The sequence below is a fragment of the Aegilops tauschii genome, chromosome 2 (assembly GCF_002575655.3).
Source record: "Aegilops tauschii subsp. strangulata cultivar AL8/78 chromosome 2, Aet v6.0, whole genome shotgun sequence".
NCBI classification, from domain to species: Eukaryota; Viridiplantae; Streptophyta; class Magnoliopsida; order Poales; family Poaceae; genus Aegilops; species Aegilops tauschii.
This window is the reverse complement of record NC_053036.3, coordinates 123,791,341-123,863,429: the sequence shown is the minus strand read 5'-3', so window position 1 is coordinate 123,863,429 and position 72,089 is coordinate 123,791,341. Positions and strand designations below refer to the sequence as shown.

At 48.2% G+C, this 72,089-nt stretch overlaps 1 protein-coding gene across 1 annotated transcript; it reads left to right on the top strand.

Annotated features, from left to right (window-relative positions):
* The first annotated feature begins 69,900 nt into the window (after positions 1–69,900).
* LOC109759836 (pterocarpan synthase 1-like) lies at positions 69,901–70,854 on the top strand. The gene has a single exon (XM_020318675.3). It carries the CDS (start codon positions 70,060–70,062, stop codon positions 70,612–70,614), a length of 555 nt encoding a protein of 184 aa, XP_020174264.1. The 5' UTR covers positions 69,901–70,059; the 3' UTR covers positions 70,615–70,854.
* Positions 70,855–72,089: the final 1,235 nt, after the last annotated feature.

Here is a 72,089-nt window from a genome sequence, read left to right as displayed (position 1 = left end):
CAGCAAGAGCTCAAGGATGCTATAAGCAAATGTGAGTCCTTAGAGTGCAAGATTTCAGACCAAAATACTGAACTTGCTAAGGCCCTCCAAAGTGCACAGGAGGCCCGGGTTGAAGCCCAAGGCACCCTCCGGGAGATCCAAGCGGCAAAATAGATCTCGGCTGATCCATGAGCAAATTTGTCAGGAGAAGGTACATCTTACTGACCCGGGTTTGGAGTTCTCCAGGATTGTTTGTGGATCTGCCCCGGAGTGTTGCTGATGCTGGGAAGTTCTTCCGAGCCGAAGAGGGGAGCTCAATGGAGAAGCTGTTATGGTTGCAGTACCTTGCGCCAGAGCATCCAGTGCCCCTCCGCGATCAGCTAAAACAGTTGACCGAACTGTATAGCATGGCCGGATTGGCCATGAGGGATTTTATAATCTGTCTTTGGCCTACCAAACCCATACCCAGCAGTTACTTCAGGCTCGTGAAGCTGCTGGTCAATGCCTGCCTCTGGCTTGACGCCGTAAAGCGGTCGGTCTGTATCGACGGTGCGCAGATGGCCTTCGCCCGTGTCAAAGTGCAGTGGGCGAAGATGAATGCCGTCAAGCTCGCAACCGAGGGACCGCCTGCAGGCAAAGAGCACCGCACGCCGGAGCGGTATTTCGATGACGTCCTGGAGGGATCCCGCATTGTAGAGGGCCAGTGTTCGAAGGACATCATTTTTGAATGAATGTATTCATGTTGTCCAATCTTTGTATTATGAAACAAGGCTTATGTATGATATGTTGCTTGTTTTACTTTAAAATGTTTCCTCCTGTGCGGCCGTTCGCGGTATCTGAGAGTTGGCCAGTTGTCGGCTTCAGCCCCTTCGTAGGTAGTACGAGGGTGTTCGGGATAGCATCTAAACACACTTGACCCAACGAATTGGTCCTTGAAGGAGGTGTTAGTGCGGCGAACCAGGCAATCGGACTATGTGGCTTTATCACTCTCACTTAGCCATAGGAGTTTGACAATGGGAGTGTAGGCGCAGCCACTAGTATTATTCGATTATCCGAACTTGGGTGCTATAAATGCCCGACCGGATGAAGGCCCGTTTGTCGCGTGATGCGAAAAAATCGCAAAAGATTTATACTTAGTCACCGAATAGCTGACCAGCTCTCGCCGCATCATGACAATCAGTTTTCGGCTTTCTCTACTGAGGTGTTTGTTCGGATGAACCAGAAACACAATCACAGTAGTTCTCCCTGTACTACCTTAGCCGAACAAGCGGAACGTAAGGCAGTAACCACAGGAGCCGGGCAACCCAACTATTGACCAAAGACATGACTCAGAGCCGATGCATATAATGCTATATTCGGGATGCCGAATTGTACTATTAAAGTGTTCAGACTTATTTTATGTTCAAGAAATGTACGTAGCTCAATAGAGCCCCTGGCGATTTAAGTCGTACCGAGGTGTACATGTCAATCGGACGAAAAAACAGGGAAATGCAGATTAAGAAATAAACCAGTGCCGTATAGGTTGGGCTAGAAACGGTTTCCATTCTAGTCTGATTGATACATCAAAACGTATTTGTACAAATAATGTGATAAGCAACAAGGCTATTTTACATGCCGAGCACAAGGAAAAGCCATGTACGGGTCCTGAAAACGGACGGGGTGATCTTTAAAGACCCTTTAGGTACTCTGCCACACGTCTACGCTGCTTTTCTCCTTGGCGTTTTATCCTTCAAACGGATCAACGAGCGGGTTTTCATAATGGGCCCAGAAAAGGGCCCTTGGCATCGTCGAAAGGTAATGTGGGTTGCAAGGAACCTAGAAAAATAAAAATAAGAGAAAAAGGAAATATGAAGGTCCGGATAGGGTCTAGCCGTATTGTGGACTTTATCTTTATTATGCCTCCATCTTTGCCCATGGTATCTTTAGTGCGTAGTTATGTATGCGTGGTACCACTACAAAAAAAAGACACATCCGTGACATTTTGGGCCGAACGAATTTTTTTCTGTCATACATATGACACTTCTATGACGATAATTGTGACAAAACCCGGTATCATCATAGATGTGGTGGGCTCCTATGTCTATGACAAAAAATCATGACAGAAAATGGGCTTTTCGTCCTGGGCTGGCCGGAGACGCAGCTGCATGACATTCTTTGGGACGTCCATGACGGAAAAAACCGTGGTAGAAGCTAGGGGGAGGAAAATTTTGGGGAGTTCCCAGTTACGGTGGGAGGTCGGGGGCCGAGCGATGCGCGTTTCTCTCGTACACGTACGCGCGTGTGTGTGAGGCGTTGGCTCTAACTGAACCCGAGCGAGGCGTTGGCTCTAACTGAACCCGAGCGATTGCACTGCAGGCTACGCGTTACTGAACCCGAGCGATCGATCGATGGCTGTTAACTGAACCCGATCGAGCGATTCCTTCGCTACTGGTGCTAACTGAAGCCGATCGATTGGTGAACAGTGAGTGTTGCGGGGGGGGGGGGTGGATGAACAGTGAGCGATGGCGTTGCTTCTGCATGAACAGGACCCCGTGGTGTGGTGGAGGGCTGGATGAACAGTAGACGGTGGAGGGGTGCCCGTGGAGGGGTTGTTGAACAGGACCCCGTGGTGTGGAGGGCTGGATGAACAGTAGACGGTGGAGGGGTGCCCATGGAGGGGTGGTTGAACAGTAGCCGGTGGAGTAGCGCGCGGTGGAGGCCAGATGAACAGGAGCCCGTGGAGGCTGGAGGAGGTCGACGGTGGAGATGAACAGTATCCCGTGGAGTCCCGTTTTGCGGTACGCCACACCCCTCCCGATGAACAAGACCCTCGTTTCGACCGTAGGAGGTCCGTTTCGTCCGTTTTGCGGTACGCCGCACCCCTCCCGATCAGCAGGACCCCTGTTTCGACCGTAGGAGGTCCGTTTCGTCCGTTTTGCGGTACGCCACACCCCTCCCGATCAACAGGACCCCCGTTTCGACCGTAGGAGGTCCGTTTCGTCCGTTTTGCGGTACGCCACACCCCTCCCGATCAACAGGACCCCCGTTTCGACCGTAGGAGGTCCGTTTCCTCGGTTTTGCGGTACGCCACACCCCTCCCGATCAACAGGACTCCGTTCCGAACGTAGGAGGTCCGTTTCCTCCGTTCTGCGGTACGCCAGGCCTCGTTTTTCGCCTGTACCGTCCAAGCCCTCCCGATGAACACGACCACGCATTCCGTTCCGACCCAACCGGTTGGCTCCCACGCGTTCCGTTGCCTCCCGATGAACACGACGCATTCCGTTGCCTCCCGATGAACACGACGCATTCCGTTGCCTCCCGATGAACACAACGCATTCCGTTGCCTCCCCATGAACACGACGCATTCCGTTGCCTCCCCATGAACACGACGACGACGTTGTTTCTCCATTCTGACCCAGCCATGTACATGAGCCCTAGCCGTACGTATGCGCGAGTAGGCGTTCGAGACCCTGCCCGTATGTACAGATACGTGGCCGTATTTTCTTTCTTGCACCCTGGCCGTTGTACGTACGTGTACATGCTACGTGCGCGCCTCTACTACGACACGTGCGCGCCTCTACTACGACACGTGCGCGCCTATACATCGACCAGTATGTACGTACACGTTCGCGACCAGAATGACAACGCTACGTATGCTTCGACCAGGTGGGTCCCGACTGTCAGGCACTTCCTTGCCTCCGAAGATGTAGCTGGTGGGTCCCAGCAGTCGGGGGGCGAATCGTTTTGTTTTTTTGCCCGGACACACTTCCTTGCGTGCGAAGGTGTAGCTGCTGGGTCCTAGCAGTCAGGGGGCAAATCGTTTTTTTTGCCCGGACGCACTTCCTTGCGTGCGAAGGTGTAGCTGGAGGGTCCCAGCAGTCGGGGGGCGAATCGTTTTTTTCGGACGCACTTCCTTGCGTGCGAAGATGTAGCTGGTGGGTCCCAGCAGTCAGGGGGGCGAATCGTTTTTTTCGGATGCACTTCCTTGCGTGCGAAGATGTAGCTCGTGGGTCCCAGCAGTCAGGGGGCGAATCATTTTTTTTCGCGAAATACGGTGGCCCGTCCGGTGGGTCCCCGCTGTCAGGTGGAGGAATAATTATTTTACACGTAATAAGGAGGCACTTCCTTGCGGCTGCCGTGGACCCAGCTGTCAGCCTCTCCACGTACAGTCCACGTCTGATGGAAGTCGTTCCTTGACCACGTTGACCACGCCGCGCCGAGAGCACCAGGGCGGTGGACAACGGCGAGGCCTAGGAAGGGGACGACGCGAAGCCGGGGAAGACGCGGCAGTGGATGCACACGCGGAGAGGACTACGAGGGTTCACTGGTTCGGCTGCGCTGCCGTCGCCGCAGAATAACAGGGGGTGTGGGTGAGTGGAGGGATGGCCTGGCCAGCGGTGGGAGTAGTAGGAGGTGGTGAGGCCTCCGCGGCAGCACAGCCGGCCACAGGAGGCAGGAGCAGGCGGCACGACCAGCGCTGCTTTGGGCGGCTGGAGCAAGAAGACCAGAGGTTGAAGAAGCACGACCGCCGTTGGATGGACATCGTACGGTCACTGCAGCTAGAATCGTTTATATTGACTAAGTTGACAAAGCCCTTGGTATGTCAACTTAGTAGGCCCACAGGTCAGCTTCCGAAACGGTGCGCCCCAGATGTCAGGGGGAGGAATCATTTTTTGGGCGGGTGAAGCTAGAATATCCGAGATTGAAGAAGAAGCACGGCATCCGTTGGATGGACATCCAACGGCCACCGCTGCTAGAACCGTGTGTTGACTATAAGTTGACAAAGCCTTGCATACGCGTCAACTCTGTTTTTTTAGGGGACGCGTTAACTTAGTAAGGCCAGAAGTGTGTGGCAGAGAACTTATATCCCATTTGAGATTTGTAAGAATGTGTAGCCCATTTTTGAATTCTAATGGAATTTACTACAGCCCATTTACAGTTTGTTAAAAGTACAGCCCATTTCAACCAACCGTTCAAAACAGAATTCAATAAAATTTCCCACATTTTAATGGGATCTGAAATATTTTCATCCCAAAATTTCTAGTCAGATTAAATACAATTTCAATATAAATTTATATTACGTAAAAATCCAACGCAACATTGCGCTCGCAACAATTAATGAAATTAAAATTTTCAATATACAAAAATAATATTTTATAAAGTAATCACGTGTTTGGTGCATTTTTTTATAGTTACTGCCCAGTTTTTATAATTACATCCCATTTATTATTTCTTAAAGCCCATTTTCTTGTTACGCCTAATGTATCCCTCCTAGGAAAGATTTGCAGCCCAGCGGGGCGGAGAATAACAACTTGACCTTGCCTAGGTATTCCTAAAAAAAGTATAGCTGGGCTAGCCATTTTCAGCTTGAAAAAAATTAATATCTGGGCTGGATATCTGGCCTGGGGCGAGACGGGCCACAGCCCGCCCAGTTAATACCTGCAGCGATGTTTTCGTTGTTGTTCAGAGGAGAAAAATTAATATCTGGGCTAAACATCAAAAAACTCTGCAGTGCTCACACCTCAAAAACACAAATACTGCTCGAGCTGCTTGGTCCCAGCTGTCGGCCGCTTCTTGTGCAATTCTCTCGTTTACTGACTACTACATAGGTTGACAATGGTGTGGGACAGTGATGTCAGGAAACCAGGAGGAAGCAAAATAAATTATAGTTATATATATATATATATATATATATATATATATATATATATATATATAAGGAGGCACTTGCGTACGTGAGGCTATGGACCTGGTGGGTCCCCATTGTCATCCTCTCCAAGTAAAGTCATCTCCTCGCCCGCGCGCGCTTTCCGCCCGAAACAGTCAGCGCCGCCCGGCCCGCTTCCCGGTGCAGGCGATTGCTCCGCCTTCAAACGACACAAGTGTCGTCCGTCCGTCCATCTGCCGCCCACATTAATGATACGTGGTTGCCGAGGCGGCTACTCCGGCGCCACACGTCCGTCCCTCCGCCCGCCCACCATTTCTATATAAACTGTTGCGCCGGCCATAGCCGCAGTCATCCGCATCCGTTCCCTTTCTCCTGTCCACACCACTACTTCCCACCATGGCTTCCTCGCGCTCCAGCGCTCTTCGGGACGTTCGGACGACGGACCACAAGGAGATGGCAGCCATTGCTGCCGACCGGCTGGCCGGCAGGCAGCCGGAGGACGACGACGTCCCAATGGAGAACATGGTAGTCGACGATCCGGCGCCAACCCCCTCCTCCGCGCCATCCTCGCCAGTGCATTGCACCATGAGGCAGATGCGTGGGGAGCAGTTCCGGGAGGCGCAGGCCGACGCCGCCTACAACCACCATCTCCTCTAGGAGCACTTGCAGGCGGAGGAGCAGATCGCCGCGGAGCGGGCGGAGCAGGAGGCACTGCTTGACTCGTACCGCTCCGCCCGCAAGGGCCGCCTCGAGCGCTGGCGATACTGCATGCGGGTGGCGAAGGCTGCGGCCGCCTACAAAGAGGCTAGCAAAGAGGGCGATGAAGCGGGCGAGGCGCTGCTTGGCGAGACCGAGGACGAGGCAGAGGACAATGCCGGCTCCGACGAGTCCCCGCTCCGCTGGCGTCGATGAGGCCCTGCTCCGTCGAGGCCCCGTGGCACCAACAACGAGGCAGAGGACACCGCCGGCTCCGCCGAGGCCCCGCCCCGCCAACAACGAGGCAGAGGACATCGCCGGCTCAGCCGAGGCCCCACCCTGCCGGCAACGTGGGGGAGGATTTCCACCGCTCCGCTGAGGCGCCGCCCGCCGGCAACGAGACAGAGGACATCGCCGGCTCCGCCGAGGCCCCGCCCCGTTGCCAACGAGGCCGCGCCACACAGAAAACGAGGAAGGGTAGAACACGGTAGGTCGCCGCCGCTCGGGTCCAAGTAAGGCCACCACTGCTACCCTCCAGTTGAAGCCAAGCTAGGCGGGTTGACCATTGACGGCCGGTTAGCTTCTTGGCGGCGACGTGGAGTCGGAGAGCTGCGCTGGAGAAGAACGCTGCTTCTACTTAACTGCTGGTGCAGTTGGCTGACTGACACGTGGGCCCAATAGGCACATGTCAGTTACGCAACTGCACCTACAGTTAAGTCACTGAAGCTTCTGTTCGGCTCAGCGGGACACAAGTGGGTAGCTTCGGTTAATTAATTATACCTCCAGCGCACCCCTTTTTAGTTGAAGAATGTATGAAATCCGACCGTGTATGAATGAATTTATTTCGATTAGTTCGAATTCCTGTATCACTGGCATTGGATGAACATGCAAAACAATACGTACTAGCATTATTCCCAGGGTGATCACCTCGTTTGCAGCAGTTTCACATGTACTCCCTCCGGTCCTTTCTAGTCATGCATACAAGTTTTGTCTGCAGTCAAAGTATCTCTACTTTGACCAATCTTATACAAAAAAAGTATGCACTTTCACAATGTGCGAAGTAAAAAGGAACAGAAGGAGTACAAAGAGTTTGAGCAGCTTTTTAGCGTTACTGTACATTGCAATCAAACACACAGGCCTGGCAATTCATAGAGAACATTCAAAACAATCAATGATTATGCATCTCAGCGACTCACATGTTAGAGGCAATATTTACTTCACAACTAAAGAATAAAGAAAAAATTGATCGACGCTGCTGACAGCAAAGCGCGTCCCATTCGAAAATATCAAATGCATGTCTTGCTAAAATCAATGAGCAAAATTTGACAAGGTTGTCCCATTCCAAAATATCAAATGCCTACGATTGTGGAATGGGTAGGGTTTGCCATTAGTTCGGACATTGACATGGCACCTCGTGCTAAATAAACCAGTTGTTCTTTTTGTGCAGTTCCACCAAAATCAACCAAATTCGCGCGTAGCTTGTATGATTTCGCCCTTATATGTTGCAACGCCTTGAACTTATCGGCACCTCCTTTCTTGTGGTGGAAATGAATGATTCGATGTATTCATGAACATTTTGTGCAGTTCCCATTGAAATCAAGCTGAGCACCCCTGTTTGCACAAATACAAAAAAGTGATTAGTATAAAGCAAACTGTACTATGAATTGACGGTTTCAACAGGCACATACATGGTCCATGTAGAGCACACTTTTAGAAAAATGGAACTCACCAGAAAGAATCCTAGAACAACATTGTACTCGCGCATCACAGCAAAAAAATGGAGATTTGTCAGTCCTTCTGAGCTAAAGTTAGTTTGGTCTTGTGGGGAGTAATGTAACCATCCTTCAACTGCTCCTTCTGATGAGAAGATAGACAGGGCTTCTTCATCCTGGCATAATCGGAACTAGTCACTTCACGTACTCCATATCCTTCTTCAGAGGAAGATGATCCTGTTGTGCAAAGACAAGAGGACTACTAAATGCTAGCATCCTTGTTTGCTCGAAAAAAAGGAAAGGAAATATTTAAAACAACACTGATGAAGCACTTCTCAAGGACAATACCACTTTTTCATTACAGTATCTAAACAGTAGCACAACACCAATAGATATGACAAAGCTCAATCATATGGATGAAATCAGTGGGCGAGTACCAACCTTTGTCAGGAGGCTTATTGTGTAGAGCATACAGATGAAGCACTTCTCCGGAACCATCTGTTGCTATCTACGGTGGTGGCCATGCTTAGTATATACTCCTCGATTAGTTTAATGTTTCCAACATCTTCTTGTGCAGTTCCACTAAAATATATGGTATCTTCAAAGAAGATCCCTGTTTGCACAAGTAGAGATAATTACATATTACATTAAGAGTGGCATCAAATCAGTGGCAAAACAATTGCTCGTTCCAGCCATAGCAATAAATTAAGATGCAAAACTATATCATTACTTGTGTCATCACGGTTCCAGTGCTTCATTACAGCACCGGGAGTTGATTTTTGTTTTTCTTCCGCTTGTTCTTCCCCTTCATCACTTGGTTCAATAACAGACAAGCTTCGCCTTGAATGTAAGATTTGGCATGTCAATTAGGGAGCACAAGTATAGTACTAAACTTAATTTTCTGATGAACGTGGCAAAATACAGGCCAGCAGTTGTGAAATATCCTTATCTTACCTCAATGGGATATTACGGTGCACATACAGATTGGAAGTCTTGTCTCCATTTGTGCAGTTCACTAAAATCAAGCAACATTATCGTACAAGTAGCACAACATATGAAAGCACACTGCAGAATCATGTGAAAGAAGGCTAGTACTGACCTCTCATGATGCGGAATTCAAACAACTCACAAGAAGAAGATCTGAACCAAATTCGCCTTAACGGATAGGAAGTAAGATATCCGCTTGTGCAGTTCCACTAAGATCAAGCAATCAAGCAACGTTGTCGGTGTGACATTTTGGTTGAACTGCACAAAAGACTCTTAAAACAAAAGTGTTTTGTGCAGTGCAACAAAAGGTCACAATGGCAACGAGGTGATGTAGATAACCCTGTTTACACAGAGGTGCAAAGGAAACAATTAGTGGTCAATAACGGTGGATGACACAGAAGCCAACAAAAAGAAGCATCTACCTTCTCTAAATGGGAAAGAAAGCAAGACAGTAGCATTTCTCAAACGATGGCACTGATTAATATTAACATAGAGATTATATTAACAATAAAATTCATTAAACATGTAATTTGCTTTTAACTGTGGCATTGCATCAATTTTCTAGCGGCATTATTAGAGGGTGTTTGTTTACAGGGACATTTTGGTGTAGGGACTAAAAAAACTCCGTGTCAGTCCCATCTAAACCAAACAGGAGGGACTTTTAGGGACTAAAAGTGGGCATTTGGGACTAAAGAAAGAAGACCCCGAGGGAGTCTTTTTGGGACTTTTTCCAACAGTTGCCCCTGCCACGCATCGCACCTTGTCTCTATTAGTTCATTACTAGGGGTAACATGGTCTTTTAGCATGTCATTTAATAACCTCTAGTCCATGTTTAGTCCCTGGAACCAAGCAGGTAGGGACTAGGGAGTTTTTAACCAAACAGGGCCTTAGATTAACGACAGCTAATGAGTTGCACGGGACAGTGGACACACCAGCACCATGTGCATCTACCGATGTACTGTGGTCATGCACAGTCTGTTGCAACAAAGAACAAACAACCAAGGAGCATATTTGTGTTGGTCCCAGTTTTGTTATCTTTAGACACCTTTCCCTATGTGAGCGCAGCAAATCTAGTCCTGCTCAAACTCTATAGCCTTGTCCCTTCCTTTCCTTTTGAACTAGTACTTTCGCCCCTTCCTTTCCTCTTTGAACCACGTCCTAGATTTATGCGATACAACTTTTCCCACTACTTTCCCCCATTCCTTTCCTCTTTGAACCACGTCCTAGATTCATGCTATACAACTTTCCCCCTTCAATTCCTCTTTGAACCACGTCCTAGATTCATGCTATATACAACTTTTCGCACTACTTTCCCCCACTCCTTCCCTCTTTGAACCACGTCCTAGATTCATGGTATACATGCAGCTAGAGCAATGCATGTGGAGTAAGTAAATTATACCTTAAGGTTCTTGGGGCGTGGTTCGGTGGGCGACGGGATGGCGGCGAAGAAGAAGGGGTCGGAGGCCCTCCCGCGCCGCCGCTGGGTGGAAAGTGAACAGCTATGCCGGTTGTCCCTCGCCGACGGCGACAGCGTTAAGCCTCCTTCCCTTCCCGGCGGACGGATCCTGCCGGCTCTTTGAGCAGCAGTGAGGGGAGAGAGAGGCCAACGAAGTCTTGTTTAGATCTGGAGAGGGAGAGAGAGTGTGAAGAGAGCAACTACAAGCGCTGAGGCTCCAGCGGGAGAGGGCGAGAGAGTGTGAAGAGAGCAACTACAAGCGCTGAGGCTCTAGCGTGTATATATATACTGGAGAGAGAGTGTGAAGCGTGCAAACCCTAGAAAACATTTTGACCAGTCAAAGAATCCTCCTGGCACAAATTATGCTCAAGTGTAGTTATCGAACCCGAGACCTCAAGTTTGATGAGCGAACAGGCTAACCAGCTACACAACCCTCCCGTTATGTTCAACGAGAGGGAAATAACCTTTTATACATTCCTGCATTCGTGTGACAAGCATGCTGTGTTTTTTGTGTGTGTGGGAGTCATTGGGATTTCAATCATAATCGTGTCATGTGGCTTTGGTGGTAAGACTATCCACAGTGGTGCAGAAATAATGCAGCCTTAGTCACCTTACCTCTCTCCACGTAGTACGTTGGGTCCCACCAGTCAGAGGGTGAAACAAACAAATTAATAAGAAAAATTAAAAGCGCCAGCAGTGTATCTTACCTCACACATCTCGCTACTGCTTGGGAACACTGTCCAATTGATCCCTCTGTTCGCTCACGTACTATTTTAAGTGAATCCTTATTATAACATGCACACAAATTTTGGGCACTTGTATTCGACTTAAGTCAGTGTGCCACCGTATCTCGTATACTTACTACTCCCTCCGTCTAGGTGTAATAAGTCACGTTAGAAGGTGCAACGGGACCAAGGTGCATGCGTGTGTGTGTGTGTGTTTAACAGCATGTGTGTGTTAGAGAGAGCGACAGATCGACCTACTCCTACAGAGAGATGTTGTATAGTGTACGATTTTAGCCGCGAGAGTCGGTGCATCCTCTTGTTTCCGGGCGTGTCCGGTAGGGACATGCGGACAGCTGCCACGCCCGCTCCTGACCAGCCTGGCCCACCCAAAGCCCCTCCATCGCCCGCGCGCGCTTCCCGCCCGAAACGGTCAGCGCCACTCCAAAGAATCGGTGCCGCATTCATGCCCGGGCAGAGCGGACGCGACCTCTCACTGGCGCACGAGTGATGGTTGCTTCGTCCGTCCAACTTACTGCTGGGTCTATGTGATTTGACGGCTCATTGGTATTTATTACTGAGGTGGTAGGACTGCTGGATGTCCCACGCTTTCGGCGAAAGGAGGTACTAGTACTAGATTACAATTTTCTCCATTCTTACAGCGGAGGCGTGCAAGAGCAGTGAAAACACACAGGCTCAGTGATTACATGGCCCACCTCACACTATCACCGTGCGACACCTAACTCTTTACATAGTACTCCCTCTGTTCCTAAATATTACTAGATGAGTCCCCGCGCGTTGCCGCGGAACAGCGGTATATCTCTCTGCGCAAAATTATCGATTTCATAGAACTAAAAAAAACTCTATAACCGCATGACAAATGTGGTAGCCAAACTAAATAAACTCCCATCATCATTTAGATCATCCCACGTAAGGAAAAAAGATCAGCCAACTCCTACTACATAATGGGATTATATTTTTCTTTTTGACATGTTAATGGGACGTAAAAGCTCACTTACATGCATGCTACCGGTGCATGCTTGCATGCAGACATGTTGATGTAATTTAAAACCCACTCACATGCATGTGCCACGGTATTTCTGCATGCTTGCATGTGGCTTAGTGCGGAGCCTCTCAACGTCTAGATCAGACGGCTATTATGGACTGATTTACTTCATCTAACAGCTACATCAATTTTGATGATGTGGCTCAAGGAGAGGATAGAGAATTCCTAGTAGTGGGGGCTAGCTATTACTAGTAGATAAGTCTTTGTAGAGATTCCACTACATACGGAACAAAATGAATGAATCTACACTTAAAATGCATCTATATACATCCGCATGTGGTTCATCGTGAAATCTCTACAAAGACTTATATTTAGGAACGGAGGAAGTACTAGTATAGTACGTACTGTACTTTATCAGCGAGATAAATTTGTACAATGCTATGAAGCTTCCAGCTTCTGTTACATGTGTCTTGCGTCCAAGGTTGCCCGTTGCAACATTTCATCAAATACAAAGGAGACTAACATGCATGCTATTGCATCTCAATGATTGACAGATCATAGCAAATATGTATTCCCTTCGTTCCAAAATAAGTGTCTCAACTTTGTGCAAACTTTAGTACAAAATTGTACTACTACTAAAGTTGACACTTATTTTGGAACAGAGGCAGCTAAAGAAAAAAACGATCCATGCAGTCCCTAGCCCATGAACCGTGAACCCTGACCGGGCTTCAATTTGCTGGCAACGTTCGAGCTTCCTAATAAATGAAGTTTGCAACCTTTTGACCATCGGATCATTTTGTGCAGTTTCACCAAAATCGAGATGAGCATCCCTGTGGCAAAGAAATTGAACAAGCGTGATTAGAATAAGATTACTGGGACTAGTTGATGAGACATAAACTCATCACAAATACAGTACGTAGAAGCCAGTAGAGGTATGTGCGGAGCAAAGAAGTAGAGAAATATCCACAGGGAGTGATGTGGGCAGCTGGAGCAGTGGTGCAAGCCGGCTATAAAGGGAGTTGTACCTGAGGGACGTAGCTCAACCTTGAGGAGGGCGGCGGGAGGCGGCAACTGCCCACGTCGCGGCAGTGAGCAAGGGACGAAGGCAACCTCACCGGCTTTGTGAGAGAGAACGGCGGGGACCCCTGATCGGGACGTGCCGACAGAGGGTTTTCGCCGTCGGCGACGGCCACCACATCTACACTAAGCATCCACCCCTTCCCCAAGCGGACGTGATCCGCCGGGATGTTAGAGATGTGGCCAGAGTCGTTTTGTGCGAGAGAGTGTGAAGAGAGCAACCCCAGCAAGCAGCCGTGTAGGCTGGCCCGTCCTGACTATGTATGTAGTGGAGCGGTTTCCTTTTCTCTCCATATGACCTATCATATTGCGTATGTACCACTGAAGAAAAAAAACTTTATTTATAAATGACGCGGCACCTACTACTCGTTCTCCTATAACCTTGCGCTTGGCATCTCCAAAATATTAACCTTGCGATTGGCTCTTTGCCTCTTCGGGAAGTCAAGCAATAATGGTAGTGCAGTATATATCGTTCTAGCTATATGAGACCGAACGAATTGCTGCACGTCCACCACGTGGGCGAGGGTCGAGGGGCAAGGGAGAGTGCTACATACGGAGCAAAATGAGTGAATCTACACTCTAAAATACGTCTATATACATTAGTGTTTGGAGTATGTACTAGTAGTTCATATTGAAATCTACTAAAGGACATATATATTCCAAACAATATGATATAATCTCTATAACCAAGGTAGTAGGGACGAGGAGTAAACGGAGGGAGTAGTAAATTTTTCTCATTGTCCTGCGAGCCACCGCGCGCATGGGCAAGGGAGCGGGTATAAGGCAGAGCAAGCTTCACCTCATCCTGCGAGCCACCGCGCCCATGGGCGGGGGAGACGGCGTACTAAGCAAGCTTCTCCTCGTTCTGCGAGTTGACGGGACACATCAAAAGTACTCCATTGTATAGAGCCTTGCCTCTAAGGTAGGCCCACATGGTTTGCCTCTTTTTTTAACATAACACGTCAAGTCGCAATTTGTTTGTTCACCCGTGGTAGACGATCCTCCCTCCACCAAGTGGACAACTAGTACACGTGCCAAATTACCACGTGGGCTGCCTTACGTACAGAAATGAGCTCCATCGTGTACCCGCGCGGGTGTGGTTGGGAAAGAGACGGGAGTACGTGCGCTGTGCATGCACCTCTTCTCTTCGTGCACGTCCCCCACCTACGTGGGTGTGTGTGAGAGATACAAACCGCGTTCGTGAGTGTTTTTTGTTTTGGGGTGGGGGTGGGGTGGGGTTTGATTTCGTGAATTATTTGTGGGAATATGTGTCGATGACATCTCAAACAAAATTTTGCATGCAATGTGTGTGAAATGGAGGCCTATCCATATCATACATAGAGGGTCGGGCAATCCACGAGAAGAGAGGGAGCGGTCATAGCTATCGATAGAGTCAAAGAGAGGATCAAGTGGGTGGGTGCGAGATCGATGAAGAGAGCCATCGAAATTGTGTGTGTGTGTGTGTGCAAGTCAAAGATATAGGGCGACTGGCCTACCGGAACGTTAGAGGGCACATGTCAAGTTTGTGTGTGGCAGGGAGACATGACTAGAGCGCTCGATGTATCGGTGTGTGTGTGGGGGGGAGGGGGTGGGGGGAGGGGTAGGCAGAGGCCTAACTATAGAGGTAGAACGACTCGTATATGTGTTGAGAAGGAGAGACCCAGCTATGTCTTGAGGGAGATCGGTCGACATCCATACATAACTGAAGGACGAGAAATGTGATGGGACAGAGAGAGAGAGGAGAGAGAGAGGGAGGGAGCGGGGTAGAGTGCTGGATGGGTGATGGAGTTGCTTCTTGAAGATGGTGGGAGAGGCCTACTAGACAAACTGGGTGGAACTGCAATGTTATCAATAAGAGTGGGGATGTGTTTCTGTGTGTGCCTGTGCATGATAGATCTGTCGGGACGCATCCATGGATGATGAAGGGGAACCATGTGTTTGGTAAGCAAACCTAACTAGATCGGTAGATCAATTGTTGTTTGTCGAAGGAAGGGAGAGACACAACTAATGAGGTAGATTGATTGACGTGTGGGTAAAAACGAGTTATAAGGACCTAGCTAGCTATATGTATAGCGAGAGATCGGTCGGTGTACGTCCGTTTGTTAGAGGCAAATAAGGCCCAGTGAGACAGATAGACAGAGAGAATGGAGCTAGGAGGTGGTGCGAGAGGCCCAACTACTAGCTAGATAGGGGGAGGAGTGTGCGGTTGTGAGATCGATGAAAAGAGGGGCGAGAGTTTACACGTGTGTCTGACCATATGAGAGACACGAGGCAAGGACACATAAAGGAGGAGATTGAAGGTGTGTGTGTATGTTGTAGGCAAGCATCGCTGGAGAGGTTTATCGATCGGTGTGTGTGTCGGAAAGGAGTTGTGCAGACTCTCGGAGAACGACATAAAGAAAAAAATGAATGTGCCCGGTGGATAGAATGCCGAGGGAGGGGGAGGGCGAGGAGGGCGTGTGCATGCACGAGAGAAAGTTAGTGGTAGCTACAAAGGTTAGGGGATTGTGTGGGTGTAAGAGACTAACAAAGATCATAATTTGATATGAAAGCGGATTCATATATTTGAATAGGAGATCATAGTGTTTTAAACATTGCACGCATGAATATAGCGGTGATACATGTGTTGTGCACATGTTATACCATAATGTGATAATGCATGGCGTTTGCAACTCACAGCTAAATGTCGAACAATCTAAACCATACTATACATCAAACAATCTCACATTTTATTTGAATTTGTGATAATGTGTGGCGTTTGCAGCTTACAACTAAATATCGAACAATCTAAACAATACTATATATCGAACATTCTCACATTTTATTTGAATTTGTGGTAATGTGTGGTGTTTGCAACTCACATCTAAATACTTGTAGGCGTAGGGGGCGGGGCACCATACATAATGTGATAAACACATTATACATATGAGACATGGTTTAGATTACGAAGATCTAGCTAGAGCTAGAAATGTAATGTGATTTGAAATCAAAATAAAGTGGATTCAAAAAATCTAGTTCGAGTTCATATAGTACACATAGTTCATATTAAAACAGAGAAACGAATTCAAATGCTTTCACTTCACAACAATCATTACTGTAGATCTTATTCAAATAGAGAAACGAATTCAAATTTAGTTCATATTGAAGCGGTAGTCTACACGTTTGGAATGCACTAAAACGTTCATTTGAGTAGTAGGTTGCATGCATTATACACGTAGCGAAATATTTTAATTGAACATAACATGAATTCAAAGTTTTGAATGACATTTGTAGTGCGCATTGATTTGGTACAGTACACGTTAGGCTTGTCCGGAAATTTCAACCCGCGCCTTGTTAGCCCGAAATATTTAAGATATATCTTTGTCTCGTTGTGCTCCGACAACTCCCTCCATCTCAACCCATGCCTTGCTATTCCGAAATTACAATGCGCGCGAAAACTCCCACCTCCTGTGAAATCCCGACACGCGAAATGCCCGTGGTACCCCTGAACCGAAAAAACCGCCTCAAATCGGTGGGGGTACTTTCGTAACTTACCCCACATTTCGGACAAGCGCGTCTCTAAGCCATGGTTCCCCACTGCCATCCCATCCGCCCACCCATTCGTACACCGAGGCTGCGAAAACCCGCGACAAAACCCCACACCCTGCTCCGTTCGCCACCCAGCCGGAGCCTCTTCCCCGACGACGTCGTCCATAGCAACACCTCGACGTCCCTCATCCACCGTACCGGATGAGGATCCGTCGTCGATCTCATCGTCCCGCCGGTTCAGCCACCCTGTCCTCCACCTCCAAGGAGCTACCCCGATGTTCCCCTCGTCTTTCGCGCCACCTCCATTCCCACACCGCCGTCTTCACCTGCACCACCGGAAGAGCATCATCATCATCGTTTCCTCGGATGAAGCTGCGGCCTAATCGGTGCCACCAAAGAGGTTCTACACTAATCGCCGCATTTTCTTCTTGATTCGATTTCACGGTGCTGCCGGCGCGCGGTCCCGAGCCGACACGGCGCGGCTCCATCCACGGCGGCGTCGCCGGCCACTTCCTCCACGGTGTTGCTCCCTCGGCGGTGACGTCCACATCAGTAGGAGCTGCTGCTGCTTTAGCTCTCGCTCGCGCTGCTGCTCTGCTCTTGCTCTCGGTCCCCTGCCTGGTCTGCTCTTGCTATTGCTCTTGCTCGCGCTGCTGCTCTAGCTCTTGCTCTTGCTTGCGATGCTGCTCCGATTTAGCTACACTTCAGTTGACTGAATTGACTTTTGGGTCAGTCGATTTTCAAGGGGTGGGGGGGCTCGCCGGGGTGAAGGAAGAACCAGCCACAGCGGGGAAGGGGGCTCGCCGGAGAGGTACCCCACTATCTATCTTAGGGTTCAGGATGGGGGCGGTGGTCGCCGTCGGTGGCGGGGCGTTGGCGGGGCGGTGGCGTGGGGATCGCCGGAGAAAAAGCTCGGCACGGGGGGGCCTAGAGGGATGGCCGGGGCGGCGGCGGACCGGCGGTGGGGAGTGTTTTCAGGGCGGGCGGGGCGGCGCACCGCCGACCGCGGGCGGTGGGGGGCTGCTGTTTGGCCGGTGGTAGCTGGCGGCTCAGGGGGTGGAGGTTGAAGATGAACCGCAGGCCCTTGATTTCGTATCCAACGGCTGCAAAATCGACTGACCAGAGATGAAAAAGTTAGTCGACCGACGTGTAGCCTCACCTTGCTAGTGCGTTCAGTTTCGACAGCAAAATTCAGTTTCGATAGTTAAGTTCAGTTTCGACAGTTAAGTTCAGTTTTGACAGTTAAGTTCAGTTTCGACAGTTAAGTTCAGAGATGGGCGGCTGATGTATTTTACATCTAGCACTTTGTGGTTATGTATTTTACGTCATGTATTGGAGATGCTATTAGAATTCCACTCAGGTTAACGTTGTTCGTTGTCTCTCTTGTCCTGCTTCAGCCTCGGCGTCGTACAACTCACCGGAGCTGCTCCAACGACGAAACCCTCCATCACAGCGGAGCAGTACCTCGGGCTCCATCTCCAGACGCCTAAGATCTTCTTCCCCTCCTCCGACAGCAAAGTCAGCCAGAGCATCCTCACCGGCTAACCCAATCACGTTGAGGTCGACATGGCTTCGCCAAAGAGGTTGTACACTTGTTGCGTCTCTTTTTTACTCTACATGTTATATATATTGTCCACTGAGCACACAGATTTGTTCCTTTAGTGTCTCCTTGAAAGAAAAAACGTAGGAATTTTAATTTTCACTTGTCCTCCTTTTCCAATTCCTATTCATGAAGCACAAGACTAAGAGATAGTAGCATAATAGCATTATAACCGTACATTTTCTTGTGGTTTGACTTAATCTCACCATGCTTCTTTGCATCCTGTGATCTTCCAATTGTTGTGAATCAAACACCCAGAATGGCAGAAATCCTGTGTTTTTAAATTCTCTGTTTTGCACGTGTATTCCTATCCTATTCCTGTCTATTTCCTACCCCTGCATTGTTGGAATCCTCCAATTCAAACGAGCCCTTACAGAATTACTTCTCTTACAGATAGTTGTCAAAGAAAACCTTGCGTGGTTTGTCCCGCTCCTGCTGCGCCGTCGTCCACCCCAGCTCAGCTGCTCCAACGACAGAAGGGTCCAGCACAGCAGGGATCCGGCCTCTAGACTGTCTTTCGCCGCCTCAGATCTTCTTCCCTGCCGCTGGCAGCCATGAAAACTGCATTACCATCATCAACCGAGCAGATGACCTCAAGGACTACACGGGTCCGCAAGAGAGGTCGCACTCTTTCGTGTCTGCTTACGTTATGCATCGCTTAATATTACACGCTACTTTATCGTCCTGTTCACCGATTAGACTCTGTGTCAGCTCCAAACTAATGGTCAAACTTGAATTTTTAAATGGTTGTGGGGTACATATCGGGGCCGCTATCAATAGTATCTATCTACTATCTGGTTAATCTTCGGTGTCTACTATGAGTTTCATGTTGGGTGGGAAACAAAAAGTAAAGAAGCCATTATCTGTATTTTTTAACTGAAGCCATTATCTGCCTGCTATTATTGGTTTTGGGTCTATCCACAGGTTGCTACCATCACTCTGGATTTCTGCATGCACTCCTTACATAATCTCACTATGTTTTATTCCTATGCATGACAGTTATTGTAAACAATGGAACTGAACATGTAGAGCAAAAGAGACGAGCCTTGCGTGGCAATAAAATTTCATGCAGACGTCGCTCCATGGTAGGCGCAAAGGCAGCCCCCCTCCACGCATTTCGGATTGTAATCGAGAGGAAGATATATGTTCTGAGGGGGATTCAGAAGGAGAAGACAACTCCTATTTACCCCCTGAGGTCTTCGCTCTAACTTGGCATGCTGATGTTGGTTATATCATGCATATGGTGTCTTGCATTGCTTACTTTATATATCAAATATGTCATCTGCTTAGTTTAGACATCCTTTGTGCGAATGCCATCTGTTTAGTTTATTCATCATTTATGTGAATTATGCAACGCCATCTTGTTTAGCCAGGCATTATATATGTGAATTTTGTAATGCCATCCTGCTTAGCCAGTCATCTTATATGTAAATTATATCAGGCCATCCTTTTTTTTGTTACATATTACATTTGTCAACAATGTTAGTACATTCAACTGCTCTCCGTGTGCATCAGCCATTTGACACGGTGATGGCAAATTCTGGAGTGAAAACAAGGTCTTCAAAGCAGACTATGCTATCTGACGAAGCACATATCTCGCTGGTTACGGATAGCTCCTCAGAGGAGGATTCAGAGACAGATGACCTGTCGGGGATATACCCCGCAGTATGACCCGGCTGGAGATATAACCCGGCTGGGATTGGATGTTTCATTGATGACCCGGCGGACTATAAGCCGGCAGGAATAATTAAGTAGGTTAAGCTCGCGGGAACAGTTGAGCATTGTAACCCGGCATACACAGTCATGTAACCCAGAAGACACAGTCATGTAACCCAGAAGACACAGTCATGTAACCCAGAAGACACAATCATGTAACCCGGCAGACACAGTCATGTAACCCGGCAGACACAGTCATGTAAGCTGGACAGTTAAGCCAGACGGTAAGCCAGATGGTAAGCCAGATGGTAAGTCAGATCGTAAGCCAGATTGTAAGAAGCCCAAGACGTTAAGAAGCCCATGGAGGGAGGCCCGTGATGAGAAGTCAGAATAGTTTAAGTCTTAGTCCGAGATGGACTCTACATGTAACCCGCCCCTTCAACTTATATAAGGAGGGGCAGGGCACCCCAAGAAGGGGGAGCGAGAAACAATCTTTAGGGCTAGACACAAAGAGCCGGCCAAGCCGGCGACTCCCTCGTGATCATAATGAGACCTAGCCTCAAACAACATGTAGGGTTGTTATCGGATGATGTTTCCCGGGGCCCGAAGCTGTCTAAATCCTCGTCTTGTGTTGTGTCTCTCGATTCCGCTTAACCCCTCTCAAGCTACTACATAGATGCATTGGCCTCGCAACTAAGTCCTCACACTAAGGACATCTGCCGTGACAATTCCACGACAATTGGCGCCCACCATGGGGCCTGCGCACGGTGGTGTTGAGTTCTTGGAGGGATCTCTCCTAGGAATCGGGAGTTCATGATTTTCCAGATGAAGAAGAGCCAGTTTTAAGGGATTTGCTTCAGCTTCAAGTTTCATCGGACCAGATTATGATTGGTGAGGTTTAAAGGTAATACAAAAGTTTAGGGCTGCGCCGTGAGCTGCCGCCTTTGCAAGTCGAATCCAGGAGATCAATTTGCACTGCTACTACCGCACATTGCCGAAACGGACAGGAGTTCAGATGACTTTTTCTTTGATTACGCGTTGTGCCGTACGCCGTGGAATCGGTCCAATGGCAAAGTTTCCACTAAGAAAGCAGATCTCTGCTGCGACCGGGTAAACCAATTTGATTTTTCTGCAGGATGCTTCATGTACTCAAGTTCCACATATTTAAAATACTGAGGGAAGTGACCGTCATTACTGCTGTTGTTTTTTCTGGCGTGAGACCGAGTCAAGTCTAAGGAATCCTCAAGCGCTTCCATTGTTCCCCACTAGTACGTACATGGCAAAGGAAAGAAGACCACAATTTGGAGAAGGACACGGACAAGAACCAATTGATCCGGACACGACCCGGAAGCGGACGTCTCCGCGGACCCAAGCTCAACCGTTTGACTCGCCTCCGCCTCTGCCGTGAGCCGCTCGCCGCAACAGCCGCGCCAAGCTGGCCTCGGCCTGTGCCTCGCCCGCAAGTCTGCTCACAAGCCACCACCGCCGGCGTGTCACCTCACCCGCGGCTGCGCCACACTTGAAGTCGCCCCGGACCTTCTGCAGAGCCGCTTCGGCCCTGAGTCGTCTCCGCCACATGCGTCGACCGGCTCTCCGCCTCCGCCGTCGTCTCACTGCTGCGTTGAGTCGCTATGCCGGCCGCCTCGAGCGGCCACTTCCAGGGTTGACCCGCCGTGTCTCGTTCTGAGTCGGAGGCTCGCCTCCGTCGCTGTGTTTGCTCCGCCTTGACACCTCTGAGCCGCCGAGATTGCAGGTCAAGTCACGGGAGTATTACAAGCCCGTTCAATTCATCAGATAGCGAGAAAACTGCAGAAGGACAAAGGCTACAAATGCTGCACACCGCGAGACCAACGAGGATACGGATGTAATCGGCCGAAACTTGATCGAGGACTGGTCAAACTTACCATGACCTGGAGAGCTGCCGAGAATCCGCAGCTGTTTTGGTTCCACCGTCGACTCCAACTTGTGGGCGGCGACACCATCCGTTCGTCTCTGCTGCGGCCTTGTTTCGGGTGTGAGCCCTGTTCTGCAGCCACCTCAAGTCGCCTCTGTGATGACCCGCCGCTCTGATTCAAGTCGCCGTCTCCGAAGTCGCCTCACTGCTATGGAAGATATTGAGCCGGCCATGGTTCTGAGCCACCATGACCCGCCGCTCTGCTCGCCGATGTGATTTTCCCTTCGCCGGCGCACCTCGCTGCTGTGACTCACTCCGCCTCCGGCTTCCAATCCGTCGGCCGTCTCCACTCCGGTCCGGCTTACTCCTGGATGAGAGCCGCCTGCACCTGGACTCCCTCTCGCATCGCCGAGCCCCTCCGCCGTGGAGATCACGGCCCACCCGTTCCAGTTGCTCCAGGTCACCTCCGCTCGCCTCCACCTCCACCGGCCCGGGCCAGATTCCAGTTCCGCCACCGCGCGGGATCACAGGCCGCGCGCCGTTTGGCCCGTCTCCGTCGAGCCTCCCCTTCGAGCAGCCCCTGCCAGTGACGCGCACCGAATCGCCACCGCCGGAGCCTGTCCCTGTATTGTCAAATCGCCATCATCGCCTCTGTATTTTTTCGCCTGCGGGTGATCTGCTGCCGTAACCTGTTGTGGGAGCTGTAGACGCCTCCACCGCTGGGTGCCTGTGCTACCGTTGGTGGCCCTGTTTCGCCCCTGCCGCTGCTTCCTCCTTCGCGCGAGCCTTGCTGACCCGCCTCCTCCTTCTCTGCTGTGTCACCGTCGGTGACTCGCCAACCACGACCCGGAAGGTGGGGAGGGATGCGGGCTCGCCTCGCGGGTACCTCTCTGCTACTGCCTGGCTTGAGCCGCCCCGTCTCCGACTTGCGCCGTGAGCCGCCCTCGCTGCGTCTGCACTGCCCCACTTTGAATCGCCGCACCGGGTTAAGTCCGCCGAATTACAATGACTATGAGTCACTGCTTCATAACCATCTCGGTTGAGCCGCCTACAGTCGTGACTCGACTCCGCCGGTTCACCTCTGCCTCGCTTCAGCCTCCGAGTCACCTTTCTGGGGCATCACCGCGACAGCTGCAGTGGCTTTACTCCTTTATTCTGGCTGTTTCGAGCTGTTTCCGCCTTGTGCTGAGCCGGCCACCAACGCCACTTTGCCAAGTCGCCGTTTAAACCGCCGTCTCCACTCAGTCTCGGTTGAGCCGCCACCGTGTTGAGTCACCGTTTAGGCCGCTGTATCATCTCTCAAGATGATGAAGATCCCTGACAATGTGTTATAATCTCATAGTGTGACTCCAGCGAACATCGAAGATCTTCTACTTGATTACTTAAAAACTCATGTGCTGGCATCCGAGCAAGGGCAACAGAAGCTGATATAGACATGCGGTACTGCAAGATGCGCTTGGTTCTGATAATGCTAGACTTCAGAGGAAAGCTCTGCACCTCACACAAATGCCAACTGAACACCAGGACAGATAGGAACGTCACTGCAAAAATTAGTCTTCCGGATCAACTTATATATGTCGCATCTAGCGATGATGCTGGAACCTGGGAGGCCGTTTAACCCGCCTCCGTCGTCGACCCGCCGGAGCCCTGTTGGCCTGCTTAGAGCCTCGTCGGTCTGCCACTGTTGGTAGGGCTGTCTGCCGCTGAGCCGCCCCTAGTTTTGAGCTGCTTTGGGCTCGTCCCGCCGCTGCCAGGCTCTGTCTCTGAAGCCCGTCCGCACGAGCCGGTTTTTGAGTGCTCCTACTACAGCGGTTTGTTAAGGCAGAAACGAGGGAAGCAGAGAAGGCAGGATGACCAAGTCAAATTAAAAAAAATGCTGCAAAGTACCGCTGGTTACTCGCTTCAAATATCAAAGAGCTATTACAAAACTATGCTGCTACTTTAGTACATGGCATCAATCCAGTAATTGGTACGTGAAGACAAAAGAACACGGTACTGCACGCCGGTTACACAGCCAACCAAAATATCAGGTGCTATTTGCCCTATCTATTTTCAGTACATATTAAATCGTTTGAGAACAATTACTCATTGAGTCGTCTTAAGACTCGGGGGCTACGATGACATGGCTCAGTAAATGTTGCCAGTTTAAAAGCCGTCCGGAGAAGTTCCGGTTCAAGAAGAATGTATCTCTCACAAAGCTTGAGGTCTCAGGAAAAATTAAAGGGACCAAAGAGAGTCTGTTGCAAAGCACAGCTCAAACATAGGTACCCTGTTTCAAGGTCATTTGGGGGCTTCCTGTTCAAACATAGGTCGTATTCGAACCAAAGAGGACATAGCTGTCGGTACCCTCTTGATCGGCAACGCCAAAGCCACTGGGGGCTATGATCGTATTCGAATCTTAGCTTAACCCCTTTGGGACGGTTTTCGGATCGTATTCGAATCAGAAGCCTCAAAATTTTTGAAGTCTCTTTTTGCAAACAATTTTTGGGATTTTATTTGAAGCTCTTTTGAACACATCTAAAGTGTATATGAGTGGTTTCTATTTAAACCCGGCTTGATTTTCGATGATAAGTCGCCGGCTTATGACAATCATCATCTATGTGGAAGCATTGGCTTCTAAGGATTGGGTTATCACACTTACTGCACAGGTATCTTAAACCGGCAGTATGATTCAATATCACAGGAACCGGTTTTCCAAACCGGATTATAGTATTATTCAAATCTTTAATAGCCAACATGGCTGGATTTCTATTATGGTTATCAATAGCCAATATTTTGATGGAGGTCTTCAAAGTCGCTTTAGCGCAATGATTATTATTTTATTAATGGACATGATTTATTTTCACAATGGAGGGAATAGTCCCGAGTCGCTGCAGGCTTACGACCCGGCATTTGGGGGCTACATTATTCAAATTGAGATCATATCAAATATGCAAGTCCCATGTCACTGCCAACATGCACCATGGCACTTGGGGGCTAATGTAAAGTCAATTTTTTGACCAACTTATTGAAGACCCGACTCATCCCATTGTAATGAGACGACCCTTGGGGGCTACCAATTGCTCATGTCAAAAATTCAAGGTACACAAGCCTCAGTTCATTATATTGAAAGGTCCACTACTCAGTTGGTAGAGTACAAAGCTCTTAACCTTATGGACGTGGGTTCAAGCCCCATGGTGGAGATTACATCATATGATGTTATCATTAATGAATTATATACAAAGTCCCAGCTCAGTATTATCTTACTGAGCCGGCCCTTGGGGGCTACACGTTGCTGCTCAAGTTTACAAAGTCCCTGCTCATTATATCATAATGACCCGGCACTTGGGGGCTACAAGTGATAGAATATAATGGAGTTCTACATCTTTAAGCTGGTTGAAGGTCACATGAGTATTTCAAGACCTATATTTTTAAACATTGGGAGCTGAGTCAAATGAATTATTCTTCATTCTTTCTCTATGAGAAACCAACGTCAGCAAATTGATTATGAAGTTGGCTTATTGACCCGGATTTTCTAGAAGAAGGGAATACCAAGGAATTAAGGATGATCGGGTGCCGGCTTACAAGAGCTTTTTAACCTGGAGCATAATCTGTCAAAATTGTTCTTGTGTTCTTTTACAGGATCAGTTTAACATGGATGAATCCAAATTAAACTGGGGGCTAATGTCGGGGATATACCCCGCAGTATGACCCGGCTGGAGATATAACCCGGCTGGGATTGGATGTTTCATTGATGACCCGGCAGACTATAAGCCGACAGGAATAATTAAGTAGGTTAAGCTCGCGGGAACAGTTGAGCATTGTAACCCGGCATACACAGTCATGTAACCCAGAAGACACAGTCATGTAACCCAGAAGGCACAGTCATGTAACCCGGCAGACACAGTCATGTAACCCGGCAGACACAGTCATGTAAGCCGGACAGTTAAGCCAGACGGTAAGCCAGATGGTAAGTCAGATCGTAAGCCAGATTGTAAGAAGCCCAAGACGTTAAGAAGCCCATGGAGGGAGGCCCGTGATGAGAAGTCAGAATAGTTTAAGTCTTAGTCCGAGATGGACTCTACATGTAACCCGCCCCTTCAACTTATATAACGAGGGGCAGGGCACCCCAAGAAGGGGGAGCGAGAAACAATCTCTAGGGCTAGACACAAAGAGCCGGCCAAGCCGGCGACTCCATCGTGATCATAATGAGACCTAGCCTCAAACAGCATGTAGGGTTGTTACCGGATGATGTTTCCCGGGGCCCGAAGCTGTCTAAATCCTCGTCTTGTGTTGCGTCTCTCGATTTCGCTTAACCCCTCTCAAGCTACTACATAGATGCGTTGGCCTCGCGACTAAGTCCTCACACTAAGGACATCTGCCGTGACAATTCCACGACATGACCAGTCCTATTCCCCCCCCCCCCCCGAGGTGTATGCTCTAACTTGGCAGGGTTATGTTGCTCATATCGTGCGTATGGTGTCTCGCATTGCTATGTCATTTGATTAGTTTAGACATGCTTTGTGTGAATGCCACCTGTTCAGTGTATAATTACCATATATGTGAATTATGCATTGCCATCTTGTTGCAAGACATTATATATGTGAATTATACAATGCTATCTTGTTGCAAAGGCATTATATATGTGAATTATGCAATGCCATGCTGTTTAGCCAATCATCATGTATGTGAATTATATCATGCAATCATTTTTTTGTATTACGTGTTCCATTTGTCGACAACGTTTGTATATTCAACTACTCTTCATGTGCATCAGCCATTTGAAGCGGTGATGGAAGTATCTGGAGTGAAAACAAGGTATTCAAAGCAGACAATGCTACCTGCTGAAGCAGACATCTTGCTGGTTACAGAGAGCTCCTCAGAGGAGGATTCAGAGACTGATGACCAGTCCTATTTCCCCCCTGAGGTCTATGCTCAAACTTGGCAGGGTTATATTACGCATGTCATGCATGTTGTCTTGCATTGCTTAGTTTTTACATCATATATGGATTGCCATCTGCTTACTTGCTTACTATATAAATCATATATTTGAATTATATCATGCCATCATGTTTACATAGTACATACACATCATCTATCTGAATTATGGCATGGCAACCCATTTAATAAAGACATCATATAGTTATATCATCTCATCTTGTTTAGTGTTTACAGTCATCATATTTTGAATTATGGCATTCTATCCGTGAATGTATGTGAATTATGGCATGCCAATCTATTTAATAAACACATTATATAGTTATGTCATGTCATCATGTTTACATAGTCTCATATTTTGAACTATGTCTTTCCATCTTTTTTAGTTAGCCATCATAATGTGAAATTGTGTCATGCTATCCTGTTTAGTTAGCTATCATATATGTGAAATTGTGTCATGCTATCCTGTTTGGTTAGACAACATAAATATGAATTATTTCATGCCCTCTTTTATTGCCCACTATCCATTGCACCTGTCTATCATACTATGTCTATACTTTCAATTACTTTTCTTGTTTATCAGCCATTTGAATTGGAGAGCGTGATGGCAGTATCTAAGGGAGTAACAACACGGTCTTCAAAAAAGATAGTGCTACCAGTTGATGCAGATAGAACCACGGTTGTACTTGCCCAAGGACCAGATCCACCACACATAACCCAGACTCTCGCAGATTGTACCCCTACCCAGTTGGACAGAGAACCAGCTACACCCCTTCTAACCCCAACCCCGGCAAATAGTAACCCAGTTCCAGTTGACACAGCACCGTCTCCACCACAGAGCACCCAAACATGAGCAGATAGTAAGGGAACTGCAGTTCCCAAAGCACGAGGACCACCACTCCGAATCCCAACTCAACGCTTAAAGGAGAAGAAGATTTGTTCTCAGGTCAGGTTCTGTAGCTATGGTTCATACTCCTTTGCTCTTGCATTACTGTATTTACTCATACCAACTATTTTCAAATTTGAAGGATGGAATTGAAACTCCAATGGCGCAACAGGTATGTTTTAAACCTGTTTCTTTAACTGGTTTGCTGTTGTAACCTGCTCTATGTTGATTTCAGTTTCAATTGAATAAACAGTTATGTTCTCATGTCATGCACATTACAAGTGTTGTTATTGCTCTATAGTTACCCACACTTATATTCTGTCTATTCTGCTTTGTCTTGAACAAATATTATTTGAACTGTGTCTCTATCTTGATTTGGCAACAAAAACTAGAATGATATAGACCATAAAGTGACCATGGTACATAGATATATGTTTGTTTCATGCTGTTATCCTGTCCACTTTACTACTGAACTCATTTACCAAAATGAGTTTCATATACAACATGGTAAACATGTGATGTGTCTGCTTGTTTCTCTTTTAGAATGCGGACAAAATATTGGAGAACAGTACCGCGTCATGCAATGGTAAAGGAAGTAATGCAGATAAGGTTCAAGATAGTGAGACATCCCTGTTGGTCTCCAAGAAAGCTGATAAAAACTATCTTGACGACAGTGAGGGAACCCAAAAGTCCTGTGTTGATGTAGTGTTCGAGTTACTGGCCACTACTGCTGGCACAAGCTCTTCGAACTCGCTGCCTGAATCAGTTCGTCTTCTTGAGTCTCAACTTCAAGTTGAAAGACATCGATCAGATGTGCTGCGACAGGAAGCTGAAGGACTGAGGAAGTCCCTGCAGAATTCAGATGCATATTTTCTGGTGCAACAGCAAGCGCTGGAGGATTTAAGCGCCAAACAAGAGAAAGTTAATAAGCTTGCTAAGCATCTTGCCAGCATTATGGGTACCCAGGATATTGTTTCTTGAGATCTTCTGAAGTGGTTTCAGTTCTGGATTTGTTTTGCTGCAGCGTTTATTTGTGCTGGTTGCCAACTTTGACAACCAGTGTATATGATATGCTGCTTTGTTCCCTATATTTGCACTGGTGGCGAACTTTGATGCCCAATGGATGTAATATGTGTAATAGCCGTGATAGCCTAGCGTTAGTTGCTTGCTTATTTATTTCCTTGTTGTCTTGTTTATTTGCTTGCTTGTAGTCATTCCAATTCTTTTTCCGCGGTTAGCTAGTGGCTGCAATAACCTATTTTTTAAAACTAGGCCACAATAACCATGGGCTAATATTTACTGTAGTGACACTAGGCCTCCTACTGGCCGTAGAAACAGTGGGCCTTCTACGGGCCGTAGAAACAGTGGGCCTTCTACGGGCCGTAGAAACAATGGGCCTTCTACGGGCCGTAGAAACAATGGGCCTTCTGCGGGCAGTATCATCAATGGGCCTTATACGGGCCGTATGATCGATTGGCCAAACATGGGCCAAACAGACCGCATTATGGCCGTAAACGGGCTAGAGTTGGAATCGTCCGTTCATGGGCCGACCATAACGGGCCATCGTTAATAGGCCGTATTTGGTGATGCTATGAAAATGGCCCAACAGACTAACGGTCCACAAACGGGCCGACTGTAACGACGGGCTAAATTTGGCCCACAAGCAGAAAATGACAGTAACGGGCCGTACGTAACCGAATGCTGCAAATGAGCCCAAGAATAAATGGGCCCTCAGAAGGCCGAAAGTTAACTTGGGCTGGAAACGGCCCAACGGAATAACGGGCTGTTAATGGGTATAAAGTGATACACTATTCATTACGGGCCAGTTTCACCATGGGCCGTTAATGGGTGTAAAGTAATACACTGTTCATTACGGGCCAGTTTCAGCACGGGCCACTAATGGGCCAAGAGTTACAAAGGGCCTCATATGGGCCGAAAGACGTCATGGGCTATACATGGGCCAGAAGTGAAAACGGGCTGGAATCATATTGGATGGCCCAGGTGACGCTACTGGGCCTAATTCGGATAGGGCGTAACGGGCCTTGGGTTAGCGGGCTGTAAATGGGCTATATGCGAACAGGCCGTTAACAGGCTTTCCATGGGCCGGCCCGCCAGCTTTTGACCAAGTCAAACGGGCCGGCCTTTTCACAGGAATGGGCCACTGTTGGGCCGTGCCACGTGTCGACGTATCATAGGCGCCTTCTGTCCAGTGAGTGGATGACATCTGTCCCAACGATGAGCCGACACGTGTTTCCTCTAGCCAATGATGATTTTACACGTGGAAAATCCCCATTGGTCGGGGCTGTTAACAGGTTATCAGATCCAAAACCCGACCCGATAGCTTAACGGCATTCCGTTACGGTGGATGCCACGTGTCGGTCACCCTTGATGAAAGCACTTCTATGACGCGCGATTTATCGTCATGGAAGTGGAGACTTCCGTGATGATAATTTTGGTAATGTCATGGAACACTTCTACGACAGCACAGGTATGACTATCTTGATTCTGTCATAAATTTGTCATGGATGTACATGCATGACAAAAAAAACGCGACCTACTGTGACAAACACGTATCATCATGGAAGTGTATTTTTTTGTAGTGTACATATGCCGCAATTCGGTTGGGGATGAGACGGAGGCCGAATTGCCAATCCAGCTCCTGACGAGCTGGACTTTCGTGTCGCGGGGTAGTCCGGACTCGTTTGATAGTGTCCGGGGGCTTGGAGGACGATGTAATAGCTGGCTTGATAAGGCCGCCTTGTACCTCCGCTGCTAGGGCCGCGGTGTGCTCCTCAGTACAGAGGGAGCGTTCCATGTTTCCATTGACTGTTATGACACCGCGTGGTCCGGGCATCTTGAGTTTGAGATAGGCATAGTGCGGGACCGTGTTGAAGCGAGCGAACGCCGTTCGTCCGGGCAGTGCGTGGTAGCCATTGTGGAAAGGGACGATGTCGAAGATCAAGTCTTTGCTTCGGAAGTTGTCCGGAGAACCGAAGACGACCTCCAATGTGATTGAGCCCGTGCAGCGGGCCTCTACACCAGGTATTACTCCCTTAAAGGTAGTCTTGGTGGGCTTGATTCTTGACGGATCAATGCCCATCTTGCGGACTGTGTCCTGATAGGGCAGGTTAAGGCTGCTATCGCCGTCCATGAGGACTCGCGTAAGGTGGAATCCATCAATAATTGGGTCGAGGACCAGTGCGGCCAAACCTTCGTGACGGATGCTGGTCGGGTGGTCTCTGCGATCGAAAGTGATCGAACAGGCTGACCATGGGTTAAATTTTGGGGTGACTGGCTCTATTGCATAGATGTCCCTCAGCGCGCTTGCGCTCCCGCTTGGGGATGTGAGTAACGTATATCATATTCACCGTTTTGACCTCAGGGGGAAATTTATTCTGTCCCCTGTGTTCAGTGGACGAGGCTCCGCGTCGTTGTCCTCGCTGGCCGACCATTTTTCCTTATGTTCGGTATTTAACTTACCGGCTTGTTTAAAGACCCAACAACTTCTGTTGGTATGATTGGCAGGCTTGTCGGGGGTGCCGTGAATTTGGCAGGGTCGATCGAGTATTCGGTCCAAGCTAGATGGACCGTCTTTGTTTCTTTTGAATGGCCTCTTCCGCTGACCGGACTTGAGGCCACTAAATCCGGCATTGACCGCCGTATCTTCGGTATTGTCATTGCTGCTTCGACGCTTGTGTTTGTTGCGTCGGGGCCTGCCGTTGCCGTTTCTGACTTTGGAAGTGCCAGGGTCGCTGGTACTGTTACTGCTACAAGCTAACCAGCTATCTTCGCCCGCGCAAAAGCGGGTCATGAGTGCTGTAAGGGCTGCCATGGACTTCGGCTTTTCTTGGCTGAGTTGTCGGGCGAGCCATTCGTCGCGGATGCTATGTTTAAAGGCTGCTAGGGCTTCAGCGTCCGGACAGTCAACAATCTGGTTCTTTTTGATTAGGAACCTGGTCCAGAATTTCCTGGCCGACTCTCCGGGCTGCTGGACTATGTGACTGAGGTCATCGGCGTCCGGAGGCCCGATATATGTGCCTTGGAAGTTGTCTCTAAAGGCATCTTCCAAGTCTTCCCAGCTTCCGATAGACTTTTCTGGGAGGCTGTTTAACCATTGCCGAGCTGCTCCCTTATGTTTTAGTGGGAGGTATTTGATGGCAGGTAGATCATCACCGCGAGCCATGTGAATGTGGAGAAGAAAATCTTCAATCCATACTGCGGGGTCTGTTGTGCCATCGTATGATTCGATGTTCACGGGTTTAAACCCTTCTGGGAACTGGTGCTCCATTACCTCATCTGTGAAGCATAGGGGGTGTGCGGCACCTCTGTATCAGGCCGTGTCACGATGCAGTTCAGATGAAGTCCGTATGCGGTTTTCGGCCCAGGCGTGGTTATGCCTGTCGCGCCAGGCTTGATAGTCGTCTTCTCGCGCCGGGGCACGCCCCCGTGATCGGTAGATTGATCTGGTCTGACCGGCTCTATTTTCTAGGTCCTGTCGTAGGTCATAGGTGTATCCCCGAGCTGTTGTTTCTCTACCTTTACGGAGAGGTGGTGTTGGATGGTGTTCGGCTTGAGTTGCCATTCTGTCCCAGCCACGTGGTGGTCGTTCAGGTCCATCAGCGGCGTTACGCGCTGGTGGTATGGGCTCTAGCGCCTTATCGTCAAATTGGGGTAGCAGCTTGCACTTCGGGTAACTCTTAGTTGGTCGTTCGAGGCCGTATTCTTCGGCTGCGAGGACATTAGTCCATCTTTCTTTGAGCACATCTTGATCAGCTTGAAGTTGCTGTTGTTTCTTTTTCAGGCTTCTTGCAGTGGCTATTAGCCGGCGCTTAAAGCGCTCTTGTTCAAGAGTTTCCCCAGGCACGATGAAATCTTCGTTGCCGAGGCTCACATCATCCTTGGAGAGTGGTAGATAGTTGCTATCCTCCGAATCCTCGTTCCCTGCTGGCTCGTCAGGGTCATCTTGCCCGTCCTCCCTATCATCCTGCTCGGATGTTGGTTTGATGGGGGCTTCTTGGTCTTCGGTGTTCTTCGGAGTATTATTGTCCCCGGTGTCGGTATTGCTATCTTTTCCGGGACGCGATTCAGAGCGGCGCCGCTGACATCGACGCTTTAGTGGTATCTCAGGAGGTTCGTCCTCGACTGGATCCTTCTCATCATCGTCGTCGCCTTCTTTAGGTGTGTACACCATGTACACGTCATAAGAGGAAGTGGTCATCCAGCGTCCGGTGAACGGCGGGTTTTGGGCCTGCTCCTCTCCGGCATCGTCGTCCATACCGTCGATGACTTCAGAGGCGTAATCGAGCATGTCGGTTAAATCCTCGACAGTGGCTATGAAGTGGGTGGTGGGTGGGAAGTAAAATTCTCTGCACTCAGCCCCTAGTCCGGGTTGGGCGCAATTCGGAAGTGATTCCTCTGTGATGGCGAGGGATCGCATTAAGTCCAAAGCCTTGTTTAAGAGTGGGGTTTGGACGGGGAAGCGAGAGTCCGTGGAGTTGGGCGGGACAGAAGTTCCCTGGCCGAGCTCACATGACACGGACTTCGAGGATTCGGAGCTAGTGTCCTGAGAAGAGTCCGGCTTTATGATGATAGAGGGAGCCTGACGTAACTCCGGGCCTACCGGTGATGCTATCCCCTCCGGTTCTCCAGTATCGAGCTCTATAGTTGTAGGGAGTCCGGCGGACTCTGAACTCCCGTCTTCGGACCTGGTGACGTCCTCCAGATCTAAGACCAGAGCGGTGGTTGGGGCCGCGAACCCTTGGAAGATCAAGTCTCCTCGGATATCAGCGACATAGTTCAGATTTCCAAAACTGATATGATGACCAGGAGCGTAGCTGTCGGTCTGCTCTAGGTGGCCAACCGAGTTGGCCCGCAGTGCGAAGCCGCCGAATGCAAAAATTTGGCCGGGGAGGAAAATCGCCTTCACGGCAACATTGTCGTAGGTGATCGATGGAACCATCGAGCCTTTCGATGATGACACAGTGGAACTCTCCATGAAAGCACCAATGTCGGTGTCAAAACCGGCAGATCTCGGGTAGGGGGTCCCGAACTGTGCGTCTAAGGATCAAAGGTAACAGGAGACAGGGACACGATGTTTACCCACGTTTGGGCCCTCTTAATGGAGGTAATACCCTACTTCCTGATTGATTGACTTTGATGAGTATAGGGGTTACAAGAGTTGATCTACCTCGAGATCATAATGGCTAAACCCTAGATGTCTAGCCTGTATGATTATGATTATGATTGCCTCTACGGACTAAACCCTCCGGTTTATATAGACACCGGAGGGGCCTAGGGTAGTACAGAGTCGGTTTATAGAGAAAAGAATCTTCATTTCCGAACGCCAAGCTTGCCATCCACGCAAAGGAGAGTCCCATCTGGACACGGGGGAAAGCCTTCCGTCTTGTATCTTCACGGCCCATCAGTCCGGCCCACGTCACATAGCCCGGACGCCCGGGGACCCCCTAATCCAGGACTCCCTCAGTGATCCACGTTGAAGATGCCCTAACATCATCTCTAATCAGACCGGTACCCCATATATCCGTTCGATAACTGGGACAAGCCCGAACTAAAAAACGTCACCCAATGAAAAACCCAAGCTAAGCTCATATGTTTGGGTTGTCTAGCTTACCCCTATTCTAGTCCAAATATAGGGCAAATTTGGGACAGCTCGGCCACATTCACAGCCGCATTCACCATGCCAGACTGATTGTCTGGACCCATGGAGAGACTCGTTGATCCACCGAGGAGCTCACTGGTTTGGTGCTCGTATCAATGGCACGAAGTCATGCAAGCTGGCTGAGGAGTCAGGACCCAACTATTAAGACGAACGATGAGGGCCCCTAGATGCCCACATTTCCTCACTTTCCCCTCTCGTCCACGTCGCTACCGCGTCGTCGTTCATCGTCTACCATGGTCCAGAAGAAGGTCACCTACTACAATATGTTCATGTCGAAACGCTGCACGAAGCTCACAGTGGAGCCTGCTGAAGCACAGAGCATAGCCCGTATTGCCGTTGCACAACCTCCTAGCTCTCCGGAGCCGGGCGTGGAGGTTTACCCCACCATTGGGTTCTTCACCCCCGGGTTCGAGGTGGCCAACGCCGCGACCGGCGGGGGCGACAACATGCACCTCCTCTCAATGGAGGAGGTGGAGGAGCAATTTTGCCTCACCCAAGCTGAGGAGGCGGAGGACATCGCGAGTGAGGCACAATTTGAGGCCAAGCGTGCAGGTACTGTCGCCTTTGCCGAGCTCATCCCGGACCACATCTTCGTCATGGAGAAACGTGCCATCCTCAAGTCCGAGTGGGTGGTGGCGGCAAACTGACGCGAAATCCACCACCAAAACGTCATGTGGGAGCGGATCTTTGTGGACGACCCTCACAACGAGGAGATGCGCTCGATTCGCCCTGCCGCCAATGGCCACGATGCCCGGCGGCTCTGACGAAGAGTGGGGTAGTTTGTAGTTTGGTCAATTTGTAATCCTTTTTTTCAATGTAGTTGTAGCTTGTTTTATCTACATATCTAGAAACTACGTATGAAATCTGTGTTGCATAATTGAGAGTTTGCAAACGGATGGTGTGGTTCCCCGGACAAGTAAATGGGGGTTGGCCTGCTTTGTCTGCGGACACGCCCGGACACGTCCCCAGATGTATTATATGTTAAATTAGCCAAGTGTGGTTGGAGATGCTCTAATTTCTCTCCTCTGTTTCCTTTTCTCTTTTCTCTTAATTTTGTTTAAAATAAAAGTCTGGAGATTTTATCAATAAATTTCTTGATCAGAACCATATCTTTGCTTCAAAAGATTTTCTTAATAATCTCGACCAAATAGAACCCTTATGAACTTTCCTACATGTTTTTCTTTTATTTGTAGTATTGGACTTTGTAGAAAATTTCCTATGGGTTCCTTTGGTGTACATTTTATAGGAAGTTTTTCATCCATCAACACCTCTTCGAAAGATTTCTTTGTTTTTTTTCCTTTGATTTAGTAAGCCAAACTTTGATGCAAACGCACATCTTGAAATTGAAATGGACATGGCATTGTAATCATGCCTTTTTCCTACTCCAATTGTCCTAAAAATCCTGTGAATCAAAGAGGCATATGTGTTGGGGAACGCGTAGGGTACAATAGCTATAAATAAAAAAATTACTGCTCACCTACGAATAATATACGAGGTGTAGGATGAGATGGGGCCGTGGCCGCTTTCGCAGTCATTTTTTCCTTTTGTTTTTTAAGGCTAGTTGAGCTATGCCCTCGGCAAAACCCTCTTGTACTTTGTCCGCTTGCGACCGTATGTGTGTGTGCCGTGTGTTCTGTACTCTTTGTTGAACTTGTTGGCTGAGTGGTTTGCTTTATATATAAAGCGGGGCGAAAGCCTTTTCCGGTAATGTACCACTTAACGATCGGGTCGACGTAGCGAAAGAAATTGTAGTCGAAGTAACCGATGTCGACCTCAAGATGGTGCATCCAATCCAAGCACGACGGTGGTGGGCATGCCTCTATTCACACATATATACGAGAAACCGTGAATTTGGTAGCATAGGGTGATGTTAGGAGCCCTCGCAGCAACTAGAAACAAAGGACGTGGGAGAGGTGGGCGAAGGGGGTGGTGGCCGGATTAGATGGTTCGGCGATTCCCCTAACTTCATATAGGGGACACCCCCTTGGGGTTATGTGCGGCCAACCCGTTTCCAGGGATTGGTGTGAGAAACCCCTTTTCCCACTAATGGGTCCTAAGCTCATGCGCCGGGGGAGGATGTGGCTCCAGAACTCCTTTTGGCCCTTTTTCCTCTCTCTCTTTTAGGCTTCTTTTTTGTATATTTTTTTCATTAAGTGTGCGGCCCTACAGGTTCATGTATAAACGGTTATATCTCAGAACTCCTTCCCTGTCAATAGTTTGTAGCGGGTTCTAGCTAGTCATACCGACCCCCACAAATATACGAAGATCATATCGAATGAACATTGTACGTGTCGTATATATGCGATCCCTTTGCCTCATGATATGTGTCAATCTCAAGGCGAGGTTGTCATACTTGTTTCCATCTCAACCTCTTTATCTTTACCGTGTACCAAAATCCCCAAATATGATTAACACCTTAATCATAAGCATGTCCATGCATTTTCGGAATCCGAATACTAGAGAGGGAGAAATATATCCATGTCGTCAAGGTGCAGATTCCATCTTGATCAGCTACGACCAATGGCTTGCTTTCCTGTAAACCCGAAAGCCACCTTTATAACGTTTGGCAACCCCTAAGTATACAATCCATTTTGTGAAGGTAATACGTTCGTTAGTAGCGATTCATAAGGAATCGAGCTCATACATTGGACGATTGGAATCAATCATACGTTGGTTAGTACTCCCACCGCTCACAAATACAAGATGCTTCGGATATTCCAATATAAACTACACACAAATTGAAATAAGTAAATAAACACACTAAAACGTGGTTTTATACATCAGATTCAGGGAAAATATATTTTGTATTTGTGAATGGAGGGAATAGCATTTTTTAGGGTAAACATGCTCCACTTTATTTATTCATGTTTGCAGGGATTACATTAGTATCATACAGGTTTATAAGTCACAAATGGCGACCCCAGATAAAAGCAAAGCATGTTTATCTAAATGATGTGCCTCCAAATTAGAGGTACGTCTCTCATGGTAGTAAGAACAAGATTCAAAATCTCTTCTAGTTTGGCTGATCTCCTTTCACCTTGGGCACTTTTTCCCGAACCCGAAGCCCAAACCCAAAAACCCCGAAGCCCGAACCCGTATAACCCAAACCCAAAACCCAAACACATTTCTCAGGTGGCTGGTATGAAAACCCGAAATTAATTTGGGAAATTTAGGTGTTTTATCCCGGTACCCGAACAGGCCAAAGCCCGAATAGCAAAGACAGAAGTTCCAGCCCCACGTTCGGCCTACAGTATGAAAGTAGCCCATTTAACTTGGCCCAGTTTCAGCCCAGTTTCGTCACAGCAACGCCAACTCCTCCCCACGTTCCCCAATCCCCGCTCAGACGCTCACCCTTGACTCTTTGTACCCTAGCCGCCACAGTCCTGTGTTAGCTGCCCAGCTGTTCCCGCTTGTCAAAGTCGCCCGTCGACCGCCCCCACCAGTCCCACCATCACCACCGGTCGCTGCTCGTCCGTCCCGTCCCGTTGCCCCGTTCCGCTGCCTGGCCGTCCCTCCGTCCCGCTCGGCCGTCTGCCATCACTTCCCGCTGTCTCGTTCCGCCGCTCGGTCGTCCCGCTCGGCCGTCCACCGTCACTTCCCGCCGTCCCAGACTCCCGGTCGCTGGCCCACGTCCCCGTCACTAGTGTTCCGGCGCGTCGACTCGAAGCAGCAAAGGATCTTGCAAATTGCAAGGTATATCATACATGTGTTCCTGTTCCACTGAAGTCTGAACTTGAACCAGTGAAGGATCATGTGTTCTATTGTTGATTGTTGTTGACTTGTTGTTAAAAGCTTACTTTGCACGATTGTTTTTATGCACGAATGTTCACTACAAAAAAAATACACTTCCGTGATGATACGTGTTTGTCACAGTAGGTCACGTTTTCTGTCATGCATGTACATCCATGACAAATTTATGAAAGAATCAAGATAGTCATACCTGTGCTGTCGTAGAAGTGTTCCATGACATTACCAAAATTATCATCACGGAAGTGTCCACTTCCATGACGATAAATCGCGCGTCACAGAAGTGCTTTCGTCAAGGGCGACCGACACGTGGCATCCACCGTAACGGAATGTCGTTAAGCTATCGGGTCCGGTTTTGGATCCGATAACCCGTTAACAGCCCCGACCAATGGGGATTTTCCATGTGTAAAATCATCATTGGCTGGAGGAAACACGTGTCGGCTCACCGTTGGGACAGATGTCATCCACTCATTGGACCCAAAGCGCCTATGATACGTCGACACGTGGCATGGCCCAACAGAGGCCCATATAGGTTAAAAAGGCCGACCCAGTCAAAGGCCCGTAGTACTTACTCAGGTACAAGTGGGACAGCCCAATAACGACCTGCTTAATAAAGGCCCATTTACGGCCCAAAGCCAGATCTGGCCCGTTAATTGTTGGTCTAATATTTGGGCCCATTTACGGCCCGAAGCCAGATCTAGCCCGTTAATTGTTCGCCGAATATTTGGGCACAATTACAGCCCAGTGACTTTCGACCTGTTAGAGGCCCGATGTAGACATGGGCCCATTTCAGCCCGGTGTGACTTTCGGCCTGGGAATGGCCCGTGCTGCCCATGGGCCATATATGGTTCGACAGGACATCAAGCCCACTAACGGCCCGTGATAAAGGTGGCAACAGTTAAGCCCAACGTGACTTTGGGCCTGTTAAAGGCCTGTCGCATAATTCGGCCCGTAGATGTCTGTACTAAGCTTTCGGCCTCTTAAAGTCCCATGATATTAGTGGGCCAACTAAGGCCCGAGATATGTTTCGACCTGGTAACTGCCTGTGATATAACTGGGCCCAAAAAGGCTCCGTCTACATTTCAGCCTGCTGAAGGCCCGTCGACGACTAGTGAAAATTGAGGCCCAATATGCATTTCGGCCTGCTAAAGGCCCATGGTTTCATCTGGGCTGTAACAGGCAGTACAATATTCAGCCTGTTAATGGCCCAATGCTACCTGGGCCAAACTAAGCGCTGGGTCCACAAAAGGCCCAACTAAAATATAGGCCGGTGTAAGTTGTGGGCCTCGCGCAAAGTGTGAAGGCCCCAATGATTCGGGCCCAAGAAAGATGCAGGCCGGCCCAATTGTGGCCCGCTAAACACCAGGCCCGTTAGAGGCGAATGTTTCGGCCTGGTCGACTACATCTGATTTTTTTCAGATAGCGAATGATGGCAGTAACTAGTAAGAATTAAGAACAAACCTACTCTATACAATAACGAAATTACGGCATAGTAACTAAGAATAAACCTACACTATACAATAAAGGATTTATGGTATGTTACATCCACTGGGCATCGAAGTTCGCCACCAGTGATCATAACGCGCAACGAAGAAGCAGATTAGAAAAACTGGGCACCATTGCAGCGTACAAAATAATACTGAACCGAGACCACTTCCAAGACAGTTCAAGAAAGGTTAGCCTTGCACGGGAACTGCTGCGCAAGCTGATGAGCAAGGCTGTGAGACCGGCCTAGCATGTCGGTCGTAGCTTCCAGGTGTAGCTGTTTAGCGATGAGGTTCTCATTGGTGTTCTCCGCAATCTTTCTTAGAGATAGGACTTCAAGTCGAAGTTGAGTTGCAGAATGCCTTTCTGCTAGAACTTGGGACTGAAGAAGTCGAACTGATTCAGACAACGAATTATGTGAGCTTGTCTCACTGCTAGTCTCGAGTAACTTGAACACTGCATCAAGACAAGACTTTGGGGTTGTCTCGCTATCTTCAAGATGTTTTGCCTTCTTTGCTGCAATATATGTTGGGTTTTTCTCACAGCCTTTAGCAGACTTGTGCATGCCATCAGGCATATCACCCTGAAACAAAGCAGAGAGATGACAGGTTTTGCACGTGTATAAACAAAAATGATAATTGTGCTGTCAATTCCATCCAATTTCAAATTAGAAAATAAAGAGTAAGTTCAAAATATCAATAGCATAATTTGGCATTGTTCATAATGCGGGGAGCTTCACCACACTACTGGATTACCATGTCAACATAACAAGCATAGATGAAGGGCAAAGAAAATCATTGTATCTATTTTGGTTAATGTGCATGGCATGTTGTTCATATCATCAGCCACATCAGTAAGATAAATCAGGAGATGACAAGGTGCAAACGTGGGCTGCTTCACCACACATATAGATCCACAAAAATAAGCATACATATAGGGAGTATTGAGTAATGTGCATGGCATGAATAAGGAATTTGGTTTTACAAGTAAAACTTAGAACTTACGGTTCTTGCGAACATGCATTTGGTAGAAACAGCAAACTAAACAGCAGTAAACGATAGGGAGTATGAGCAAATTAAATAGCAGTTGAGGATAAAGGCTTTAGAAGGACTGACTTACATTAACAGTTAACACCGGCTTTATAATGCCCTTCTCCATGTCAAGGGAAGGATAACTCAAGAATTTCAGCACAGAATCTTCTTCATAAGCATTGCCTGTACTCTACATTTTGTAGAGAGTAATTATAGATATGTTAATACTGGAAGGGATAGATGATAATGAAGATAAGATGCAGATTGATGCTACATAATCAACTACCAATCCCTAGAAGTACAAGCATTACAGGACAAAATGTACTGACAAGAGCAATGGGCTACACTTCTGCACTGGCATTGTCTGTGTATTCTACTTTTTGGTAAGATTAAATATAGATCTGATCTTTTTTAGTAAATGGTGGGCGAGGGAGATAAGATGCAGAATGCTACACAATGAACCAATCCCTCTTCCCATAATACAAGAGTGTTTTGAGCACTAGTGTACTGTACAAAACGTTCTTATATTATGGGACGGAGGGAGTAGCTATTAATCTAAGTACAGTGATAGACGACGTTCAGTCCTTACAAGAGGACTGTGGAGCTAAACCTCTTCAAAAGCATTCGTTTGATTCTAAATTTATGTAAGAGCCCATACGGATCTTATAATGTCCACCAAATGGACGATAACGAGGCTAACATGTGCAGTGATGCTACATAATCAAACAACTATGAAAGTAAGTATGGTCATACGGGGCAAGAGGTACTCACAAGAGCAATGCAGTGTGCAGTATAGTTGCGAGATTCTGTGGTCCCTTGAGAATGAATGTTCTTCTGCTAACAGTTTTCGTACAAGTGAGACGTTAAGGCAAATGCAGAAATGTAGTTCAAAATGTGATGTGATATCATAGATAGTACCTTACGCTGCAGCCGAGACCAATGTGTAACAAGATTATTCCAGTCACCGTCGGATAAATGTAGCACCGGAGACTTTACAGAAATTTCGTTTAGAGGCTTGCCATCAAAGTGCGCTTGCCTCAGGTAGGAACGATACTTCATCAACGAGTGCTTGAAAAGTGCAACCAACCCTTGCTCGTCTTCACAATCCAGTTTGGTCCTCGCCTATTTAAAAGAATGAAATCTTGTGTCTTCTGTCCGTAGAAACATATGCAACAATGACCATGAATAACATTAGTACATTACTTACGCGTAAGTTGCGAAGGAAGACTGGAAATTGTTCTGTGTCTGCGGTATAATCTTTCCATGAAGGAAAGATGCGCACAAAGTACCTGACAACAATATAAGCTTTGTCTTCTAAACTGGGAAGAAATGGAACAGGGGTCCTATTTGCTGCAATTGGGGCTCTCTCTGGTTCGAAAAGGGATTTGGCAACTGGATTTGGTGTAATCTTTGCTGGAATGGGGGTTTTGCGTCATAGAGCTGGTGCTATGTCAACTGGCATAATCATAATGTTTGCTGCAGTTGGGGTCTGCTGAGTTGGGGCATCAGAAATGACCAGTGTAGTAGGGCTAGAGTTTGCTAGAGTTGGGGTGTTTTGTGGTTCAGGTGATATTGCAACTACACCTAATGGGCTATTTGATTTATCAGGTGCCACTACCTTTTCCAAATACTTTGCTTGTGCTCCTCCATGATCAGCAATCACCCTCTTCCTTTTGAACGTTTGATACACAAGAACAGCATTTGAATGGATAAATATGGTATGATGACAGATGGAATATGTACTGAAAATGGATAGGCAGGGCGTATTCACATACACGATGTGTAAACTAAGCTAATGGCAGTTCAACAAAGTAGAAGCAATGCAAAGCATCAGTTGCAAGATATGTGCGACAAATATAACCTTGGAAAGTTAGAGCAAGCACCTTTATGGGTGAATAAGATAGGGCATCTTCCTCTAACTCCTCCACTAGGGAGCTACATTGACTTAGGTCTCCCTCTAGCTCAGAATCACTGTTAGGATCATATTCTGAGCATGAATCTGTAGGTGGAGAGCGTTTGCATTGCATTGCATCCAGACTTGATTTCAGTCCCTTAATGCCAAGTTTGACAGCCATGGCATTGTTCTGCTTTATTCTTTTCATGCGCGCAAGCTCATAATCATTATGATGCTGTTCAGAATCTGAGATTCATGAAAACATAAAAAGTAGTCAGATTATCTATGGAATACATTGCGGATTCAACTCGAAGAGTGTCTCCCTATAAACCCCTGCATATGCAAAGTTCACCCCCCAACCGTGCTGATCAGACCACACACAGAAATACAAACCCCTTATGTCTCTATAACAGGCAGACACACATTTCAAAACTGAAGTAGGAATATTAGAATCATATGAAATTCGTATTTGAATAAATAAACTAAGGAATTATGAGTGGCATAATGTTTAGCTTCAAGGGTGGAGTGTTGGTAGTGCGACACAAAGCAAGTAGGCAGATTGTATTCCATGTAAAAGATTGAAGCCTATGTAAAAGCTGGAAATGACACTTTCTTTCTATACAATGCGGTGTTCGTTGCCCACACATGATGGAAGAGATCACATAGAGAAATACTATTCACTCATGTCTACGGTTGCAGTGTTTAGAAACAGGGTGGTCCACCCTAAAAGAATATTGACAACAAATATGACAAGGCAAGCACAGATGTAGTGAATCAATCATTTACTTGTGAGCTTACTAGGACAAGTATGGAGAATTGTAACTGCAGTAAGAGACCGTCCAAAATCTGAATCAAGAAGTTTGTCTAGCACTTATTGTTTGCAACTAATCGACGTGAATAATTGGAAATTATATCGAATGAGTAAGAAAGACAAGTAAAATTGTCAACAAACCTTGCTTGCAGTAGTAATCTGGGTCAATGTCACTACGACCAACAATCCAAAATGACTAGTGTCTGTTCCTAGGGTCGGAATTTTGAAAACCCTGTGAACTTTACAGGTACTAAAGATTACCGAAATACATCTGAACCATTAAGTGTAGGTAGCACTGAGCACACAACAAACCCTAATGACAGTCCTGCCTAATGAGTAATGAATCAATTAGAAAATGGGTGATGAGGAGTGGCTGTTGAGTGTTGAGGACTTATCTCAGGATAAATCGGGTTGGCTCAGTGGGTGCTGCATGCCTGAGCCCTGAACGGACTGGGAAGGTAGGCATGGCGGCGCGCCCGGGCAGCGGTGACGCTGTTGGGCGAGCGGCTCCTGTCCTCCTGTTAGTCCGGCGTCTCCTCCTAGAGTCATGCCATCCGGGGACGGCATGTCGCCGGCGGGGCAGGCGGCTGGGGGCGAGTAGAGATCGGAAGCGCGTGGCAGAACAGAGGGGAATCGGGGCCTGGGACGACCCAAAATCCCAGGGTGGGCCGGCCCACCGTGGGCACCCTGTAGAGATACACACCCGAGCGGCGAACATGCATTTTCGAAACTAATTTAGGTACATTTAGCTGACCAATTAAACGAATCTGTTTTAATAATATCAGATTCGTATTTGAACAACTAAGATTGTTTAGCTTGATGGGTCGAGCAGTGCTATTATGACACGAAGCATGTATTCTGATTGTATAGTGATCATAAAAGGGGGAAACCAGAGAAATGATATTTAGCAGCCATTGTTTGCTTCAAACTAAGAACTAAATTCTAAGAGCTGAAAAGAAAGTAGAGTAACCAAGTTAAGATCTATTTTCTGGTTGAGATCAAAAAGTTGAGGAGATATGAAGTACCACCTCTCTTGCGGCGCCGTGTAGGCATCGGGGGTGCGATGGCTGTCGGTGGCGTTGAAGCAGATCTGCGATGGTAGACGGGTGCATCGGGGGATAAGTCCCGTTGCGGTGGAAGATAAGGTCGTGTGAGCGGCCCCGGCAAAGAGGACGACGGCGCCGATGAAGCGAGAGGACGTGATGCAAGGCTCTTGGTCTATCGCCGTGGATGAGAAATGTCCATCTCTAGCAGTGGACGACGTGGTCTTGGTAGGCGCTCCGGCATGGTGGAGGACGGTGGCGATGGATGTGGTGGAGGATGGCGGCGATGGATGTGGTGGAGGACGGTGGCGATGGATGGGGTGGCGGACGGAGGCTGGTGTGGGGATGGTGTTCTAGCGCGGACGGTGTATGAATGGGAAAATGGAGGGAGAGGTATGGGGAACCATGTTTTTGGGACGTGCCTGTCTGAAATATGGGAAAGTTACGAACTTAGCCCCCGTTTAAAATTTGGACGTCTCGTCGGTTGGGGATACGACGGTAATCTCGCATCTCGCCAATATTTGCCCAGAGCGATTTCGGGCGAGGAGAGGGTGGTTGGCGCCCATGGTGTATGAACGGGGCTAACAGGTAGGGCGGTTGTGTCATGTCTGAGTGAAGTTACAAACCTGCCCCTATTGAAAATATTTGCCTACATCGATTTCGGCCGAGTCGAGTTTGTTTTGCCGCCCACCGTGTATGAATGGGGAAATGGAGGGAGAAACAAAGGTCTTTCGGACGAGCTTGAATCAAATGTGTTTTGCCGCCCATGTTTGGCCCCCACCGTGTCGGAATGGGCTCAGAGGCGGTCGTGTCACGTCTAATTGATGTTACTATCCTACCCCTATTAGAGCAGTGGAAATCGGGCCGATGGATTGTCCGTGTAATGGGTAGACAGTAATTTCCATCTCCCAAACACTTGGCTTCGGGCAGCCGACGTGGGAGTGGACATTTTTCCGCTTCTTTCGAATTTTGGGACAATAAGCATCCACGTTTACCCTGGCAACTAAATTCGAATCCATTTTGTATTCCTATACGAATCTTTATAAATCATTCTATGTGTTTTTATATATCTTCAAAAGGACGACAAAGATGTATTCCACTATCGTATATGAATATGGTTTACAAATGCCGATACTCAAATTCAGAAGCTAGAATCCAGTTTAAGGTGAATTCGAATATTTGGAACAACTCAAATGTCACACGCAGCATAATGTGTACTCGCATTTAGATATGTACACAAGCGATGTATCAAGATTCAAATACCGAGTCAATCAACCAAGAATGTACAGAACTAACAGACATAAAAACACTTATAGAGTATATGGATCAATAATATCAACTAACATACATAAGCCAGGCCGTTGTACTTTTCTTTGCTACAACAGCATCCTTTTTTTAACCAAGCTACTACAGCATCTTGGCCCTTTCTAATCCATGCCACTTATGGTCCATCTATACTACTATTATTGCTGAATGCACATTCAGCCCAATTGGCATATTTGTAGGTCTGGCACAGCAATCAAAATGAAATGTCTCCGAGTCTTATCAATTAATACAGACTTGTGCTCAAATAAACTTACAAACCAAAAAACAAAAAACAATTATTACATGATCTCTAAAACAAATGGTTTGATTAATTACATGAACAAACAACACAAAGGTTATTCAACGATGGAAAGAACATTTCACCTATGATTTACCAAGTGGGAATTTAATTTCCTTTTTTCCTTCTGGACCTTAATAATGTGGTCAGTCTCAGCTTGCTTCGTTTTGAAATCCACCAAAAATTTAATGGTTGTCTTGAGTACTGCTACTGATTGTGCTGCTTGCTTCCTCAACATGTCAACTTCATATCTAAGTGCGGAAGCAGAATCTCTTTCTACCACTAGTTTAGCCTCTAGAGCATCAGCAGTTGGCAATTCATAATGCAAGATTGGGCCGGTGCCACTGCTGTAGGATGATACAACGTCCATGGGGACCTCGCTCTTTGATATTGGGCTAACCTGTTTTGCCATTAAAGTTCCGATTGGATTCAGAAAAGTTGAAGTTAGCAAAACATCTCAACTGGGAGTTATAACAGCAAACCAGTTAAACAAACAAGGAATTAAAGAGTTTCAATTCGATGTTGAAAAGTAGTTATTAACATCATTGTAACCCGTTGTTGCAGCAGCAAAGCAGTTAAACAAACAAGTAGCTATTTAAGTTTAGGCAAACAGGTAATTCTTAACAGTAAGTATCAAACACATATATAGGCGCAGTTTATAATAGGATTAACAGGCTATGGCATTATGTAATCAGTAGCAAACTAAATTAAGCCAAGCAACATAATTGAACAATTTTGCAATAAGTGGCTAACTAAAATTCCGAGAAGCAGGTAACTGAACTTACGCTAGTTCTTTGTACAGGCACACTGCAACTTCTTTTTCGCTTACAAGGTTGTACGAAGGAGTCCATGGCATCAATTGCTTGGATACGCAGTCCCAATACTTCTTTCTTCCCACACTGCATTGGTAAGTCGAATGGTTAATCTGGTAAGATGGTGCGTCCTTGATATGTTATATGAGGACGTGTAGTCAGACTAGTTGTAGCCACACACATCAAACTGGCTTTTACTGTATATTTCATGCGATTACTTTTGGCATATCGAGATCTAAGCAACCTACAATAGGATGAAAAGACTGGCATCCTTCACATTATTGGCGAACTCAGTTCATAGAAACAAGCAATTCAACCATTCTGTGGGTAAATCAAAAGCGCCACTGGAATATTTTTCACTACCCCTATCATACACGCAAAAAGGGGCGACGCCACCACAGGGGCTGGTATGGGCGGCCGCCTCGGGTGGCTCGAAAGTGTGCACCTAGTTTGAGTCGTCCAGGTTGGCCCAGGCTAGTTTTGTTCGTCCCAACGCACGAGCAGGCAATGTAAAAAATGAAGAAAAATGTTTCAATTTGGATAGGCCAATAACATAAGTGCAAGGCAGGCCCTATAGCAGGCTCGCGGCCCAAACGAGCGCCTGCCATATTGATCGACAGCAGGAAAAATCCCAATTCACCCGCTCCAGCCTCCAGTCTGGTTCGCTCCTAACCTAGCCGCCGCTGGACAGACCGACACAGCACTTCCTCGCGCCCTCGTTGGAGGGCAGTCGCCGGGCTTCAAGCGAACGGAAGGACAAGAAGATGAAGATCCAACCCAATGTGTAGCCTGCGTGGGAGGCAGTAGCGGCAGCGCGGGCATGGCATCGAGCTTGCGCAAACGGACAGTCGCAGCTTGCAAGAGTAGCATGCGCAACGAGCAGGTACATCACATCCCTGATTATATCTAATTCAACTCTTCAATTTCTGGCCAATAGTTCAACCTGACGGTGTTGTAAAACTGCTTGTATGTAGGGAATCTATGAGAAAATGAAACCAATTTCTACTTATTTTATAACTCCCCCAATCAATACTGAACTGACTAAATCTGATGAATCTAATCAAGTTTCCGGTGCAAACATCCAAGCTCATGTTGTTCTTGAGCCTGAAGTGTCTAATGAACAGACTGGTAATGAAGGATTTGATGCAAACATTTTACATGCTCCTGGTGATGAACATATAGTGTCTAATGAGGCATCTAATGCAAGCATTTTGCAAGCTCCCATTGAAGGATTTAGTGTCTAATGATGATCTGCTATGTTGAGAGAGACATAGAGATTTGCAGGCATTGATGACAAGCAAATTATAGTGCATTTTCATGGCTTGAGGAAACGTCGAGGCCATCTACCAGAAAGTCCCTGTATCGTGACACCGTAGCATAAATACTTTTCTAATCTGTTGTTTGAAACTATTGGCATACTTGTGCAGGATAGATATATTGATATGCAGTTTGCGCACTGGTTATAGGTGCAATTACACTTCGATATTTTCAGCCAGAGAACGAATAATTCAAGCAGGTATAGACCATGTTTGTAGTCCTTGTACACCATGTTGCATTTTGTGTTTTTTGGTGCTTGCATCATTCAGTGTTTATAATCTGAACTACTTTGGATCATTAGCTGGTTTTCAAAGTGCATGTAGCTTCACATTTCTCAAGTTATGTTGATTTCCGGAGTGCAAGTTCCTTCGTATTTTTTAAGTTAAATGTTCGCCCCTGGTAACTTGAATTCGTGGATCCGCCACTGCACACAAATCATACACGAATGCCAGTACAAATTAAATGAAATGCAGGGACTTACGCTAGCTCGTTGTACAGGCTCACTGTAGCTCTGCTTGTGCTTGGGATGTTCTATGTACAAGTCCATGTTACCACTTGCTTGGATGTGCAGGCCTTGTGCTCCTTGCATCCCTCTCTGCATTTTTGACACGGCGAATGGCTGATCAAATAAGAGGAATCGACCTTGTTGTTGTACCGGAGGACGGATACTTACAAGGTTATACGGGTGTGCAGGATGTGTACCAGATCCCGTAGCGCCATCATGCTTTGCTAAAAAATGGATTTGCTTGTTTCAGATGATATCTCCAGAAGAAATAAGAGTCAAAGTCGGAGTTGGATAGGCGTGTAAGCTAAGAGAGCAGTGAAAGGATATCCAAACATCGTCGGAACAGTGCACAAGGGAGTGATGTGTGGATACCTAGTTCGAGCCGGCATTTGGGCATGCTCGCCTAGCTAGAGTGCGGGTCACTTCAGAGCCGTTGAGGGTGATGCGCTGGTGTTGGCTGGCCGCGCATGGATGCAGATCTTGAGTGGCAGCGGAGTGCTACGATGCGGTTGACGAGACCGTTGGTGAAGCCCCAGCGGCATCGGGGGGCGGAGGCGCGACGATGTGCTCGGTGAAGTAGCCCCGGTGAGCTGGGAGACAGCGTCGGTGAAGCACACCTGATGTGGTGGAAGTCGGTGTCTATGAGGCACGTCGGTTGCGGCGGCCGACGTTGTCGGTGGACCACCCGGTGCAGTGGACGAGGGCGTAGATGAGGTAGCTCCGATGCGGTGGTGAAGCGCGACCGTCATCTTCATCGTCGTCATCCGGCACAGAGGTGGGGAAAGAGACGAGACGAGGGGCGATTCGAACTTTGCTTGGGTTGGCGGCGAATTAGGGATTTGAGCAATCTGGGCGCGGAAGGGGACGGTGGAGAAGGGAGATTTTGCAGGGCTAGAATTGGGGCCGCCAGATATTTCAATCTGAAACCTGGAAGTGCGAACTTATTTTGTTGTCGTCCTTTTTGGGGGGGAGGGGGGAAGGAGGGAGGGGGTGGGTGGTTGGGTGCTAAGCGTCCGTCCGACACACGCGACCACCATGACAGGACCCTGGTCTGCCTGGTGCGCCTACATTTGAGAATGCAAACAAATCTTCTTTCATTTGCAAACGAATCTGTATGTATTACCATGCCCGTGTTTTCCTTGCAATAATTAGTCATTCGAAACGAGATACTATAAATTAATTAATGAGGAGTTATTTGAAAAAAAATCGAAACGGTATCCACGGTATCCACGCTAACATGGATTAGAGTGTGTGTCACATAATTAGTTATTTGAATTAGAGTGTGTGTCACATAGCGATCTCCAATTCTAACATGGATTTCGCATTTCACTGTATCCACGCTACTTTTTTAATACAAATTCATATGTATATGATGAACACCATGGTAGTGAGAAAACTTTTGGATGGATTCAAACATATGACCTACAAAATAGCACAACAAATCGAGTCAATGTCAACTTTTTGAAACCTAGTATTGCACGAATTCAAAATAATTACCCATATGCATGGTCCTCAGTTCAAATCTTACAATGTACACCGAATTGAAACATCGATATTAAGTCTCGTACTATCTACATTCAAATGTTGTTTTTAGCCCCCCCCCCCCCCCCCGCGCACACACGCTGCATATCAATCTTCCTCTCCTAACCACCTTAGGAAGCTATCGGTTTCCAACACACATCCATTCTTTCTCTCCATGTTTCGATCTCAAACTCTCTCAACTACACAACCCCCTTTTTCCACTCTGTTACGAAATGTATTTACCTCAGACACCTGCCATTGAACCCCATGCCGAGCTCTCTCTCTCTCTCCCTCTCCCTCTCACCCTCTCGCGCTAAATACATGCATTGCCTATCTAGCCCCCCAACCTCTCGTGCGCACGCACGCACGTTGTCTATCTAGGTCACTCCCTCGAGACTGTCTCACTCTTTCTTCCGCACGGCGGGCCATACTCGCTCAATCTTGCTCTCTTTATCTGAGTCTCGTTTAACCTCATTTTCTTTCACACACAAATGATATATCTCCCTGTTCAGGCCTCGATCGACACACTCTATACTCTCTCACGCAGATTGTCTATCTAGGTCAGTCCATCGAAGCTGCCCCCACTCTTTCGACCTCATGGCGGGCCACGCTTGCTCTCTCTCTCTCTTTCTCTCTCCCTCTCTCTCCCTCTCTCTCTCTCTCTCTCTCTCTTTGTATGTCTCGATTGACCTCGCTCTTTCTCGGACAAAAATGATATATCACTATGTTTGAGCCCAATTCGACTTATTCACATTATATACTCTCTCACGCACATTGTCTATCTAGGTCACTCTCTCCAACCCGTCTCACTCTTTCGATCGCACGACGACCCTATGTGATCGATTGACCTTGCTTCCTCCCACGCACAAAATATATCTACGCATCTGTGACTGGATCATCTCTCAAGCTCTATCTTACAGCCCTCACCCTTGCCAAAAGCTCAATCGGACAATATCTCTCTAGAGCATATATATTTGTTCAATGAATGTCGGACCACACTCACTTTGTCTCTCTGTCTATATGTCTCTCGATTGATCTCGCTTTCTCACGCCGTATCTTCCACACATTGAAGCTACCTCTCCATCCCTCGCAAAGCCGGAGCTATTTACATTGCGAGGGGCACTCCAACCTTGGATTAATTTGTGTAGGCATTTATTCCGGTCGGTTTAGATTATATTTTCGTAGCCTTCGGCCCACAACTACTCGAAACACCGTTGCAACCCCCGCAACTCCCCTAGTTGATTTCCCTCTAGCTCGGTCATCGCTCTCTCGCACGTCCTTTCTCGCCTTCAACGTCGCACCATGGTATTATTACAAAAAACTCTATTGTTCTCTTTAATTATTATAAATAAGCTACAAAACTACACACCGATAGTCCACTTGGAATGGAACAAATTTCGACCCACAAATTAAAGTGCTACAAACTACACACCGAGGGGCCCACATGTCATGAAACAAATTTGGACCCATATACAAATTAAAAAATAATGGACGAGGATGCGACCAGGGCCTTCAAGCCGCACGTCAATAGGCAACATACGTAGAACAACAATGTTTGTTGTACCTCCCTTTGTTCACATAATGTTTTTATATTACCATAGCCTATTTAATTGATAACATGTAATATTATTTTTAGTACTATTCGCCTTCACTTACTGGTGGGTTCCATGTGTGCTCTCTCTCTCTCTCCTCCCCTTCTGCGTTTAGACGCACGGGCAGACACGAAGAACTCACGGGCGATGTTGCCGTTGACCATATCTGGACGCGTTCACAAGTTACGGTATCAGTTTCACGTGCTAGCAGCACTAGTCAGTGTGTATGCGGAATGCACGTTAATTTGGAAGTATATTAAGTGCATGTGGATATTAAGTAGGATATTATTTGCGTGTTATTATGTGATTAACACTATTTTTGGCATGAAATTAACTGCACGCTAAACGTGTTGAGCGCTCGACATTGAAGCAGTCTAGGTCGTTGGATGACAAGGAATACATGTGGCTTGATGACGTTTTATATTTAATTTGATACGGCTCTAGCAGAACATTCAATCGATCAAACCATAGATTTCGTTCAGTCTGACTCTGACTTTAAATTATACGATGATCGATCTAAAATAAACGGAAATGATAAACGTTCAGATTTTAAGCATGGCAATCCGAACGTTTTTCATGGCAAATTTAGATTACACGGCGGCGGCGGGGGCGTCTTGCGGTGGGAAGCAGCTCCTCTGCCGTGCTCTGTGTGTCGTCGGTCCACTGACCGACGGTGACGGCGGCGCCTTGCACCGTTGTTGGCGTACTCCTGGACGTTGGCCTAGCTTCAAGGAAGGCCAAAATGTTCTGGACTTTGGAGCGAGTCAACTGGCGGGAGGAGGCAACTGGGGTTGGTGCAAGGAAGCGGTCGACGGCAGCCATCCATGCCGCTGAGGGGGGCACTGGCACCCGCGCGGGGACAGGTGCTGTCAACGGCGCGGCGGAGACATTCGTGTGCACGGGCACCGGCACGGGCGCGCACGTCAGTGCACGCACAGGCGCATGCACTGGCAGGTGCACGAGCACCGGCACCGGCGTGCGCGTCAGTGCACGCGCAGGCGCATGCGCGGCAGGTGCACGGGCGCGTGAAAGTCGGCGGGGACCTCGTGGAACCCCATGGCATCAAGCTCAGCGACAATGTGCGGCTCCCAGCCCATCAATGCCACGGGGATGGGCGCTGGCGTAGTCAGGGCGACGGGAGCCGGAACGGGAGCGGGGACAGGCGTGGCGTCTTCCCGCAAGGCCAGTTCAAGCTCGTCCCAAAGCGCCTTATGTTCTTGAGACTCTGGCTGGGTGTCTTCCTCAGGAAACTGGAAGACTAAGGGCAGACCATCGTGATGCGGCATGGCGTACGTTTAGGTCAGGCTGGTTGGAGGTAGACGACAGGAGAATCGGAGAGGAAGAGAGAAGATTGAAGCAATACCGGGTAGTGCAGGGTTGATTTTAAACTGCGGCGCCGGCGACATTAAAAGTGGGAGCAGTTGGGACGAAGCTGGGTGGCGGAGCCTGGTCAAAGGGCTCGCCTCCCGGTGAGCCTGCACATCGGTCTGCTTGCACGCCTCCCTGTCAGCCAGCGCAGCGGTCTGCTCGCACGCCTCCCGTCGACTCACACGCTTGCTCGGACGGCACCTGCTGATGAGAAGCGGGACTCGTGGCGGCACGTAAACGCCCACGGTTTCAATAGTGAAAGCGTTCGCCTTAACGTGATAGGTCTTTGTTCCAAAATACCTTGGCTCTTCATTTGTGCAACTTGTCATAAGCAGCTTGTCTCAAATTGAAGAAAACAATTACGAAGTAATATTTGTGCCATATCACGTGACCATGCTCAGTTTCAAGAATCTATTGTCACTTTTGGATTTTCTGAAATTTAAGATCCAGGATTCGAAACAATATCATAACCTGGATCATGCAATAAATTTTCAAGCCATACATCTGTCATGTTGTATTTCTTAAGAAATGATTTGGTCAAACATTTTGCTTAGTTAGACTTCAGACAAGTTATATATGCAGAGCAAAAGGATAATCCCTCCGTACCAGTGCATTGCCTGATATGTTAACTCAAGTACTAGGAACGAACAAACGGGCTCAATTCTGTGCTTATCCTGGTGTAGCAGTACTAGTACTAGGCAATGCAGTTGACGGGTGACCTTGGAGAGCGGCGACCGAGGGAATTGAACCGTGCTCGACACGGTAGGTAACGTTGTCTAGTTACTAAAGCATCCCTCTGTTGTTCATCGGTAGTCATTATGGACCGGGGACATGAGGGGAATTTCCTAGGAATGGAATTCTGGCCGCCAGATATTTCCACACGAAACACGGAGGCTCGACTGGTTGGGTTGCCTAATGTGCGTACCACGTACGCCACCAGAAGGACACGAGCCCGGTTTTTTATTTTTTATTTTTTTAGGGTCAACACGAGCCAAGGTCTGGCTGGTACGCCGTTGGGTCCTGCCATTCGAGAATACGAAAGGAACCTTTTAAATTGCCGAACGAATCTATGTGTATTACAATGACCGTATTTTCCTTGCAAATACTAATCTCAACGTGGTAATTGATTTATGACGAGTTGTTGAATTAGAGTGAGTTTGTGATATAGTGATCTCAACGTGGATTTCACATTTCATGGTATCCCTGGTAAGTTTTTCAATGCAAATTCAAATTTAAAAGATGAACAATATGGAGGTGAGAAAACTTTGTATGTATCAAGCATATGACCACACACACACGCACACACACACATACACACACAGAGACACCCACACACGAACACAACAACAATCCAATAAGTATAGTGCATCTATTTTTCCAAACCATGCATGTATGACACGAATTCAAAAATACTCCTTCTGTTCCTAAATATTAGTCTTTTAGAGATTTCAACAAGCGACTACATACGGAGCAAAATGAGTGAATCTACACTCTAAAATATGTCTATATACATCCGTATGTGCCAGTCCACTTGAAATCTCTAAAAAGACTAATATTTAGGAACGAAGGGGGTAAAATGTAAGACATGCATGGTCCTCAATTCAATATTTAAAACGAACATGAAACTGAAACATGAATATTAAGTCTAGTACTACAGTACATGCAAATGTAGTGTTTAATTAGGCGGAGCTATGATTGTCGAGGGTCACCCCCTCGACCTTAGATAAAATTGTGAAGCTCTGTTTAGGGTTGTTTAGATTATATTTGTCCCCACCCTCCCAACCACCGATTGGTTGTGCACCCCCACCCCTCCTCCCCGGGAGAATATCATGTGCCCCCATACCTTAGATATGCCGATACGAGTTGCTTGGAGCTTGTAGATCTGAGATATAGCAGCTCACATTATGTCTTAATATTTTTACAGGAAACCTTGATGAGTTTGAGAATTGCACACAATTTGTACAAAAACTACTCAGATGCCCTTGGATCCCATATCCAACAACCTCGAAGCTCGTATCATTGTAGCATCTAAGATGAAGGAGGACATCATATTCTCCTGTATGTAAGAATATCATGTGCTACCACACCTTAGATGCTTTGGTGATACAAGCTCTTCGGAGCCGTTGGATTTGTGACCCAACACCTCCTCGGTGGTTCGAATGGTTTTTTGCATAAACACCCCCAAAGAGTTCGGCCACTGCTTACAAGCACAAAGACTGCTCAGATGCCATTGGATCTCAGATCAAACAACCTCGAAGCTCGTATCACCGTAGCATCCAAGCTACGAGAGCACCTTATGTTTTCCCGCACGGGAGAATATGAGGTGCTCCCGCACCGTAGATTCTATGGTGATACGAGTTCACGGAGATCTAATGGCCCACAGTAGGAGGTTTGAATGTTTTTGCAATATACGGCTGAGAGAGTTTGGGAATTGCGCAGAAAGTACAAGTACTACGTATGTGCCATCTGATCACTGATCATACGACCTAGCTGCTCATATCACCGTAGCGGGTAATTAAGCTACGGGGAGCACCTAATATGAGCAACGGGCAGCCGTTGGATCCAAGATGCAGCGGCACACACGAGGCCTGAATGTTTTATTTCCAAAAAACCTTTGGAGAGTTTGGAAATTGCGCATAATTACAAAGACTACTCCCAAGCTATTGGATCTCACTTCCAACGGTGTAAAAAATCGTATAAAAACTCGTATCACCATAGCATCTAAGTTGCGGGGTGGATGTGATATTCTATGCCGCTGTCATTTTTGTTCGTAAACTTGCAAAATACGTGTAACTTGTGTCGTTACTTGTCTAACCGCGCAAAGGTTTTGTTCAAAAAAACCATCCTACACTGAAATATCGGAACAACACATGGGGGTCCCACTTGTCATTAATCAAATTTGGACCTAAAACTAACAAATCTGAAAGACGAGATTCGAACTGGCAACCTGGACTACAAAGCGTAAGTCGATGGCCTGAAACAACAACGGTTGTTGGCTTTGTCCCATAACTTGATTTTATACAGTATTACGTTGAGTAGAGTAGAGGGAGTGCCTCGTCAACACGTGCATGACCGTTGACTCACTTACTGGTGGGTCCCAGGTCTGTGATCTCTCTCTTCTCTCCATCGTCTAACCTTTGCACGGGCACACACGAAGAGCGGCGCTAGCTTGCCGTGGTGTTATTACAACTAAAAAAGCTTGGAAAATAGAAGAATCGCCTAGAACAAGAGACATTGTGGCTGGTCGAGACAGAGCTAACCACACCTATCCTCCGTGCCATGTTAGCATGATGAAGCTGTGTGGCTAGTGGGGTGTTTTCGACCGACTGGCTGGGTCCCGAGGTCGAACCATAGGTACTACGTCTGATACAGTAAATTTTTAGACGCACATTTTTCCTCTGTGCCGAGACATGGCACACCCTACCGCGCGGTTTCGGGGTCCTCCCGGGTGGTGCACGCATATATTCTTCCTGACGTGGGATGCCCTACCGCGCGTTTTCGCCGAAGCAAGTAAATGAGTCATCAAATCACGAAAGACCACTTTTCCCGCCGAGTACATTAATGAAGCACAGTGGCTAGCTAGTTGGGCTAGTTTGACCGATTAGCTAGGCCGCCGCCACATTTATTTTTTCACCCCTTTTTTATCTACTTGCCGGCACGTAAATTTAAATATCCACCGCTGCATTGCTCTGGTGTTTGAGTGCGGCAGGATTTTTAATTTTTTGATTGCCGGGAGCAGGCGCGGGAGGATTTTTAATTTTTTGATTGACGGGAGCAGGCGCGGTAGCAATTACTCACGATGACTCCGCCTGTAAAACCCACTACTCCCTAATGTGAGAAGTCATCGACTAGTGTTTTACCATGGTGAAAACCAAAAGATTCCCCACTCCTCGGTTGGCTCCTTCCGCCTTCCCGTAGATTGCATTGCCTTTCAGCCGTTTCGCCCCCTGCATCACCAACGTCGTGCGCCTCGAGAAGCAGAGGGACTTCGGTGGTGTTTAGGCGCCCTCTGCATGGGCATGTCCATGTCTCGGCGCAACATGACCGTTGGATCAAACTCAGACGGTGCAGATCAGTCACTGTAGTACAAAGCGTGTGGGTGTGTTTGGTTGCATTCTCATCTCAATATACTCCTCTGTCTAGGTGTGTAAGTCACCTTACGAAAACCAAATAATCCCAAAACACTTAGGCACGGTACATTAACTCCCTCCCCGTTTCTTGTTTTGTGACATATCAACCAATAAGAGACGTGGGCCGTGCATGCTTTCAATGACTTGAGACTAATAAACATGACATGCAGTGCTTAGCTCATTGCATGCAATGCTATTAATTAGCAAAAAGACATTAAGTTTTCTCGTTTTCCTCTCCGCCTTGGTCGCAGTGCACAACGTAAGATGACTTACACACCTAGACAGAGTAGTTGTTTCCTCTTCGTGTATTTGTGTTAACCTACTAGTGTGGAATCATGCACCCTTCATGCACTCTGCCAAACACCCAAAAGTGGGTCGAGAAGGGAACTTTTGCTCCCATCCCGTGCACCCTTCATACACCCTGCCTAACACTATTCGTGCTTCATATGGTTCATGCTTCGTGGAGTACTGTAGCACCGTACTCTCCGTGCGCTATAGACCTAGTTCTATTAACATTGATCTCACCGTTCATTCTCGACCGGACAGTCGAGAAAGCGGTACTATGTTACTATATTACTGTTCATATAGTTGACATGCACACAACATCATTTGTTGTCGTCATATCTTACTACACTAGCAACAAGATTATGTAGTACTGACGTATGAACCACTGCACATGCCTAGTAGTAGGAGCACTGTGTATGTTCAAGTGGTTGCCGTGTTTTGCACTCCTCCGTCATAAGAGTGGAAACGCTTGCTCTAATCATTTTTTTCTTCAGAAAAACTATGGACACGCTCTACCGTGCGGATCCTCCTCCAGCCATGCACTAAATTACTCACTTTCACCGACGTGTGGGACAGCCAGCATCGGGGTCCACCAGCCATGCACTAAATTACTCCGTAGTAGAGTGATGGTAGACTACCCCGATCGAAGCGCCGCAGTAATGCCCAATGAGCCGTCAAATCACAAAACCCCCTCCTTTCCAGCAGTAAGTTGGACGGACGAAGCAACCATCATTTCACTCTTCTCTCTCAGCTTCCTCTCTACCCAACCCTCGCTTCTCCCTCATCTTGTTCCTCATTTCTTCAAGAAAACCCCGACCTGCTTCTGCCATTGTTCTTCTCTCCCAAAGAAGGAAAGGTGAGCACATCAATGGTGTTGATTCTGGCCAAGGCCCGGTCTTGCAACCCCGAGACTGATACTATAACTCCCTCTCTTTTCTTCTTTTGGGTTTGTGATTACGGTTTCTTTTCTTTTATTTCTATTTGACAGTTTCTTGATGGACGCTGGAGCACCGGCCGAAGTGATGTCTATGGCTCTGGCCAAAACCGTCGAGGCTCATGGTACGAAGAAGCGCAAGCACCCCGCCGAGACTACCGCAGACAAGCTCAAAGCCATCGCCCTGTCCAAGCCCCCCTCTCCGGGATCCCTCATTAAGCAAGTCCAAGTAATATCTCTTCTTGACGATCTTTTTCTTGATCTTGATCGTGTTTTTTCATCTAACATGCAGTACTAGTACTAGTAGTACAACTTTCTGGGTGATCTTGCATGTGATTTTTGTGTGCCAAATGTCGGTTCTAAATTCCTCTTTTGACCAAAACATGCGAGAGGTTGACACTGATTTCGTATAGATTACTTTCAACTACTCCCGCTGTCCCAAATTTCTTGTCTTAGATTTGTCTAGATACGGATGTATCTAATACTAAAATGTGACTTGATACATCCGTATCTAGACAAATCTAAGACAAGAATTTTGGGACGAAGGGAGTACTTTATGAACATCAATGCTACCTTTGAAGAGGGTATATTTGCCTCAGTAACTTGTGTTATGGATATTGCAAGTAATCCCTCTGCTCTCATGCCTTTGAATACATGTTCTAGTGTCTTTGTTCACTCATTTATGTGCGTATATGTAGTCATATATGGAGTATAATATCGAAAATCATCTTATATTTCTGAACGGAGGTAGTAATAAAATATGGTTTCTGTTTGAATTAGAACCAGGTCCGCGGTGGAGATGAAGTTCTCAAAGTCATGCCGTGTGAACTGGAAGACCTGAGGATGAGTTCTACTGCTAAACTATCCAGCTGCTGTGTCCTTATCGCCACGTGTCCTGAACTAGTTTTTCCTGTAGCATTGTTGTCAGGCGTGTTCTCGAGGCTGTACTTGACCACAACAATTCCCTGGTTGTGCCTTCGATTACGAAGGGTGTGGTTCTTGTAAAGCTTCCCAAAAAATCTGATGCGGCATGTCTTCATGATCATGTTTATGAGTGGAAAGACCACTCTGTTAGGTTCTCCAAGGTTGACGAGATGGTGATGGTGCATGTAGACATCTCTCACGAAGTCCATGGCCTAGTCAGTTATGCGGGGTTCATCCCGTAGGTCGGTGGCAAGAAATAGTCTGCAGAGTTTAATTAGTGCAACTTTGCTTGTCTGTAGTAAGTACTATTGTTTAGTACTTGATTTGTGTTTGTGAACCCTATATTGTTTATTAGTACTGCCGCTTTTGGTGTGTGGTCAGTCCTGAGAACGGTCTATGTTAATGTCTATCCACTCAATTCAGTCTGTATATTTTGAAGTATCCAGACCATCTTTTTTGTGAGGACGGCTTATCAATTATGGTTACACTCCAATATCTGTATGCATTGCAGGGTTTATCGCACCCACCAGGATTTCCAGTCCCATGGATGTTCGGTCCATACGATTTGTCAGGGCCTTTGGACTGTCCTGCTTGTGGGAGTAGGCGGGGGCCCTGCATGCCACCCGTAGTTGGACGATCAATCTTCTATTTAGTACTTCAACATAGTGATTTCCTGCTAAGGATTCACTCGTGTCACATCAAGTAAATCTTATTGATTTACTGTCTAAATCTTATTGATTTAATGTCATGTTTTCTTTCATTTCCTGCAATTTTACGATGCAGGTTTTGCCATGTGACATTCATCACAGAATAAACCATTTGGTTTGCTCTACGATGGCTATTTTTGCAGGTTCCACTTCTTATGTCGTGTCAGTAACGAAGGCACTATCCATCACTTATATTACTAGAAAAATTGGATCAGTCTGTTGTCTGAGTACAAGCTGAATCCCTATGATGAACTGCAGTTTGATTTAACAAAAACGCCACAATTAGTCTTCTCGCGTTTAAAAGAAATGAAGAAAAAAACTGGATCACAGTCACGAAGCCTAGTCAAGTTAGAAAGCTGATCATAGCAGACCAGACACGATCGCCGCTGTCTCGCACATCGGTACCACCTTCAGCAACGGATCGAGCACCGGCATCTGCTCTAGCACTGACAGCGGCAGCAGCTCAGTCTGATCCAGCTGAGGATTGGGCACCGACCGCATCAGCGGATCAGGCTGATATACCGAAGGATCGGGCATCGACACCGGCACCTGCTCCGACACCGGCACTAGCTCTACAAGGAGCACCATCTTCGGCAGCAGCAGCGGCTTCGGCACCTGCACCAACACTTGCACTTGCATCTGCTCCGGCCCGTGCAGCGGCAACCGAATGAGCAGTTGCACCGGCAACAGACTGGGCTGTAGTTCGCACTTCATATACCAAAGTCCTTACAAAAACCGACATGTCCACCTTCTTGGTTAGCATTGGTCGCCCAAGTGTTTCGTTCTTTTTTCTTTCCATGTTGTTTCGCATCATTCACTATGTTGATCTAACTATTTGGGTATGTCTTCTTGTTTGCAAACAGAGAATTCCTAGAGCAACGAGGGAGTCATTCAACAATCCGGGCGACAGCGGCCAAGTTTCTCTTACCATGCGTAGCCTTGGTGTGAATGAACCTGCTCAATATATCGTAAATACAAAGGATGGTCGCATGATGATTGATGCTAAAGGATGGTCAAGGTTCAAATCTAAATCATATCTTGCGGTAGGGGATGATCTCAAAATCGAACTTTCTCGGCAAGGAGAGCTGGTCCAAATCAACTTTGAAATTCTTCAGTAGCAGCACGCAACTGCCGAACTGATCTATCCTACGAGAGATTTTGATGTAATAATCTGGCATGGTGAAACAAGTGTCCTGTGTGTATAAGTAATACGATAGTATTATTTATCACATGGTATATCATTGATAGAATTGCAACTCTCATTGCTGGTTAGGAATTGTCGTTCGATTTCATTCCAACAGCTGCCGTGCTTTATTCAATTTTGTGTATTCACCTTGCGACAGCATCTAAAACCAGCGCCGTACCGATCGCTTGCAATACGAAAAGCGCTAAGGTAGAACACATGGGCCCCCAAACATGCAGGGTGGGCCTGTGGCCCAAAATCCAGAACCGTGAGCCTGTCTGAGTATTATATTCTCAGCTGAACCCCCATAATGCCCGTGCGTTGCACGTAACATCAAGATGCATTTGTATGAGTATTTTATCTTGTGAGAGAAAAGGATGAACGAGGGAAGGCCTTATTTGCAGATGTGGAGAGGTGTGTGGGTACCTTTTTGCAAAATTGCCATAGTTTCCTTCCTATCAATCAGATATAAATCGGACGGCCTATATTGCAGGATGACAGGCACACCATCATCACCAACTCATCTATACTGTGTTAAAAACAACTCTGTTTTTTATAATTATATATGTTATATATATTCCCCTTGATTTTTCTTATGTATAAAGTTGTGATATAAAAGATTTGTATATTTCCTTACAGAGGGAGTATCTCTCTGTCAAAAATATATTTTTGTGTAACTAGTTACTCATGTCTTTCTACTTCCTTTCGCTGATATATGGGGCATCCGGCAATGGGGTCCACGTGCCATATGCACAATTAGAGTGCACAACTGCACGGTAGACACACCCCGGTCGTAGCGCCGCAGTAATGCCCAATGAGCCGTCAAATCACAACCCCCCCCCTGAATCCCCTTCTCCCTCGTCTGCTTGTTCAGAGAAAACCCCCTCTCGGCGATTGCATAGGGTTTTCTCATGGAGAACCAGGTACGAATTCTTCATCCATCCCCGATAAATCCATGTCCCTTGGTTGTGGGTAATCCTAGGATGGCAGCCGTTGATGCATTTTTCTTCCTACTGAATCTAGTGTCTTTCATTTGCAGTGCCCAAAGTGCGAGGACCCTACAGGTTGCTGCGCCCTCGGCGATACGCCACACTTGTTCCTTCTCCTCCTAACACAGGATTTTAAAACGCGCACAGTATGTTCCTAGAATCCTCTTTTCTATCCGGGAGGGTGGGGTTTTTTTGAACATGCTGTCGACTAATTTGGAAATTTGGATTGCTATATTTGGATAAAAGGTACTACCAGTACGATGGTCAACACTGACATGAAGGAGGAAGTTATTTCTAGATTTGGATAGGGAATACATTGTGTTCTCATATTATTTTTCATGCAGTGCATTATTTGCTCTGCCAGAACACATGTACTCAAGATGCTTGGCCTTGCCATAACTGAATACACCAGTTTAATGGTCACAGTGAAGACAAGCCATGGATATAAGTTCCGAGTTGGGTTCATGAACCAAGAAGATCGCTGCTTTTTTTATGGCCGGACTTGGATAAACTTTCTCAAGTGTTACGGACTGAAAGTTGGCGCACGAATGTTGATGGAAATAGAAGAACCTGGTCTCATCTTCACTGTGATCTTCCACCCCGACGTCATTCCAATTGTTCATCCATGTTAGTTTTGTATCTGGTTCTTGCTTGTTGCCTCGATTACTTCTTAATCCACCTATGCTGTCTAACTAATCACAATTTAACTTTAGAAGTAGCAACGAATCTCTCACAAAGATGCTACTTCTAACTAATATTTTCTTATAATTGGTGTCACGTGTAGGTTTTTTCAAAGTTAAGCAGGTTGCTCGTTTGTTATTCTGTAACAACTCGGTTGTTACTGATGGCACTGAAGTTGACTGGGACGACATCCACAAGTTCCTACACTTTATTGATCGTCTTGAGGTCCTTGTGGGGCGTTTCAATGGTGGAAGGCCACGTGGGATATGTGTGCCACTGCTGCACTTGTTGAACAGGTCCAACTATGTCGAGAAACTTATGGTATGAGTTGTTTTCTGTTATATATGTTGTTCATAAACTATTGCTTATACACAATTTTACAGTTGTGATCTTCTTGAAACAGAAACTGCCCAGTTCTATTGTTCCTATACAGATGCCTGACCATGGTCGGGTCAGACTTGCGCTTGGTCACAACATGATGTTTATGTCGACCTACTCCATTCCCCTTGGAGGTGAAAAGATACTTATTCATGGGTGGTCTCAAATAATGAAGGCCCGTCCATCTTGGAGAATAGGACAGAAGATTATGTTCCTGCTTTTCCATGGCTCTAAAGCGAATATCCTGTTTATTGACCACATTGCGAGATGAAGCCGCTTCAGAAGGTTGTGGATGCGCGGGGTGGCGCCTGGGCCTTGTCCTGGGGCTTGGCGGCCTCACCCTTGGTTAACTGTAGGCAAAGTAGCACTGTTCGAGGCATGCTTTGTATGGTTGAACCATTATAAGTACTCATACTGCTTTTAGCTATGGTTGTTAAGTGCCCCTGCTGGTTTCAGTTAAGGTTGTTAAGTACTCCTGCTGCTTTTACAGTCTGTCGTGTTTCTTCAGTCCTGTTTTCCTCCAGCCGCCAAAACCAAACCAGCGCCGGCGGGGCCGCCTGCTTCCGCCTCCCACGGCTGGTTGCGCCTCAGCGCACGCATCGCCGCCCCACCGTCTCCTAAATCGTTAACGCCGACGTCTGAGGCCTCGCCATCGTCCTCCGCGCGCTTTGGTGCGCTCGCCACGGCGCCGCCCTCTCGCATTGTCAACATGGTCAACGAACAACAGGAATCGGCAGAAGTACGTGGATAGGATGACAGTACGAGCCCACCATGTCAGCGTATGGAAAAATAAAATGCTTCCTCCTAGTGTTTTCCTAACATCTGGGACCCACGATATTGTGAGCGTATATAGTCAATAGACAAGAGAACAACACAAGATCGGCTGACACCTGGGACGTAGCTGCTCGAGCAGTATTTTTTTGTTATTGTTGAGACGGAGCAGGGTTTGAACTGGGCTGTGGCCCGTCTAGCCCAGGCTTATATTTTATGTTCACCATGTGACCAGCCCAGCTATTTTTTCTTTGTGAAAATGAGCCCAGTTTATTTTTTCTGAAGAATACCCAATCCAGGCCTATTTATTTTTCTACGCCCTGATGGGCTCCAACTCTTTCAAGACGCCTGCAAATTTTGAAAGTAATATGAAATTGGTTGTAAATATAAAAACAGATGACAAATTGGCAATTGCTTTATAATTTCTGAATTTTTTCACATTTTCAGATTCCTATTTCACTGGGCATTAACCTAATTTAAATATATCTTCAAAGTACTTTAAATCTGGCTCGACATTTCGGTATTAAAAATAGTTTGGAACCCACAGAAATATGCGAAATTGGCCCTGGCCAACCAAAAAACGGACTGCAATAAATTGCATAAGAAGTCGCAATGAGCTCTATATAAATTATTAAAAAAAGAGGGAATGGTCTGACTTATGGGCCTATTAAGTTGACGCGTATGCAAGATTTTTTTTAGTTATTATATACGTCAACGAACGATTCTAGCAGATGTAACCGTTGGATGTCAATCCAACGGCCGTCGTGTTTCTTCAATCTCTGATCTTCTTGCTCCAGCCGCCAAATCCAGCGCCGGCGGGACCGCCTGCTCCCGCCTCCCGTGCAGGCCTCACCGCCCCCAACTACTCCCACCGCTGGCCAGGGCATCCCTCTACTCACCCACACCCCCTGTTAGTCTGCGGCGACGTCAGCCTCACACCGCAGCCGAACCAGTGAACCCTCGTACTCCTCTCCGCGTGGGCATCCACTTCCGCGTCTTCCCCGGCTCCGCATCGTCCCCTTCCTAGGCCTCGCCGTCGTCCACCGCCCTGGTGCTCTCGGCGCGGCGTAGTCAACATGGTCAAGGAACGACTTCCATCAGAAGAGTACTATCGTGGAGAGGCTGACAGCTGGGTCCACGGCAGCCGCAAGGAAGTGCCTCCTTATTACGCGGAAAATAATTATTCCTCCACCTGACAGCAGGGACCCACTGGACGGGCCACCGTATTGGCTAAAAAAACGTTTCCCCCCTGAATGTTGGGACCCACCAGACGGGCCACCGTATTTCGCAAAAAAACTCCCCCCCCCCCCCCCCCGCTGTCAGCTCGGACCCACCGGAAGTGCCTCCTTATTACACACACAAAAATAATACTCCCCCTGCTAGCTGGGACCCAGTATAGTGGGAGGCTGACTTGTCGGCCTACTAAGTTGACGGGGACGGAGGGCTTTGTCAACTTAGTCAATATGCACGATTCTAGCTCCATTGACCGTACGATGTCCATCAACCGGCCGTAGTGCTTCTTCAACCTCTGGTCTTCTTGCCCCAGCCGCCCAAACCAGCGCCGGTCGTGCCTCGTGCTCCTGCCTCCCGTGGCCGGCTGCGATGCCGCGGAGGCCTCACCGCCCCCTACTACTGCCACCGCTGGCCAGGCCATCCCTCTACTCACCCACAACCCCTGTTATTCTGCGGCGACGGCTGTCTCACACCGCAGCCGAACCAGTGAACTCCCGTACTCCTCTCCGCGTGGGCATCCACTGCCGCGTCTTCCCTGGCTCCGTGTCGTCCCCATCCTAGGCCTCGCCGTCGTCCATCGCCTTGGTGCTCTCGGCGCGGCGTGGTCAATGTGGTCAACGACCGACTTCCATTGGAAGAGTACTGTATGGGGGAGGCTGACAGCCGGGTCCACGGCTGCAGCAAGGAAGTGCCTCCTTATTACGCAAAATAATTATTCCTCCACCTGACAGCGGGGACCCACCGGATGGGCCACCGTATTTCACGAAAAAAAAAAACGTTTCCCCCTGACTGCTGGGACCCACCAGCTACATCTTCGCACGCAAGCAAGTGCGTCCGGGCAAAAAAAACGATTCGCCCCCCTGACTGCTGGGACCCACCAGCTACATCTTCGCACGCAAGAAAGTGCCTGACAGTCGGGACCCACCTGGTCGAAGCGTACGTAGCGTTGTCATTCTGGTCGCGAACGTGTACGTACATACTGGTCGATGTAGAGGCGTCCACGTGTCGTAGTAGAGGCGCACACGTAGCATGTACACGTACGTACAGCGGTCAGGGTGCAAGAAAGTAAATACGGCCACGTACGTACATACAGGCGGGGTCTCGAACGCCTACTCGCGCGTACGTACGGCCAGGGCTCGTCATGGCTGGGTCGGAACGGAGAAACAGCGTCGTCGTCATGTTCATGGGGAGCCAACCGGCTGGGTCGGAACGGAATGCGTCGTCGTGTTCATCGGGAGGGCTTGGACGGAACAGCCGATGGAAACGAGGCCTGGCGTACCGCAGAACGGAGGAAACGGCCTTGTGTTCAACCGGCCACGGTCGAAACGGGATCCTGTTCATCGGGAGGGGTCTGGCGTACCGCAAAACGGAGGAAACGGACCTCCTACGGTCGAAATGGGGGTCCTGTTGATCGGGAGGGGTGTGGCGTACCGCAAAACAGAGGAAACGGACTTGTGTTGGAGCGCTACGGTCGAAACGGGGGTCCTGTTCATCGGGAGGGGTATGGCGTACCGCAAAACGGGACTCCATGGGATACTGTTCATCTCCACCGTCAACCCCCGCCAGCCTCCACGGGCTACTGTTCATCCACCGTCGACCTCCTCCAGCCTCCACCTGCGACTGTTCATCCACGGGCTCCTCTTCATCCAGCCTCCACCGCGCGCTATTCCACCGGCTACTGTTCAACCAGCCCTCTCCACAGGCTCCTGTTCAACCACCCCTCCACGGGCTACTGTTCATCCAGCCCTCCACCGTCTACTGTTCATCCTGCCCTCCACGGGGTGGTCCTGTTCATCCAGCCCTCCACGGGGTCCTGTTCATCCAGCCCCAACCGGCTCGATCGATCGGGGTCCTGTTCATCCAGAGGCAACACCACGGGGTCCTGTTCATCCACCCCCACCGGGAACTGTTCATCCAACCCCCCCCCCCAGCAACACTCGCTGTTCATCCAGAGGCAACACCACGGGGTGTTGTTCATCCACCCCCACCGGGAACTGTTCATCCAAAACCCCCCAGCAACGCTCACTGTTCATCCAGAGGCAGCATCGATCGGCTTCAGTTAGCAGCAGTAGCGAAAGAATCGCTCGATCGGGTTCAGTTAACAGCCATCGATCGATCGCTCGGGTTCAGTAACGTGTAGCCTGCAGTGCAATCGCTTGGGTTCAGTTAGAGCCCAACGCCTCGCTCGGGTTCAGTTAGAGCCCAACGCCTCGCACCCACGCGCGTGCGTGTACGAGAGAAACGCGCATCGCTCGGCCCCGACCACCCACCGTAACCGGGAACACCCCGATATTTTCCTCGCCCTCGCTTCTACCACGGTTTTTTCCGTCATGGACGGCCCAAAGAATGTCATGCAGCTGCGTCTCCGGCCCGTCCCGGACGAAAAGCCCATTTTTTGTCATGATTTTTTATCATAGAAGTAGGACCCCACCACATCTATGATGATACCGTGTTTTGTCACAATTATTGTCATAGAAGTGTCATAAGTATGACAGAAAAAAAATTGTTCGGCCCAAAATGTCACGGATGTGTCTTTTTTTGTAGTGGTTGTTGTTGTCTTGTTAAAATGATCTTGATGTTGCATGATTGTTGTTGTACGAAGTTAATAAAATCTGTTCCAGATTTAGATGTGGCTGAAACCTTGAAATTTGTTCCAGATTTAGATGTGGCTAAAACCTTGAAGGTTGGGTAATTTGGGACTACCCGAACCCGAACCCGAAAATTCGGGTACCCAATATTTTGGGTTTTAGTTTTTTTGGATATATTCTGGGAGTTTTTTTTTTGAAAACCCGAATTACCCGACCCGAAATTTCGGGTAAACCCGAACGCCGAGGGTGAATCTCCTTGATAACTGTACTATAAGGTGACATGCCCTTATCAATTTCATCCACCACCTCCCGCAAAAAAAATTCATCCACCACCGATTTGCTATCTGATGCTATCATTATTCTTTTTATCAGAAGGTCTTTTGGCTAGGGCCAAACCTTGACGACAGGCTAGCGCTTCAAGTGTTGCCGGGACAGTCATTCCCTTAAGGACAAACGCTGAAGATCCTATGTATTGACCCATGTAATCCCGACACACCGCACTAATGGCACCCTTTTGATAATGCTTGCTTACCACTTCATCGACATTAACGGATGGAGTAGCAATAAGGTATTACGATTGATTCTTCTAGAACGAAGCCCATAGAAAGACTAGTTTGCTCTATTGGATCGAGAAGTATGTGCTTGCATGCCTGGGGCGAGGCCTTGTAAGTCTACGAATATGAAATAATCTACTAGTTGGGCCAAGCCTAGGGCTATAGGCCAAGTTGCCCCAGGCCCTATTCCACCCATGACGGATTTGCGTAGTGCTTATTGTTGTGTGTAAGTGCACGGAATTTCTCACAGGAGACATGTTTATCTCCGGTCTCCATTTACGATAATCCTACACCTACGTAAGGCTACAAAAGATTTTTACGTAAACTACCTAACTAACTCCCCCCCCCCCCCCATTTTCATGGGGGTGGCCCCTTCCTCCCCCAAAGTCCAATCACAAAAGCCCACGTCGTTGATTACGTAAATCACGTAATTACTATTACGTAGGTGTAGCATTACTCCTCCATTTATGGATGGATCCAGCATATACTACGACCATCGAAAAGAAGAGTAGTTTATCTATTTCTCGGGAACCTCAATTTTTTCCTTGCATCAGTCACCTTCTTCCTTCTTCCTCCCAACCTTACCAGAGAAGCCATTGCCCCACTATATATCTTAGAGGTGGGGGGGGGGGGGGGGGGGGGGGGGGGGGGGGGGGGGGGGGGGGGGGGGGGGGGGGGAAGGGGGGGGGAGGGGGGAGGGGAGGGAACGCTGAAGTTCTTCTCTGTTGCGGCGGGGCTTAGAGGGATGGCCGGGGCGGGTGGCGAGGCGGTGCGCGGTAGCGCCCGCCGGCCATGGGTGGTGTAGGTCGGCGGTTAGGGCGGGGTAGGCTGGGGGTTGCGGCCTGCGGGGGGAAGAAGATAAACATTGGTGGCGTGTTTCTAACCGTTGGATATTGATATGATGGTCTAAATCATAAGCGACTGAAGCGATGAGTTTTTTCAGGCGCCTGATGAATAGACGGTCCCACTTCCTGTAACGTCGTTGCAGACATGCATGCAGTTCAGAAGTTCCTACCCCGCAAAAAAAAAGTTCAGAAGTTCCTACACGGCTACATGGCGCCTAGCAGTCTGCTCCCATCGCGAGTCGGTGATCTGGCAGCCACCACCACGAGCAAAAGTCACCGATTCTGTGCTCTCAACTCGACCCGCGCGCTCTTCGTGGTTCGTAGCTTCGTGCCCTCTCCTGGTGGGAGATGGGACGCAGCTACGCAGGACGGAGCTAGCAGGCCGCAAGCTGTCCCCCAGCCGCCGGCGCTACAAAGCAGCAATCTTCACGGACAAAAACATCGAGCTGGGCGGATGGACCAACGCACGCCCGTACGTGTGACATATGTCCCGGCGCGGCCACTCGAACGAGAGCAACGCCACCCCACGCAGCCTATATTTGCTCTGTGTGCGCGCATGCACCCTGCACCCATCTCAATTCTCTACCGTACATCTCAAGTTCTCAACGCTGCCGACGGCGCGCACAATCTCTCCAGCTAGCTAGTACAGGCAAAGCTCCACCTCCGCGCTTGTTTCGCAGCGAGAGATGGCCTTCTCACCGTGGTTGCAGCTGGTGCTGCTCGTCGCCCTCGTCCTGTCCGCCCCGGCGCCCGCGGTTCTCGCGGCCGGCAGCAGCAAGGCCACCCGCATCCGCCTCTACATCCACGAGAGGTTCGAGGGCGCGAACGCGACGATGGCGTCGCCGCTGCTGCGGTCCCCGCTGGGCGGCAACGCCACCTTCGGGGAGCCCGGCGTGATCGACGACGAGCTCCGCGCCGGCCCGCGCCCTGGGTCCGACCTCGTCGGCAGGTTCCAGGGCTTCTTCGTCGGCACGGACCGGGCCGGGCCGAGTTACCTGTCCACCATCACGCTCGTGTTCACCGCCGGGGAGCGCCGCGGGAGCACACTGACGGTGCAGGGCCAGTACCATTTCGACTTCGACGGCGCGGCCGTGGAGCGCGCCGTCGTGGGCGGCACCGGGGTGTTCAGGATGGCGCGCGGGTACTCCTTCATGAAGGTCGTCAGCGCGCCGACGCCGGAGACGGTCGTGTTCAGGATCGACCTGTTCGTGCTCCTGCCCCGCCCCGGCCACTACTTCTAGCAAAAGTACTCGATATTCTTCTAAAAAAAAAGTAGTCGATCCGATCGTCGGGTTGCTCCATCTATCCGATCTTCTCGAGATTTTTTGTTAGATAAAGAGTCCCCTTTATCCTAGTGTCGTTGTGTGTGCGCGCGCGTCTGGTAATAAGATTGATTGACAAATTTATGTAACTTTGAGATTTTGTACGGAGGAACACTGCAATTCCAGTGACCTGATCTAAATGTTGTTTGCCTTTTCCCACACGCTAATGAACAAATCCAGTTTTTTTCTTTTTAGAAAAGGATGAACAAATCCAGTTGTTGCTAGCTGGACATAAATGATGCGTGTTCATCCATAACGTAAGTTGTTCTACTGACATAGCGGCGCAGCGCCGGCTTTGATAACGTACGTGGTTGCCAAACTGGAAAAACGATTGGACAATCGGCACTTCCATAACGTACTACGTGGTGCCGGCTTTGATAACCTTCGATTCATCACTCACAATCCATGGTTCTTCTAGAAGTGCGTGGTCACATCAGTTGTAAATTACGCAGTCCTTTTTACTGCAATGTACCCATGTGCATGTGTGTGTCGCTTGTGTGTGTCGGGCTTCTTCACTTCACCCATATAGCGCACTGCACACGTCCCATTGCACGCAAGGAAATTAAGCAGCATTGCCGAAGATGGTACGCGCGCTGCTTGCCAGTGGTTTCCTTTGCCATGCCCATGAGCCGAGAACAGATCGATCATCACATGCGGCCTGTTTACATATCGTATGTCTGGCCCAGCTGAGCTGAGAATCCTCTATGGCTGTGTGTGTGCGCGGCGCAGCCCATGCTCGACATGTCTGGGTGTCGTTTTGCTTCGTCTCCCCCGCTCGCATCACCCAAGCTGCGTTGCTCGGCGCCTCACCTTCCCTACTTAAAAAAGCACAATCTCCACCTCCATCCACACCATAGCCTCGGCCTCCACGCTCCAACCAGCACATCGCTCCCCTCCTCTCCCCCTCCGTCTCGCACCCAACCATCAAGCTCGGGTCCATGGACTCCCCGCAGAAAGAGGCTGGATCCACCATGGACGGCGAGACGCGTCATCTGCTGCTGCCTGTGAGCGTGACCGTGGCCAAGAAGACGCTGCTGGCCGCTCCTCCGGATGCTGTCCGAGTGGCGCTCAGCACTTGGGTGCTCTTCATCGCGAGCATCTAGTCGAGTGGGCAGTCCATCACTACCACGCCCCCCCACCCCCCCCCCCCCCCCCCCCCCCTCACCCGTGCTTGTGCTTCTACAGTACTACTTGCTAGTAGTTGCTACCTCATGGCCGGGTCATGACTGGATGCTGGTTTTGTTCCTCTGTAGTGCCGCCGGCTGACGGACGCGGAGGAAGCCTTGGACAGCACCCTAAAGATGGGGATGCTGTTCTGCGGCGTGGTCCAGGCGGCCTCGGCGCTGCTGATCCCGCGCCACCGCCGCTGGGTCCGCCGCGCCCTCGACTACCTC

What these genes read in the sequence shown, in the direction of transcription:
- LOC109759836 (XM_020318675.3), top strand. Translation starts at nt 70,060, where the DNA reads ATGGCCTTCTCACCGTGGTTGCAGCTGGTGCTGCTCGTCGCCCTCGTC.